At 51.2% G+C, this 71,414-nt stretch overlaps 2 protein-coding genes across 7 annotated transcripts in view; both read right to left on the bottom strand.

Moving 5' to 3' along the window:
* Window positions 1-26,082: 26,082 nt before the first annotated feature.
* LOC102123281 (acetylserotonin O-methyltransferase) lies at window positions 26,083-56,139 on the bottom strand. The gene is made up of 8 exons (XM_045384386.3): window positions 55,924-56,139; window positions 43,908-44,082; window positions 42,104-42,233; window positions 38,963-39,031; window positions 36,478-36,596; window positions 34,883-35,023; window positions 27,590-27,712; window positions 26,083-26,360 (listed from the first exon to the last, which is right to left on the bottom strand). The coding sequence occupies exons 1-8, from the start codon at window positions 55,990-55,992 to the stop codon at window positions 26,149-26,151; spliced, it is 1,038 nt and encodes a 345-aa protein (XP_045240321.3). The 5' UTR covers window positions 55,993-56,139; the 3' UTR covers window positions 26,083-26,148.
* Window positions 56,140-66,770: 10,631 nt separating this feature from the next.
* The window catches only part of LOC141409495 (A-kinase anchor protein 17A), a 13,711-nt gene continuing 9,067 nt past the window's right edge, over window positions 66,771-71,414 (bottom strand). For 4 of the 6 annotated variants that reach the window (XM_074030399.1, XM_074030400.1, XM_074030397.1 and 1 more), the window contains exons 4-5: window positions 69,930-70,170; window positions 66,771-68,697 (exon numbers count right to left, since the gene is read on the bottom strand). In XM_074030399.1, the coding sequence (XP_073886500.1) occupies window positions 67,759-68,697; window positions 69,930-70,170 (1,180 nt within the window). In that variant the 3' untranslated portion in view covers window positions 66,771-67,758. Of the gene's footprint in view, window positions 68,698-69,098; window positions 69,227-69,929; window positions 70,171-71,414 lie in introns of those variants that run through there. The other 2 variants (XR_012430435.1, XM_074030401.1) reach the window with 2 other exon arrangements.

Here is a 71,414-nt window from a genome sequence, read left to right as displayed (position 1 = left end):
TATGTGTATATATAGATATACACAGAGAGAAGTTAAGGAATTGTCAATATAACAGGTACATAATGGTTGTATCCATACATATCTCTGTATAGATATATAATATCTATATATCTATATCTATATATACACACAGAGAAAGAGAAAGATTTTAAGGATTTGTCTATATAGGAGGTATGTATTTGCTTTATACATGCCTATCTATATGAAGACATACAATATATCTATATGTCTATATAAATCTGTATACACAAAGAGATTTTAAGAAATTAACTATGAAGGAAGTATATGTGGGTTTTATACATACCTCTAGATATTTGAGGAAGAGACATTTTAAGGACTTGGCTAAGTAGGAGGTATATATTGGTTTTATACAGACATCTATAGGTCTTGAGAGAAAGGGAAAGAAATTTGTAGGAATGGTCTCAGTAGGAGGCATATGTTGGCTTCATACAAACATATATTGATATTTGAGAGAGATTTTGAAGAGATTGGCTAAGTAGGAGGTTCATGTTGGTTTTATACCTGCATATATAGATATGTCAGAAAGAGAGATTTTAAGAAATTGGCTATGAAGGTGGTATATGTTGGTTTTATGCATGCATATAGGTATTTGAGAGAGATTTTAAGGAATTGTCTAAGTAGGAGGTATATGTTGGTTTCATATATACATATATTGATATTTGAGAGAGAGAGATTTTAAGAAATTGGCTAAGGCCAGGAGTGGTGGCTCATGCCTGTAATCCCAGCAGTTTGGGAGGCCGAGGCGGGCAGATCACCTGAGGTCAGGAGTTCCAGACTAGCTTGGCCAACATGGTGAAACCCTGTCTCTACTAAAAATACAAAAATTAGCCAGATGTGGTGGTGGGCGCCTGTAATCCCAGCTACTCGGGAGGCCGAGGCAGGAGAATTGCTTGAACCCAGGAAGCAGAGGTTGCAGTGAGCCGAGATCGCACCATTGCACTCCAGCCTGAGCAACAGAGCAAGACTCTGTCTCAAAAAAAAAAAAAGAAAAGAAAGAAAAAGAAACTGGCTAAGTAGGAGGTTTATGTTGATTTTATGCATGCATATAGATATTTGAGAGACAGAGATTCTAAGGAATTGGCGATGTAGGAGGTGTATGTTGGTTTTATGCATGCATATAGATATTTGAGAGACAGAGATTCTAAGGAATTGGCCATGTAGGAGGTGTATGTTGGTTTTATGCATGCATATAGATATTTGAGAGACAGAGATTCTAAGGAATTGGCCATGTAGGAGGTGTATGTTGGTTTTATGCGTGTGTATATAGATATCTAAGAAAGGGAGGTTTTAAGGAATTGGCTCAATGATTCTGGAGGGGAAACACTAAAATGTTCAGGTAGACCAGCAGCCTGCACACCCCAGGAAGCGTTAAGGCTGCAGCTGGAACCTGAATCCCAGGAGGCAGAATCCCCTTTGTCCTTGGAAAACCTGGGTCTTTGCTCTTCAGACCTTCAACTGATTGGACGAGGCCCACCCACACTGTGCGTGGTCACCGGCTTCATCCAAACTCTGAACAAAACGTTCATGTCATCTGAAAGATACCTTCACAGCACCGTGTAGCCCAGTGTCTGACCACATCCCAGGTGCTGTGGACACAAACTTCACTGTTTCAGGTCTTTGCTCTTCAGACCTTCAACTGATTGGACGAGGCCCACCCACACTGTGCGTGGTCACCGGCTTCATCCAACCTCTGAACAAAACGTTCATGTCATCTGAAAGATACCTTCACAGCACCGTGTAGCCCAGTGTCTGACCACATCCCAGGTGCTGTGGACACAAACTTCACCGTTTCAGGAGGTTCACACTTCAAGAGGCCTCGTGTGGCTGGCGCCTCACCACCGCCACCTGGTGTTCATCGAGAATATTACACCCAGGAATGCACCTGCCTCCTTCATACGTTTGTGGGGGTTGGGTTTTGTTTTGTTTTGTTTTTGTTTGTTTGTTTTGTTTCTATTTTTTGTGTGTCTGTTTGTTTTCTGAGACGGACTCTCACTCTGTCGCCCACGTTGGAGAGCAGTGGCGCAATCTCAGCTCACTGCAACCTCCACCTCCCGGGTTCAATAGATTCTCCTGCCTCAGCCTCCTGAATAGCTGGGATTACAGGCGTACACCACCACGCCCAGACGATTTTTGCATTTTTAGTACAGACAGGTTTCATCAGGTTAGCCAGGCTAGTCTCGAACTCCTGACCTCGTGATCTGCCTACCTCGGCCTCCCAAAGTGCTGGGATTATAGGCGTGAGCCACCGCGTCTGGACCCCTTCATACTTTTCAAAGCATTTGCAAGTTCCCAGAAGAGCTGAATCTCATCTCAGCCTGAGCTCAAACCCTGCAATGGAGATTGTGACTTCCCTTTGGACACAAAGTGAGGGGAGAGGTGATGCAATTCTGTGGTAGGCAGGATTCTACTAAGATTTATTTTTATGAAAGGCTGGGCATGGTGGCTCACATCTGTCATCCCAGCACTTTGAGAGGCCGAGTCGGGTGGATCACTTGAGGTCAGGAGTTTGAGACCAGCCTGGCCAACATGGTGAAACCCTGTGTCTACTAAAAATACAAAAACTTAGCTGGGCTTGATGGCACATGCCTGTAATCTCAGCTATTCTGGGCGGCTGAGGCAGGAGAATCACTTGAACCCAGGAGGCGGAGGTTGCAGTGAGCTGAGATGGTGCCACTGTACTCCAGCCTGGGTGACAGAGTGAGACTCCGTCTCACACACACACACACACACACACACACACACACACACACTCACACATGAATTGTTCTTATGAAAGTTAGGACTCAGGGCCAGCACACTGGCTCACACCTGTAATCCGAGCACTTTGGGAGGCCGAGGTGGGAGGCTCACTTGAAGGCCAGGAGTTTGAGACCAGCCTAGGCAACATAGCGAGATCCTGTCTATAAAAAAATTATTTTATTAATTTTATTTAAATGTTATTGCAGACAGGGTCTTGCTCTGTCACCCAGGCTGGAGTGCAATGCCATGATCCCAGCTCACTGCAGCCTCGACATCCTGGGCTCAGGTGATCCTCCCAACTCAGCCCCCTGAGTAGCTTGGACCACAGGTATACGCCACCACACCTAGCTAACTTTTGTATTTCTTGTAGACATAGGGTTTTGCCATGTTGCCCAGGCTGGTCTCGAACTCCTGGGCTCAAGTGATCCACCTGCCTCGGCCTCCCAAAATGCTGGGATTACAGGCGTGAGCTACCGCACCGGGCTGTTTGTTTTTGAGATGGAGTTTTCCTCTGTTGCCCAGGCTGGAGTGCACTGGTATGATCTTGGCTCACCACAACCTCCGCCTCCCGGTTTCAAGCGATTCTCCAGCCTCAGCCTCCCAAGTAACTTGGATGACACGTGCCCGCCACCCTTCCCGGCTAATTTTTGCATTTTTAGTAGAGACGGAGTTTCGACATGTTGGCCAGGCTGGTCTCGAACTCCTGACCTCAGGTGATCCACCCGCCTCAGCCTCCTACGGACAGCCTGTCCCAAAGACAGGTTATACCTTTCTTAGCCTTTTCCTGCTCACAGGCAAGTGTCCAGAAAGCCTCCTAAACGTTGCTGGAAATGAAAATCATCTTTCTTAGCTTCAAAAAAAGAGAAGCCAGAGGGAGTGAAAAGTGAAGGGTCCGCCACGCCCCGGGGTCTGTGGTGAATGACATGTCAGGCTTCCAGGTGTAAACCGGTCCCCTGCGGACATCAGAAACCATCTGTCCACCCCTCAGCCTGCAAATGCTCAATCAGACAAACAGAACGTTGGGGCAGCTTTGATCTTTCTCTTTAATGGTCATTGAACATCACGGCCTTTGATTTTAAAAGTCCAGGACCTGACTTTCATCCCAGGAGATGTCCCAAGCAAGATAAAAATCCTGTAATCCATGCCAAGGGAAGCACGCCGATTCACCAGGCACAGAAATAATGAATTTCTCTAATTGTTATTAGGATCCTTATTATTATTTGAGACGGAGTTTCGCTCTTGTCGCCCAGGCTGGAGTGCACTGGTGGATCTCGGCTCACCGCAACCTCTACCTCCTGGGTTCAAGCGATTCTCCTGCCTCAGCCTCCCGAGTAGCTGGGATGACGGGTGCATGCACCACTATGTCTGGCTAAGTTTATATTTTTAGTAGAGATGGGGTTGGTTTCTCCATGTTGGTCAGGCTGGTCTCAAACTCCTGACTTCACGTGATCCGCCTGCCTCAGCCTCCCGAAGTCCTGGGGTGTGTCTAAATTATAAAGCACAGAAGGTAGAAACCACTATGGACAGGTTTGTTCAACAGCTCTCAGAGCTCCTCACTCGGCTCGGGAACATTTTAGAGAATGCTTGATAAACAGGAGGAATGATCAATTCTATGAATGAAACGACCTCACTTCCTTCCCTAATCCAGACACTGTACTGGGTGAAAACATACCCCCCCTTCCAAAAAAATTCGCATCTACCCAGAACCTCAGAGTGTGTCCTTAATTGGAAGTGGGGTCTTTCTCCATGTGATCTAGTTAAATATCTGGAAATACGATCATCTTGCATTTAACGTGGGTCCTAAATCCACTGACAGGCATCCTTCTAAGAGACAGAAGAGGAGACACAGACACAGAGGAGGAGGCCACGTGGAGACAGAGGCAGAGACTGCAGTGATGCGGCCACAAGCCCAGGGACGCCTGGAGCCCCCAGGAGCTGGGAGAGGCAGGAAGGAGCCTCCCCTAGAGCCTCCGGAGGGAACCGAACACGACTGCAAAGGTTTGAATGGTGATCCCCAAAAGAAATGTCCACATCCTAATCCCCAGAACCTGTGAATCAGGCTTCATCTGAAAATAAGGTCATTGCAGATGTAATTCGTTAAGGATCTGGAGATGAGATCATCCTGGAGTAGGGTGGATCCTAAATCCAGCGACAGGTGTCCTTGTAAGAGACAGAAGAGGAGACACAGACACAGAGGAGGAGGCCACTTGGAGACGGAAGCAGAGACTGGAGTGATGCGGCCACAAGCCCAGGGACGCCTGGAGCCCGCAGGAGCTGGGAGAAGCAGGAAGGATCCTCCCCTAAAGCCGGAGGGAGCATGGCCCTAAGACACACTGATCTCAGACTTCTGGTCTCTAGGAGTGAGACAGAATGAGTTTCTGTTGCCTTAAGTCCCTAGTACCTGTCAGCGACACTTTATCTGGAAATAGGGTGTCTGCACACATAATTAATTCTAGGAGCTTGAGATGAGATCATCCTGTAGGAGAGTGGACGTAAATCTAATGACCGCTGTCCTCACAAGAGACAGAAGAGGAGGCCGGGCACGGTGGCTCACACCTGTCATCCCAGCACTTTGGGAGGCCGAGGCGGGCGCATCTCGAGGCCAGGAGATCGAGACCATCCTGGCTAACACGGTGAAACCCCATCTCTACTAAAAATACAAAAAAAACTAGCCAGGCAAGGTGGCGGCACCTGCAGTCCCAGCTACTCGGGAGGCTGAGGCAGGAGAATGGCGGGAACCCGGGAGGCAGAGCTTGCAGTGAGCCAAGATGGCACCACTGCACTCCAGCCTGGGCAACAGAGCAAGACTCCATCACCAAAAAAAAAAAGAGAGAGACAGAAGAGGAGACACAGACACAGAGGAGGAGGCCACGTGGAGACGGAGGCAGAGACTGGAGTGATGCGGCCACAAGCCCAGGGACGCCTGGAGTCCCCAGGAGCTGGGAGAGGCGGGAAGGACCTTACCCTAGAGCTTTATAAAGGAACTGGATGCAATTAAAGTGGATTGAACTAGAGTCCAGCAAAAGATACGTGGCAATCCTTCACGCACGGTCCCTCTGTGCATCTTGAAAGCCAGCCGCGTAGCCTCTGCCCATCTCTCAGTCTGACCATGCCACCTCCTCTTCTAAGGACCCTGTGAAGACACTGGGTCCGCCCAGTCATACAGGATCATGTCCCATCTCAGGATCCTTACCTTCATCGCACCTGCAACGTTCATTTTGCCATGTGAGGTCACACGTTCACAGGGGCGGGGATCCAGGAATTAGGAGGTGGCCATCGTCACGGGTGTCATTTTCGCTACCGTCCTACCCTAATCTGAGGAATGAACGACAGCTCTGAAGTCAGTGATGGTGACAAGATTACCACCTACCCTTAAAAATGTCACATGTATTGACTTTTAGAGCTTGCAGGGGACTATTCCCTCAAGTCCAAAGACACAAAAAAAGGGTCCTTGTCTTGACAAACCCCGTCATCCTTGCCTTTTGGAGGGTTTTTTGTTCGTTTGTTAATTTGTTTGTTTTTATTGAGACGGAGTCTCGCTCTTGTTTCCCAGGCTGGAGTGCAGTGGCATGATCTCAGCTCACTGCAACCTCCGCTTCCCGGGTTCCAGCGATCCTCCTGCCTCAGCCTCCCGAGCAGCTGGGATGACAGGCACCCGCCACCACACCCAGTTAAGTTTTGGATTTTTAGTAGAGACGGGGTTTCACCGTGTTGACCAGGCTGGTCTTGAACTCCTGACCCTAAGCGATCCGCCCACGTTGGCCTCCCAAAGTGGTGGGATTACAGGTGTGAGCCACCGCGCCTGGCCGGTAGGGTCTCCCTTTGTTACCCAGGCTGTGATGCAGTGGCAGGATCATGACTCCCTGTAGCTTCCAACTCCCAGGCTCAACAGATGCTCCCACCACAGCCTCCTGAGTAGCTGGACCATAGGCACCACACTTGGCTATTTAAAAAAAAAAATGTTAGTAACTATGGGGTCTCACTGCATTGCCCAGGCTGCTTTTTTTGGTGGTGGTTGTTTTTGGAGACAGAGTCTCACTCTGTCACCCACGCTGCAGTGCAATGGGATCTCGGCTCACTGCAACCTCTGCCTCTCAAGGTCAAGTGATTCTCCTGCCTCAGCCTCCCAAGTAGCTGAGACTACAGGTGCCCACCACCATGCCCAGCTAATTTTTGTATTTTAGTAGAGACAGGGTTTCCATGTTGGCCAGGCTGGTCGTGAATTCCTGACCTCAGGTGATCCCCCCCACCTCGGCCTCCCAAAGTGCTGGGATTACAGGCGTGAGCCACCGCGCCTGGCCTTTTTTTATTTTTAGACAAGAGTCTCGGCCGGGCGTGGTGGCTCACGCCTATAATCCCAGTACTTTGGGAGGCTGAGGCGGGCAGATCGTGAGGTCAGGAGATCAAGACCATCCTGGCTAACACAATGAAACCCCGTCTCTACTAAAAATACAAAAAAAATTAGCCAGGCCTGGTGGCAGGTGCCTATAGTCCCAGTTACTCAAGAGGCTGAGGCAGGAGAATTGCTTGAACCTGGGAGGCAGAGGTTGCAGTGAGCTGAGATTGCGCCACTGCACTCCAGCCTGGGCAACAGAGTGAGACTCTGTCTCAGAAAACAACAACAACAAAAAGACAGAGTCTCACTCCAGAGTGCAGCGGCTGGAGTGCAATGGTATGATCTCCGCTCACTGCAACCTCCGCCTCCCAGATTCAAGCGATTCTCGTGCCTCAGCCTCCTGAGTAGCTGGGATTACAGGCACTTGCTACCACGCCCGGCTAATTTTTTGTTGTTGTATTTTTAGTAGAGACAGGGTTTCACTATGTTGGCCAGGCTGGTCTGGAACTCCTGACCTCAGGCGATCCACCCACCTCGTCCTCCTAAAGTGCTAGGATTACAGGCATGAGCCACCACACCCAGCCTGCATAAAGTTTTGACAGCATTACTGATTACTGTTCTGAGTGACATTTATTGTTTTTTTTTTTTTCTTCCTGGAGAGCTATTATGTCCATATGAAAACAATTATTGAAGCATACAAAATTACAGCTAGACAGCTGGAATAAATCCTAGTGTTCTAAAGTCCTGTAGAATGATGATAGTTAACAATAATATATTCTACAATTTCAGATAGTTGGAAGGATGATATTAAATGTTCCCTACACAAAGAAATGATAGGCTGGGCATGCTGGCTCACGCCTGTAATTGCAGCACTTTGAGAGGCCAAGGTGGGTGGATCGCCTGAGGTCAGGAGTTCTAGACCAGCCTGGCCAACATGGCGAAACCCTGTCTCTACTAAAATTACAAAAATTAGCCAGCTGTGGTGGCTCATGCCTATAATCTCAGCTACATGGGAGGCTGAGGCAGGAGAACTGCTTGAACCCTGAATGTGGAAGTTGCAGTGAGCTGAGATCACGCCATTGCACTGCAGCCTGGATGAGAGAGGGAGAGAGAAAGAAAGACAAAGAAAGGAAAGAAAGGCTGTTTGACATGATGGATGTGCTATCAATCATCTCATTATAGATTATATGGATCTGATCATTAATTATACATTGATCTGATCATTATACGTTATAAGGATCTGATAATTACACACTATATGGACTGAAACATCACTATGTATCCCATGAACATGTGTAATTTTTCTCAATTAAAAAGAAGAAAATAAGGCCGGGTGCAGTGGCTCACGCCTGTAATCCCAGCACTTTGGGAGACCGGGCGGATCACGAGGTCAGGAGTTCGAGATCAGCCTGACCAACATGGTGAAACTCCGTCTCTACTAAAAATATATATATACAAAAAAATTAGCCTGGCGTGGTGGCGCTCGCCTGTAATCCCAGCTACTCAGGAGGCTGAGGCAGGAGAAGCGCTTGAACCCAGGAGGTGGGGGTTGCAGTGAGCCGAGATCACACCATTGTGCTCCAGCCTGGTTGGCAGAGTGAGACTCTGTCTTAAAAAAAAAAATAAATAAAAAGCACAGAATTTTTATAACTCATTCTGACAAATAAAATTCACCCCTTTTTTTTTTAATGTAATAAATGGAGACGGGGTCTTGCTATGTTGCCCAGGTTGGTCTTGAACTCCTGGGCCCTAGAGAGTCTCCCACCTCAGCCTCCCAGAGTGCTGGGATTACAGGCGTGAGCCACTACATACGGCCTAAAATCACTTTTTTTTTTTTTTAAATATGGAGTCTCACTCTGTTGCCCAAGCTGGAGTGTAGTGGCCCTATCTCGGCTCACTGCAACATCCACCTCCCAGGCTCAAGTGATTCTCCTGCCTCCGCCTCCAGAGTAGCTGGGATTACAGGCACCCCCACCACGCCAGGCTAATTTTTGTATTTTTATTAGAAACGGGGTGTCACCATGTTGTCCAGGCTGGTCTCGAACTCCTGACCTCAGGTGATCCTCCCACCTCGGCCTCCCAAAGTGCTGGGGTTACAGGCGTGAGCCACTGCGTTCAGCCTAAACGTCACCTATTTTTAAACCAAAACCAAAAGAACTATGTGACCGAAGAGAACAGCAGTAAATGACACAGAACGCACTCTGCTGTTTACACAAACCCTCCACGCCCCGTGTCCCACGGGATCCCTGGAAGCTGGTGGCCCCAGACGAATTTTTAAGCTTCCTTCCTGCCAATGCTTCGTGCAAGTGCACCCCGGGCCAAGCCCATCGAGAAGCCGAGTTGCTTCTGCTGCCTCCCCTCTAAGCGCTGTTGAAACTTGGCAGCAACGTGCCAGGGGCGACCCCTTCCCACTGTGCAGGTGCTGAGGTGATTCACAGGGTCCGCCACATTCGCACTCAACTCATCTCTGGGCTGTTGTGGGCCCTGTGTGATTGACAGCTACCTGGCTCTGTAGCTGGGTGACTTCAACAGGGCTCAGCCAATGGGGAGCAGGTGCAGGAGCTAGGGGGCGGGAAGAGAGAGAAGGCCCTGTGTGATTGACATCCGCCTGGCTCTGATTGACCTCACCCTGGCTGGGTGACTTCAGCACGGCTCAGCCAATGGGGAGCAGGTGCAGGGGCTAGGGGGCGGGAAGAGAGAGAGAGAAGGCCCTGTGTAATTGACAGCCGCCTGGCTCTGATTGACATCACCCTGGCCGGGTGACCTCGGCAGGGCTCAGCCAATGGGGAGCAGGTGCAGGGGCTAGGGGGCGGGAAGAGAGAGAAGACCCTGTGTGATTGACATCGGCCTGGCTCTGATTGACATCACCCTGGCTGGGTGACCTCAGCAGGGCTCAGCCAATGGGGAGCAGGTGCAGGCTCTAGGGGGTGGGAAGAGAGAGAAGACCCTGTGTAATTGACATCCACCTGGCTCTGATTGACATCACCCTGGCTGGGTGACCTCAGCAGGGTTCAGCCAATAGAGAGCAGGTGCAGGCTCTAGGGGGCGGGAAGAGAGAGAAAGCCCTGTGTAATTGACATGGGCCTGGCTCTGATTGACATCACCCTGGCTGGGTGACCTCAGCAGGGCTCAGCCAATGGGGAGCAGGTACAGCTAGGGGGCGGGAAGAGAGAAAAGACCCTGTGTGATTGACATCTGCTTGGCTCTGATTGACATCACCCTGGCTGGGTGACCTCAGCAGGGCTCAGCCAATGGGAAGCAGGCGCAGGGCTAGGGGGCGGGAAGAGAGAGAAGACCCTGTGTGATTGACATCGGCCTGGCTCTGATTGACATCACCCTGGCTGGGTGACTTCAGCAGGGCTCAGCCAATGGGGAGCAGGTGCAGGCACTAGGGGGCGGGAAGAGAGAAAAGACCCTGTATGATTGACATCGGCCTGGCTCTGATTGACATCACCCTGGCTGGGTGACCTCAGCAGGGCTCAGCCAATGGGGAGCAGGTGCAGGGCTAGGGGGCGGGAAGAGAGAGAAGGCAAAGAATGGATTCCTTCTCTTCTACCTTTAGCCCTGGGCGTCAGGACTTGATAGAACAGCCCCTCCCTAGCCCCTTGAGGTCTGGGATTTGCATCAGCCTCCCTGGGGTTTTCTTCTTACTTGACCCAGCCTTCCCACCTTCTCAGTGACCCCCCTTTTCTCCAAGGCTCTGACGCCACAGAACAAGGAGTCAATTTGCCGCCTGCATACTGACCTATGTAGGCAGATATTATTATTATTATATTTTATTATTATTATATTTATATTTTATTTTACTCTATTTTATTTTACTTTACTTCATTTTACTTTATTTTATTTTAGAGACAGAGCCTCGCTGTGTTGCCCAGGCTGGAGTGCAATGTTGCAATCTCCGCTCACTGTGTAGCAGGATAAGCTGCAGACAAAACTCCTCAGACACCGAGTTAAAGAAGGAAGTGGTGGCATCGGCAAGACTCCTGTCTCAAGAGCCGAGCGAATGAGCAATTCCTGTCCCTTTTAAGGGCTCACAACTCTAAGGGGTGTGCGTGAGAGGATCGTGATTGATTGACCAAGCAGGGGGTACGTGACTGGGGGCTGCATGCACCGGTAATTAGATCGGAACAAAACAGGACAGGGATTTTCACAGTGCTTTTCCATACAATGTCTGTAATCTATAGATAACAGAACCGATTAGATCCGTGGTCGATCTTTAACTACCAGGCCCAGGGTGTGGCGCTGGGCTGTCTGCTTGTGGATTTCATTTCTGCCTTTTAGTTTTTACTTCTTCTTTCTTTGGAGGTAGAAATTGGGCATAAGACAATATGAGAGGTGGTCTCCTCGGTTAACTGCAACCCCTGCCTGCCGGGTTCAAGCGATTCGCCTGACTCAGCCTCCTGAGTAGCTGGAATTACAGGCATGCACCACCAACCCTGGCTAATTTTTTGTATTTTTTAGTGGAGATGGGGTTTCTCCGTGTTGGCCAGGCTGGTCTCGAACTCCTGACCTCAAGCTATCTGCCCGCCTCGGCCTCCCAAAGTGCTGGGATGACAGGCTGAAGTGTCATTTTTAAGAAGACTCCTTGTTCAAGGAAGTCTGCTGAGCAGTGAGTTTGTGCCAAAACAGCTTGCAAAGCTCTGAGAGGAGAATGTTCGCATGGACAATGGCACGTGCAGCTCAGACCCATCGATGCCGGACAGTGGTCAACAAGATCAGCCCCAGGCCGCTTCCGGTCTGTAAATGGGGTCTGGTGGTGCCCGAGGTAGGGAGTGACAAGGGCTAGATTCCCGGAGATCGTGCATGGGCTCCTGGGAGGTAGGAAGATCTCTGGTGCCCTCCAGGTGCACACTGAGTGTGAGCACTAACCAGCAAGCCCGCTGGCCTGCAGGGATGGCCTTTCCTCCACCCCTCAGGTCACCTGTGAGGAATGCACCTGTGGCCGGAGAAGCCGAGGTGGCCCAGACTGCAGGGTTCTCTCTCGGGGCAGGTTGTGCTTTTTCACACCTTGGACGCTGCCCTGCTGTTCCCTCTGCTACCACATCCACCCAGGGCTGAACACCCTAGGCTCGTTGTCACCAAGCCCCACCTGGGACCACACTGAGAGGGTCTGCCTGTGCCCCCTCCCCTCACACACACAAATCAGCATGTGCCTATACACATACACACATGCACATACATGCACACACATATAGATGCACATATACAGACACACGTATGCACACACATATGCAAACGCACACATGAACATACACAAACACATACAAATGCATACAGACACTAACAGGCATACACACTGATACATATCCATATCAACACACACAAATGCACACAGGCACATATGCACAAACACATACATACACACAAATGCATACAGACACAGGCATACACGCTCATACATATCCACATCTACACACAAATGCACTCAGGCACATGTGCACACATACACACAAATGCATGCAGACACTAATACACATGCATGCTCATACATATCCATATCAATACACTCAAATATACCCATGCACAAACACATAGCCACAAATGCATACAGTGTGGCTCCATATCCATATCTACACACACAAATGCACACATGCACATATGCACAAATACATACAGAAACAATCGCATACACACTAGCATGCATACACACACACACCCAATTATACACATACACAAACTTACACAAATGCACAGATACTAACAGGCATACACACTGATACATATCCATATCTACACACACAAATGCACACATGCACATATGCACAAATATATACAGAAACAATTGCATACACACTAGCATGCATACACACACACACCCAATTATACACATACACAAATATATACAAATGCACAGATACTAACAGGCATACACACTGACACATATCCATATCTATACACACGAATGCACACATGCACATATGCTCAAATACATACAGAAACAATTGCATACACACTAGCATGCATACACACACACACACCCAATTATACACATACACAAACATATACAAATGCACAGATACTAACAGGCATACGCACTGATACATATCCATATCTACATACACAAATGCACATATGCACAAATGCATAAACAACTGCACACACTAGCATGCATATACACACACATGCACACACACATATACATACACACATGCACACCCAAATATACACATGCACAAACACATTCATATATAAATACATAATACGCATACACACAGACACAAATACACAAATACAAACACACACATTCACATGCATACACGACCAGACAAGCACACACAGAGCCACACATATACAAACACACATCCACAAAGACACATGCATATGTACAGACACAAACATAACATACAAACACATACACACAGAGACACACGCATACACACATTCATGAAGCTCTCCACCTCTACCAACCAGACAACCATATGCACACACATACACATTTCTTAGCTAAGAAAAATAGAAAGGCCAGGCGCAGTGGCTCACACCTGTAATCCCAGCAGTTTGGGAGGCCGAGGTGGGCGGATCACGAGGTCAGGAGATGGAGACCATCCTGGCTAACACGGTGAAACCCCGTCTCTACTAAAAATACAAAAAATTAGCCGGGCGTGGTGGCGGGTACCTGTAGTCCCAGCTACTCGGGAGGCTGAGGCAGGAGAATGGTGTGAACCCGGGAGGCAGAGCTTGCAGTGAGCCGAGATGGGGCCACTGCACTCCAGCCTGGGCGACAGAGCGAGACTCCATCTCAGAAAAAAGAAAAGAAAAGAAAAGAAAAATAGAAAAACACATCTTTAGAAACTACAAACTGCAAACTACAAACAACAACAAAAGATAACCAACTGTGCCGGGGCTTGGATACCACGAGTGACAACCTAAATTATTGGGGTAGAAAACTGCCTAGAAGAGGTAGAGAGATTTCCAGCTTTGAAATCAGGGCCCGGCCGTGAGAACCATCACCTGCCTTGTTTTTACAGTTTCATTAGCCACATCCCTCGGGGAATCTCACGGCTGGTCTCCGGGGCTCTCTCTAATCTTGTTAACCTTCTGCGTCTCTCCTCCCGGAGTGCAAACTAATCTTTCTTAATGCAAGAGGACAGTGCAGCTCTGGAAAGGCCAGGGCGGCCGTCACCAGGCAGCCAGCGTCCCCCGTCCTCAGAACTGGACCATGGAGAGCTTTGGTTGATGGAAACCGACTCCCCTGGGGGTGGGACGTTGAAACCCTGACAGACGGTATCACTGAGCTGAGAGTTCATGTCTCTAGAAAAGGCAAAACAGATGCAGTGTCTGATGATGAAGCTTCATGTGGGGTGTGCGCTGAGCAGGAATTATTTAAACTGATCCCTTGATGGATTTGTCTTTAAGGAATACGTCCTTTCTCCAGAGAGTCGCTCAGTCTTCCTGACACCTGCCTGCCAGCCCTCACTGAATCTTCCCAGGGGCTCCTCATGTCTGCTGCCTGACAGTTTTCTCCAGGGTGTGCAAATGCAGAGGACACGGCTCTGCTCTCAGACTGCTGGAGGGACGTGGGGACTCACCGCATGGCTGACGCTCTCAGGTTCCAGCCAGAGTGAATGACCTAAAATGCACCCAAAACAGACAGGACTGGGTCCAGACGGCCAGGGGAGGGCTGCCCGGGCTTGTCTGAAGAGCCCGGAAAGGGGGGGAGGAGGTGAACAGAGGAAGGAGGAAGGGTGATGGGGCCGGCAGGGTGTGATATGACCTGAGTTATCACCTCCGTTTGTGCTGCTTTGTTTCTTCCTGGGGGAACATGCACATCACACAGAGTTTGCCATTTTAAAATTGCACAGTGACGACACAGTTCAGCGCACTGAGCGTTTTACACAACAACCAACCCTATTTAGTTTCAGAATACCTTCATAACCCCCCCCCAAAAAAAAGACCCCTTGCCCATGAAGCCGTCACTCCCCGGTCTCCCTGCTCTCAGCCTTAAGCCATCACCCATCTGTTCTCTCACTCTGGCCACGGCCTTATTCTCCAGACAGTTCATGCAAATGACATTGTGCCGTTTTGCACTTTTGTACCTGAGTTTTTTGTTGTTGTTGTTGTCGTGGCTGTGTTGTGGTTTTTGTTTTTACTGCGTTACTTCCACACCAACCTAATTCAGTGAAAGGCTGATCAAGGACTCAAAAAAATACAACTTTTTTTTTTTTTTTTTAAGACGGACTCTCGCTCTGACACCAGCCTGGAGTGCAGTGGCGTGATCTTGTCTCACTGCAACCTCCACCTCCCGGGTTCAGGTGATTCTCCTGCCTCAGCCTCCCGAGTAGCTGGGATGACAGGTGCCTGCCACCACGCCTTGCTAATTTATTTTGTATTTTTAGTAGAGATGGGGTTTCACCATGCTGGCCAGGCTGGTCTCGAACTCCCGACCTCAGGTGATCCGCCCACCTCGGCCTCCCAAACTGCTGGGATGACAGGCGTGAGCCAGGGCACCTGGACATGTCTCTTATTTACCTATGATGTCAAAGTCCCACTTTGAGTTGTCCCATGAACCCATGTACACATTGGCTGCTGTCCCCTGTCTCCCTATACATGTAGATGGGTGTCTCTTGTCGTATGGATGACATATTGATTTATGTCTCATGTCTATACATATTGATTACTGTCTGTCATCTCCCTAAAATGTATCAAACCACACTGTGCTCCAACCACCTTGGGCACGTGTCATCAGGACGCCATGAGGGCTGTGTCATAGCTTTTTCGTTAAGGGTGGCAAAATAAACTTTCTAAATTGATTGACACCTGTCTCTCACATACTTTAGGCTCACAGGCATTACATTATGGCAACCCCAACCCACATGGTAGCCCTTTTTTTTGTTTGTTTCTTTGAGACAGAGTCTATCTGTCACCAGGCTGGAGTGCCGTGGCGAGATCTCAGCTCACTGCAACCTCCGCCTCCTGGGTTGAAGCAATTCTCCCTCAGCCTCCCGAGTAGCTGGGACGACAGGTGTGCGTCACCACGCCCAGCTAATTTTTGTATTTTTAGCACAGATGGGGTTTCACCACATTGGCCAGGATGGTCTCGATCTCTTGACCTCGTGATCCGCCCACCTTGGGCTCCCAAAGTGCTGTGATGACAGGCGTGAGCCACCGCACCCGGTCCCATTTTTATGGTTATTTCTTAATGATATGCTAAAGTAGGAGTGGATTATTCATGTCTCCTCTTTTTAGACCATATAGACTGTATTACTCAGGGTTCCCTAGAGGAATAGAACTAATAGAAGGTATATATATATATATATATATATATATATATATATATATATATGGGTGGATTATTCATGCCCCCTCCTTTTTAGACCATATAGGGTAACTTCCTGATGTTGCCATGGCATTTGTAAACTGTCATGGTGCTGGTGGGCGTGTAGCAGTGAGGCCAACCAGAAATCAGTCTTGTGGCCATCTTGGTTTTGGTGTGATTTGTCTGGCTTCTTTACCGCAACCGGTTTTATCAGCAAGGTCTTCATGACCTGCATCTTGTGCCAACCTCCTGTCTCATCCTGTGACTTAAAATGCCTTAACCATGTGGGAACGCAGCCCGGCAGGTCTCAGCCTCATTTTACCCAGCCTGTACTTAAGATGGAGTTGCTCTGGTTCAAACACGTCTGATACTTTCAGGATGAACATCCACACAGACCTTCAGTCTGGTAAGATACATCTGGAGTCTCTGGTCGGGAGCACGCCTCTAATCCCAGCACTCTGGGAGGCCAAGGCGGGCGGATCATGAGGTCAAGAGATTGAGACCATCCTGGCCAACATGGTGAAACTCTGTCCTACTAAAAATACAAAAATCGGCTGGACGTGGTGGCGGGCGCCTGTCATCCCAGCTACTCGGGAGGCTGAGGCAGGAGAATCGCTTGAATCCGGGAGGTGGAGGTTGCAGTGAGCCGAGATCGCGCCACTGCACTCCAGCCTGGGCAACAAGAGTGAAACTCCATCAAAAAAAAAAAGAAAAAAGAAAAAAAACGTTTGCAGTCTCTTCTCTTGGAAGCAACCTGGGAGGCTTCATCTACTTAATAAAACCTCGGTCTCTACAACACCGTCATAAGCCAGACATGCCTTACTATGGATACTAACTCTTTCAACCGACTGCCAATAAGGACGTTTTTGTTTGGTTGTTTTGAGACAGAGTCTCCATCTGTCGCCCAGGCTGGAGTGCAGTGGCGTGATCTCGGTTCACTACAACCTCCGTCTCCCGGGTTCAAGCCATTCTCATGCCTCAGCCTCCCTAGCAACTGAGATTACAGGCATGTGCCACCACGCCCTGCTAATTTTTTGTATTTTTAGTAGAAACCGGGTTTTGCCATGTTGGCCAGGCTGATCTCAAACTCCTGCCCTCAAGTGTTCAAGTGATTCTCCTGCCTCAGCCTCCCGAGTAACTGAGATTACAGGCTCGCACCACAACACCCAGCTAATTTTTTTTCCTTTTTTTTGGACAGAGTCTCACTCTGTCGCCCAGGCTGGAGAGCAGTGGCCTGATCTCGGCTCACTGCAAACTCCACCTCCCAGGTTCATACCATTCTCCTGCCTCAGCCTCTCAAGTAACTGGGACTACAGGCGCCTGCCACCACCCCTGGCTAATTTTTTTTGTTTTTAGTAGACACGTGGTTTCACCGTGTTAGCCAGGATGGTCTCGATCTCCTGATCTCATGATCTACCCGCCTCAGCCTCCCCAAGTGCTGGGATGACAGGCGTGAGCCACCACGCCTGGACTAATTTTGTATTTTTAGTAGAGACGGGGTTTCACCATGTTGGCCAGGATGGTCTCGATCTCCTGATCTCATGATCCACCTGCCTCGGCCTCCCAAAGTGCTGGGATGACAGGCGTGAGCCACCGCACCTGGCCCAGAAAATGTTTAAGTCTACCCCCACTCTGAGTCATCCTGCCCTTCCAGATGGAACCAAAGTACATGTTATGTGTATTGGTTGATGCGTCATGTCTCCCTAAAATGTGTAAAAGCAAGCTGCACCCCAACCGCCTTGAGCCCACGTCATCAGGACCTTCTGAGGCTGTGTCATGGCGTCCTCAACCCTGGCAAAGTCAGCTTCCTCGACTGACTGACACCTGCCTCAGATCCTTCTCGGTTTACCCTTCGAAGAGAGAAAAGGATGCTTGCTCCTCCTAGTGGCCATCAGGACAATTGCTTCCATTCAAGGCAAAGTTCTTCCAGAGAAATCTGTTCTGGATGTGGCTTACCAGGATCTATATACTAGAGAAAAAAATGCAGAAAAAAGGGCCTGCATAACTTCTGACATTAGAGTTCACGGTGGCCGGGCGTGGTGGCTCGCACCTGTCATGGCAGAACTTCGGGAGACCAGGGCGGGCAGATCACCGGAGGTCAGGAGTTCGAGACCAGCCTGGGCAACATGCTGAAACCCCGTCTCTACTAAAAATATACAATTAGCCTGGCGTGGTGGCTCACGCTTGTAATCCCAGCACTTTGGGTGACCAAGGCAGGTGGATCATGAGGTCAGTCGTTTGAGACCAGCCTGGGCAACGTGGCGAAACCCCATCTCTACCAAAAATACAAAAATTAGACGGGCGTGGTGTGCGCCTGTCATCCCAGCTATTCGGCAGGCTGAGGCAGGAGAATAGCTTGAAACCGGAAGGCGGAGGTTGCAGTGAGCTGAGATCAGGCCGTTGCACTCCAGCCTGGGCAACAAGAACGAAACTCCATCTCAAAAAATAATAATAATAATAATAATAATAAAAGAGTTCATGGTCCAACAGTGGAGTGTGATAAAAAAGGAAATGGTCTAGGCAATCGAATCAAAACATAAAGCTGACATGATGAACACCCCAAGCCGTACATTTTCAACGTGTTAGGGAAATGACAGAATTAAAAAGCAAAATCTCTACCAGGAATGATGGCTCACGCCTGTCATCCCAGCACTTTGGGAGGCCGAGGCGGGCAGAACGCTTGAGGTCAGCAGTTCGAGACCAGCCTGAGCAACACAGCGAAACCCTGTCTCTACAAAAAAAATACAAACTTAGCCCAGCGTGATGGTGGGTGCCTGTAATCCCAGCTACTTGGAAAGCTGAGGCAGGAGAATCGCTTGAACCTGACAGGCGGAGGTTGTGGTGAGCTGAGATTGCGCCATTGCACTCCAGTCTGGGCAACAAGAGAGAAACTGTGTCTCCGAAAAAAATAAAATAAAATAAAATAAAATAAAATACAAAAATTAGCCAGGGATGATGGTGCACACCTGTAATTCCAGCTACTCAGGAGGCTGAGGCAGGAGAATCACTTGAACCCAGGAGGTGGAGGCTGCAGTGAGCCGAGATCGTCCAGGGCACTCCAGCCTGGGCGACAGACATTCTGTCTCATAAAAAAAAAAAAAAAAAAGCAAAATCTCCTACCAATCCAGGAACTCCTTCCTCCTCCTTCCAATCCAGAAACCCCCCTCCTCAAGGGTAGAAGAAAAACAAAATTTTTTTTTTTTTTTTTTTACAAAACAAGCATTGTATTAGAGTGTGATGTACATCCCAGACCATCTGTGAAAGGGATCAGAAACACAGAAGGAAATCTCACCCTTTTATGGGCCGGGTGTGGTGGCTCACACCTGTCATCCCAGCACTTTCGGAGGCCGAGGCGGGCGGATCACCTGAGGTCAGGAGTTCAAGACCAGCCTAACCCACATGGAGAAACCTTGTCTCTACTAGAAATGCAAAAAATTAGCCGGGTGTGGTGGTGCATGCCTGTCATCCCAGCTACTCGGGAGGCTGAGGCAGGAGAATCGCTTGAACCCGGGAGGCAGAGGTTGCAGTGAGCCGAGATCGCGCCACTGCACTCCAGCCTGGGCAACAAGAGTAAAACTCTGTCTCCAAAAAAAAAAAAAAAAGAAAGAAAGAAAAAAAAGAAAAAGAAAGAAAGAAATCTCATCCTTTCATGCAGCAAAGTGGAGACAGCCCTTTCCTTTCAGTTTCTAAAACTGAAGAAGGACTCATTATGACAGGAGGTATAGGCTTTGCAATTTGGAGTCAGGTGACAGGTTAAATGAAGCTCTTCTCCTCTGTGGCTTTTTCCTTCCCCCTTGGGGACCACATTTCAAAGAGATTCCTCCCAGACACTGCAGGAAACATTCTTGAGCTATGATATGGGTGGTACGGGTTTCTTAAAAAGATTTACATACATTTGAAAAAGGCAGAGAAAGAACTTGCAGCTACCAGTTTTGAGTTTTGCTGGGTGGGGTGGGTGGGGGAGTGGGAAAATATCCCTCCCCTCATTTTTCAGCAAGAGAAAATTTAAGCCTCTGATTTCTTTTCTTTTCTTTTCTTTTCTTTTTTTTTTTTTTTTTGAGATGGAGCTTTACTCTTGTCGCCCAGGCTGGAGTGCAGTGGCACAATCTCGGCTCACTGCAACCTCCGCCTCCCGGGTTCAACCGATTCTCCTGCCTCAGCCTCCCTAGTAGCTGGGATTACAGGCGACTACCACCACGCCCAGCTAATTTTGTGTTTTTTAGTAGAGATAGGGTTTCACCCTGTTGGCCGGGGTGGTCTCAAACTCCTGACCTCAACTGATACACCGCTTTCAGCCTCCCGAAGTGTAGAATTACAGGCACGAGTCACCGCACCAGGCCAGCCTCTGATGTTTTAGTGTATCTGCCCTTGATGGGGGAAAATAATGAAAAAATCTTTTTGGATGTGGAATTGTTTTTAGTGAAACCTAACATTTAAAAGGGCAAAGCAGACCGGGCGCGGTGGCTCACGCCTGTAATCGCAACACTTTGGGAGATGGAGGCGAGCGAATCACGAGATCAGGAGTTCGAGACCAGCCTGGCCAACGTGGTGAAACCCCATCTCTACTAAAAATACAAACAAATGCCAGGCGTGGTAGCACGCACCTGTAATCCCAGCACTTTGGGAGGTCGAGGCAGGCGGATCACCTGAGGTCAGGAGTTCAAGACCAGCCTGACCAACATGGCGAAACCCCGTCTCTAGTAAAAATACAAAAAAATTAGCCGGTCGTGGTGGTGGGCACCTGTCATCCCAACTACTCGGGAGGCTGAGGCAGGAGAATCGCTTGAACCCAGGAGGCGGAGGTTGCAGTGAGCCAACATCGTGCCTTTGCACTCCAGCCTGGGCGACAGAGCAAGATTCCGTCTCAAAAAAAAACAAAACAAAACAAAACAAAAAAAAACAAAAAAATTAGCCGGGCGTGGTGGCAGGTGCCTATAACCCCAGCTACTGGGAGGCTGAAGCAGGAGAATCACTTGAACCCAGGAGGCAGAGGTTGCAGTGAGCCAACATCATCATGCCTTTGCACTCCAGCCAGGGGGACAGTGCGAGACAACACCTCAAAAAAAAAAAAAAAAAAAAAAAAAAGGTGGCAAAGCAATAGGGTCGCGGTGGCGGTTTGCTTTTCCCCCATTCGTGGTCCCCCCAGCCCTGCCTGCCTCTGACAGGTGCAATCTTGGAGCGAACGGAGCTGGGTTCCATCGGCTGCTCCATGCTGCCACCTGCTGGCGGGCGCCGGTGCACGCTCTTCCGGCAGGGCCCACCTGTTGCCATGGCAACAAGAGGGTTTGCCTGAAGAAGTGGGCTGTCCAGTTCTCACCTATATCTACAAACACCATTCCAGCCCAGGCGGGCTGCACGCATGAGCCTGCTGCACTTTAGGGGTGGCCACAGCGCTTATAATGTTTTTTTAGAGGGTGAGGAACCTATATACACACACACAGGGAGGCTCCTTGACTTCCAGTGGGGTGACCTCCCCACGAGTCCATCGTGGTTCCACATCCCCTAACTCAAAAATGCACTGAGTATCTTGATGCACGGACCGTAAAGCTGAAAAGTTGCAAAATCAACCATCGTAAGCTGGAAACCATCGGTATGTATTCACGTCTACACACACTTTTTAAAAATTCATTTATTTTGAGACGGAGTCTCGCTCTGTGCCCCAGGCTGGAGGGCAGTGGCACGACCTCGGCTCACTGCAACCTCCGCCTCCCGAGTTCAAGCGATTCTCCTGCCTCAGCCTCCTGAGCAGCTGGGACTACAGGCGCCCGCCACCACGCCCGGCTAATTTTTTGTATTTTTAGTAGAGGTGGGGTTTCATCTTGTTAGCCAGGATGGTCTCGATCTCCTGACCTTGTGATCCACCCACCTCGGCCTCCCATAGTGCTGGGATTGCAGACATGAGCCACCGCGCCCGGCCTACACACGCTTTCATTATTAAAATATTGCAGGCTAGGTGCGATGGCTCACGCCTGTAATCCCAGCACTATGGGGTGCCGAGATGGGTGGATCACAAGGTCAGGAGGTCCAGACCAGTGTGGCCAAGATGGTGAAACCCTGTCTCTACTAAAAATACAAAAATTAGCTGAGTGTGGTGGCATGTACCTGTAATCCCAGCTACTCAGCAGGCAGAGGCAGAAGAATTACTTGAACCCAGGAGACAGAGGTTGCAGTGAGCTGAGATCATACCACTGCACTACAGCCTGGGCAACAGAGTGAGTCTCCATCTCAAAAAAAAAAAAATTGCAGTTTAATATAGGATAAACAAATGTATAAAGACAGAGAAAACAATGGTTACCACCCAAATGCCCATCAAGGATAGATTGGAGTAAGAAAATGTGGTAGATATACACCATGGAATACTATGCAGCCATAAAAAGGAACGAGACCATGTCCTTTGCTGGGACGTGGATGGAGCTGGAAACCATTATCCTCAGCAAACTCACACAGGAACAGAAAACCAAACACCGCATGTTCTCACTCATAAGTGGGAGTTGAACAATGAGAACACATGGACACAGGGAGGGGAACAACACACACTGGGGCCTTTTGCAGGCACAGAGGGCAGTAGAGCATCAGAAAAAAAAGAGCTAATGCATGCTGGACTTAATACCTAGCTGATGGATTCATCCAGGCAGCAAGCACTACGGCATACCTTTACCCAGGTAACAAACGTGCACATCCTACACGTGCCCCCCACAACTTGAAATTGAAATTAAAATGAGAAAAATAATCATTGGACTAGACTTACAAAATGATTTTGGGGAGAAAAAAAGAGAAAGAAAGAACACTAGCTACCCATGGTTGGGGGTAGGTGAAATGGGGAGTTATTCCTTAAGGGCTATGAGATTCTGTCTGGGGTGATGAAGAAAAGTTGAGACAGCTGTAGAACATTATGAATGTATTTCAATGCTGCCATAGAAAAGGATGAGTTCATGACCTTTGCAGGGACATGGATGAAGCTGGAAACCATCATCCTCAGCAAACTGACACAGGAACAGAAAACCAAACACCGCATGTTCTCACTCATAAGTGGGAGTTTAACAATGAGAACACATGGACACAGGGAGGGGAACATCACACACCAGGGCCTGTCAGAGGGTAGGGGGCTGGGGGAGGGAGAGCATTAGGAGAAATACCTAATGCATGCAGGGCTTAAAACCTAGATGACAGGTTGACAGGTGCAGCGAACCACCATGGCACATGTAAACCTATGTAACAAACCTGTACATTCTGCAAATGTATCCCAGGACTTAAAGTAAAATCAATAAAATAAAATAAAAAACATTATGAATGTATTTAATGCTACGGAACTGTATGCTTAAAAATGGTCAAAATGGCAAATGGTATATTATGTCTACATTACCACCATAAACATATAAGAATTGATTGCAATTTCTTCCTTAAGGCTAGAACAAAACAAATCCAATTGTTAGAAATCAAAGGCAAAACAACCTGCCCTAGTTGCTAATGTAACATGAGAGTGTAAAGGAAAAAAATGCTGGCTCGTTGAAGTGGTATAATATGCCAGTATGGACACCTTTGTCCTGCCTCTCACTGTGATACTCGGTGTCAGAAAAGAATTCAAGCCCAACCAACCAAAGAGAAACTTTACACTGCGGAGTCTTTGGAAGGATAAAAAAAAATCCCGAAAAGATGCATCGACACAACTTTACTGCAAGGCCGGGCACGGTGGATCACACCTGTAATCCCAGCACTTTGGGAGGCCGAGGCAGGCAGATCACGAGGTCAGGAGATCGAGACCAGCCTGGCCAATATGGTGAAGTCTCCTTCTCTACTAAACATAATAAAATTAGCTGGGCATGCTGGCGCGCGCCTGTCATCCCAGCTACTTGGGAGACTGAGGCAGGAGAATCATTTGAACCTGGAAGGCAGAGGATACAGTGAACCAAGATAGCGTCACTGCACTCCAGCCTGGATGACAGAGTGAGACTCTGTCTCAAAAACAAAACAAAACAAAACGACTACAACAAAAACTTGACTGTAATAGAAGGAAACATACGAGCCTCCTGTAGGTGTTATCACTCATAAGTTTCACTTCACAAATGGCCATTTTGAGGGAGCCCCAAAGACAGCAATTATTCTTAAATTATAGAGTTGATCAACCAAAGGTCAATCATAGTAGTGTCAGCAATGCTGAAAAAATGGTGGCGTTTTTTGTTTTGTATTGTTTTGTTTTGTTTCTGAGATGGAGTTTCACTCTTGTTGCCCAGGCTGGAGTGCAATGGCACGATCTCGGCTCACCGCAACCTCCACCTCTCGGGTTCAAGTGATTCTCCTGCCTCAGCCTCCCAAGTAGCTGGAATTACAGGCGTACCCCACCACATCCGACTACTTTTTTGTATTTTTAGTAGAGACGGGGTTTCTCCATGTTGGTCAGGCTGGTCTCGAACTGCTAACCTCAGGTGATCCACCTACCTCGGCCTCCCAAAGTGCTGGGATTACAGGCGTGAACCACCACGCCTGGCCGTCTCTTTTTTTTTTATAAGTACATCAGTCATATTGGATTTTGAGCTCACCCTAATGATCTCATCTTAACTTGATTTCATCAGCAAAGATCTTACTTCTTTTTTTTTTTTTTTTTTTTTGAGACAGAGCTTCACTCTTGTTGCCCAGGCTGGAGTGCAGTGGCACAATCTCAGCTCACCAGAACCTCTGCCTCCCAGGTTCAAGCGATTCTCCTGCCTCAGCCTCCCTAGTAGCTGGGATTACAGGCATGTGCCACCATGCCCAGCTAATTTTGTATTTTTAGTAGAGACAGGGTTTCTCCATGTTGATCAGGCTGGTCTCAAACTCCCAACCTCAGGTGATCTGCCCTCCTGGGCCTCCCAAAGTGCTGGGATGACAGGCATGACCCACCGTGCCCGGCCGATCTTACTTCTCAATAAGATCCCATTCACAGGTTCCAGGAGCCACAGCCTGGACAGATCTTTTGGGGGACAGAATTCAACCCACGACAACTTGCTTTGACAATTATTCCATTTGTTTTGTTTTCTCATCTTTTTAGTTGGAAAAAAAAAAAAGCGTTTAGACTGAGAGTAAAGAAAGTACCAAAATCATCTAAAACGTACACTAGAGGAAAACAAGAAGTAGAAAACCTTGTTGACATCATGGAAGAGGCCCAGGGAGAGATGGGTACGAGATTGGCAGGAGGGAAATCTTTGCCTCCTCGGTAACATCTTCTGCTGATTTCTCTGTATCCACAGATGGGGCGTGATCTAATCTGACGGCAAATGCCTGTGTTCTCATGGCGGCTGCATGGAAAGATTTGAGTACAGATCCATATAGGAGAGACAGACAGGACTGTCTGAGGCAGAAAGAGAGACAGAAAGCTTGTCTCACGGTTGAACACTTCTCACTGTTGAAATGGCATCACTAATACATCACAGAGCTGTGCAAGGCAGCCTGAAAGGAGAGCCTCATATTTCATAGACACCCATTGTTGCTACATCCATCACTGGCGCCAAAGTTCTGTTCAGGATGAAGCTTCTAACAGACACCTCTCAAGGTGAACACTGCAGCCCCACCTTAAAGCATGAAGAGGACCCAAACATTGCCTACGGTCAATGTCAAAGCTGAGCTCTCCCACCCCCATCAGTGTGGTCCTCAGTAAAGCCCGGGAAACAATCTACAAAGTAGAGGCAGTCCAACCCTGTCCATAGAAACCTCCAGTCACTTATCGTGTGAACACCAAGAACAAGAAGCCACTGGAGATACATCTCTTTATTATTATGTCTTGTGTGCTTTGATGGTAGTTCCAGATCACAAGAAAAAGTTATTTCCTGACTAAAATGGCATCATAAATGGCTCCTGTTTTCTTAAACTGGAAGTCTCTGAAGCCAGCAGAGGAGAGGAGCATGTGGTAGTGGGTGGGGGTCCTCTCCTGCCCTTCTGTCTGCACAAGCATGTTCAGAGAGTAGAGCTGCGTGAGCAGAGGGCCCCGCCTGTCTTCATCCAGGAGGCTTTCAATTACCAGAATGCCACCACCTAGAAAGGGAGGGGCACAGTCCACATCACACACACAGACTGTGCCAAAGTCCCAGTGAACCATAAGGACAAACAGACTTCAGAGGACAGTCAGGGCACTGTCTCCATCACACACTCAGAGGCTGTGCCCACGTCTTTATGGAATATCACAGAATAGACGGACCTCACAGAACAGACAGCAGGGACACTGTCCCCTTCACACACACACAGAGGCTGTACCCACGTCCTCATGAACCATCAGGATGAGTGGACCTCACAGGAGAACTGGGACACTGTCTCCAACACAGACACAGAGGCTGTACCCACGTCCTCATGAACCATCAGGATGAGTGGACCTCACAGGAGAACTGGGACACTGTCCCCAACACACACACAGAGGCTGTGCCCACGTCCTCGTGAACCATCAGGATGAGTGGACCTCACAGGAGAACTGGGACACTGTCCCCAACACACACACAGAGGCTGTACCCACGTCCTCATGAACCATCAGGATGAGTGGACCTCACAGGATAGCTAGGACACTGTCCCAATCTCACACACAGAGGGTGTGCCCACGTCCTCATAGACCATCAGGATGAGTGGACCTCACAGGAGAGCTAGGACTCTGTCTCCTTGACACACACACAGAGGCTGTGCCCACATCCTCATGAATCATCAGGATGAGTGGACCTCACAGGAGAGCTGGGACACTGTCCCCATCTCACACACACAGGCTGTGTCCACATCCTCATGGACCATCAGGATGGGTGGACCTCACAGGAGAGCTGGGACACTGTCTCCTTCACACACACACACAGAGGCTGTGTCCACGTCCTCATGGACCATCAGGATGGGTGGACCTCACAGGAGAACTGGGACACTGTCCCCTTCACACACACAGAGGCTGTGCCCACATCTTCATGGACCATCAGGATAGGTGGACCTCAGAAGTCAGTGAGGCACTGTCCTCATGACACACACAAATACTAGCCTAATTCTGAAACAGTTTCACCAAAGTGAGGCCACTGAAGTTTCAGAGGACCTTTCACTTTTTCCATCTTTATGTGGTTTTATCAATAGAAGAGAAATTAGGACTCTATTTCTTGTAGGTAGTTATCTAAAAGGAAAGCCTTTTGGCAGGATGTCTACACTTACCTGTGGGATGATTTCAGTGCCTGCCTTCTCAATGTGACTCGTGTAGTTCTGCCCCGAGTCACAAGCACAGCTGATATGCAAACCCTACAGCTTACCTGGCTTGCAAGTATGGTAGACCCTCTCCAGCAGGTGTGAACATTTTCCATCTGCCCAGTCATGGAGGATCCTGGCCAGGATGTACAGATCTGCTTCCGGAAGAGGGTCTTTAAAGAAATCCCCTGGAACACAGGGCAATAGGACAGGCACCCTGAGGTCAGCCTGCCATCCAATCCCATTTGACTAAACCTATTTCAGGTACAAAAGGTCACCGGGATGGGTCATACCTTTCCCAGGTCTTCCAGGCTAGTGACCTGCAGATCTAGCCTTGAAAAACAAAAAGGCTCAGGAGAAAGATAAGAAAATACTGAATGATATGTGTCTCCAACACACACACACAGAGGCTGTGCTCACGTCCTCATGAACCATCAGGATGGGTGGACCTCACAGGAGAACTGGGACACTGTCCCCTTCACACACAGAGGCTGTGCTCACGTCCTCATGGACCATCAGGATACGTGGACCTCACAGGAGAGCTGGGACACTGTCCCCAACACACACACAGAGGCTGTGCTCACGTCCTCATGGACCATCAGGATGGGTGGACCTCACAGGAGAACTGGGACACTGTCCCCTTCACACACAGAGGCTGTGCTCACGTCCTCATGGACCATCAGGATACGTGGACCTCACAGGAGAGCTGGGACACTGTCCCCAACACACACACAGAGGCTGTGCTCACGTCCTCATGAACCATCAGGATGGGTGGACCTCACAGGAGAACTGGGACACTGTCCCCTTCACACACAGAGGCTGTGCTCATGTCCTCATGGACCATCAGGATGGGTGGACCTCACAGGAGAACTGGGACACTGTCTCCTTCACACACAGAGGCTGTGCTCACGTCCTCATGGACCATCAGGATGGGTGGACCTCACAGGAGAACTGGGACACTGTCCCCAACACACACACAGAGGCTGTACCCACATCCTCATGGACCATCAGGATGGGTGGACCTCACAGGAGAACTGGGACACTGTCCCCAACACACACACAGAGGCTGTACCCACATCCTCATGGACCATCAGGATGGGTGGACCTCACAGGAGAACTGGGACACTGTCTCCTTCACACACAGAGGCTGTGCTCACGTCCTCATGGACCATCAGGATGGGTGGACCTCACAGGAGAGCTGGGACACTGTCTCCTTCACACACAGAGGCTGTACCCACGTCCTCATGAACCATCAGGATGGGTGGACCTCACAGGAGAACTGGGACACTGTCCCCAACATACACACACAGAGGCTGTGCTCACGTCCTCATGGACCATCAGGATGGGTGGACCTCACAGGAGAACTGGGACACTGTCCCCTTCACACACAGAGGCTGTGCTCACGTCCTCATGGACCATCAGGATACGTGGACCTCACAGGAGAGCTGGGACACTGTCCCCAACACACACACAGAGGCTGTACCCACATCCTCATGGACCATCAGGATGGGTGGACCTCACAGGAGAACTGGGACACTGTCCCCAACACACACACAGAGGCTGTACCCACATCCTCATGGACCATCAGGATGGGTGGACCTCACAGGAGAACTGGGACACTGTCTCCTTCACACACAGAGGCTGTGCTCACGTCCTCATGGACCATCAGGATGGGTGGACCTCACAGGAGAGCTGGGACACTGTCTCCTTCACACACAGAGGCTGTACCCACGTCCTCATGAACCATCAGGATGGGTGGACCTCACAGGAGAACTGGGACACTGTCCCCAACATACACACACAGAGGCTGTGCTCACGTCCTCATGGACCATCAGGATGGGTGGACCTCACAGGAGAACTGGGACACTGTCCCCTTCACACACAGAGGCTGTGCTCACGTCCTCATGGACCATCAGGATACGTGGACCTCACAGGAGAGCTGGGACACTGTCTCCTTCACACACAGAGGCTGTACCCACGTCCTCATGAACCATCAGGATGGGTGGACCTCACAGGAGAACTGGGACACTGTCCCCAACATACACACACAGAGGCTGTGCTCACGTCCTCATGGACCATCAGGATGGGTGGACCTCACAGGAGAACTGGGACACTGTCCCCAACACACACACAGAGGCTGTACCCACGTCCTCATGAACCATCAGGATGGGTGGACCTCACAGGAGAACTGGGACACTGTCTCCAACACACACACAGAGGCTGTACCCACATCCTCATGGACCATCAGGATGGGTGGACCTCACAGAAGAACTGGGACACTGTCCCCAACACACACACAGAGGCTGTACCCACATCCTCATGGACCATCAGGATGGGTGGACCTCACAGGAGAACTGGGACACTGTCTCCTTCACACACAGAGGCTGTGCTCACGTCCTCACGGACCATCAGGATGGGTGGACCTCACAGAAGAACTGGGACACTGTCCCCAACACACACACAGAGGCTGTACCCACATCCTCATGGACCATCAGGATGGGTGGACCTCACAGGAGAACTGGGACACTGTCTCCTTCACACACAGAGGCTGTGCTCACGTCCTCACGGACCATCAGGATGGGTGGACCTCACAGGAGAGCTGGGACACTGTCCCCAATACACACAGAGGCTGTGCCCACGTCCTCATGGACCATCAGGATGGGTGGACCTCTCTCCTTCTCCTTTAAAAAATCATGTTATGATTTCTTTTTTGTTTTGTTGTTTTGTTTGAGATGGAGTTTTGCTCTTGTCGCCCAGGCTGGAGTGCAATGGCCCGATCTCAGCTCACCACCACCTCCACCTCCTGGGTTCAAGCGATTCTCTTGCCTCAACCTCCCAAGTAGCTGGGATTACAGACATGCACCACCACACCGGGCTAATTTTTGTATTTTTAGTCGAGACAGGATTTCTCCACGTTGCTGAGGCTGGTCTCGAACTCCCAACTTCAGGTGATCCGCCCGCCTCAGTCTCCCAAAGTGCTGGGATTACAGGTGTGAGCCACCATGCCTGGCCCGTGTTGTGATTTCTTTCTTTCTGATGTCTCCTGCAAAAGTACACCTGCTATTATGACTCAAAGCCGTGGATTCCAGGAGGCCCTGGGAATTCGGTCAGCACCTGCTATCTGATGAGTTGAACCGAACCTCCAGTCAAGACCCGTTCCCAGATTTGGAGTAAACACCGAAGAGTCACCCTGTATCTTTTACGTGTGTGATGTCAAACACTCAAGTCTCGTCATACGTTTCCTGCAAAGTCATAAGGTGCCAAACTTGGGAGAGATCTTGGTGAGCTCTGTGCAGGAAAGAGTTAACTCAGGCCAGGCGCGGTGGCTCACGCCTGTCATCCCAGAACTTTGGGAGGCCGAGGCAGGTGGATCACAAGGTCAGGAGATCGAGACCATCCTGGCTAATACGGTGAAACCCTATCTACTAAAAATACAAAAATTAGCTGGGCATGGTGGTGGGTGCCTATAATCTCAGCGACTTAGGAGGCTGAGGCAGAGAACTGCTTGAACCGGGAGGCATAGGTTGCAGTGAGCTGAGACAGCGCCACTGCACTCCAGACTGGTCGACAGAGCGAGACTCCACTTCAAAAAATAAATAAATAAATAAATTTCTTTTTAAAAAAAAGGCCGGACACGGTGGCTCACACCTATAATCCCAGCACTTTGGGAGCCTGAGGTGGGCAGATCACAAGGTCAGGGGATCAAGATCATCCTGGCTAACACGGTGAAACCCCGTCTCTACTAAAAATACAAAAAAATATTAGCCGGGCCTCATGGCGGGCCGCTGTAGTCCCAGCTACTGGGGAGGCTGAGGCAGGAGAATGGCATGAACCCAGGAGGCGGGGCTTGCAGTGGGTCGAGATCGCACCACTGCACTCCGCCTGGGTGACAGAGCAAGACTCCGTCTCAAAAAAAAAAAAAAAAAAAAATTAGCTGGATATGGTGGCACATGTCTGTAGTCTCAGGTACTCGGGAGGCTGAGGCAGGAGAATCTCTTGAATCTGGGAGGTGGAGTTTGCAGTGAGCCAAAATCCCGCCACTGCACTCCAGCCTGGGCGACAAGAGCGAAACTCAGTCAAGAAAAAAGGGGGGGGTGGGGGGGAGGGGAGGGGGGAGGGGGAGGGAGGGGGAGGGAAGGGGAGGGAAGGGAAGGAAAGGGAAGGGAAGGGAGAGAAAAGAAAAGAAAAAAGAAAAGAAAGAAGGAGGGAGGGAGGGAAGGAAGGAGGGAGGGAGGGAAGGAAGGAAGGAAAGAGAGAGAAAGAAAGAAAGAAGAGAAAGAAAGGAAAGAAAGAGAAGAAAGGAAGGAAGGAAAGAAGGAAGGAAGGAAGGAAGGAAGGAGAAATGATGTGACTATGTGTCACAGAAAGCAGGCAGTTTGCCTGGGGTCTCGTGGTAAATGGAACTCACGTGCAGCTTCCAGATTCCAACCCTGGGTGCTTCCCATTAAACCATAAGGTATCCTAACAGTTGTTCAGGTTGCAAAACCATGAACAAAAAAAACATTTTCTCTCAGGTCCTATCCAACCAACAAGTGTTGCTACAAACTCTTTCATTTTTTTTATTTTTTTATTTTTGAGATAAGGTCTCGCTCTGTCGCCCAGGCTGGAGTGCAGTGGCACGATCATGGCTCACTGCAGCCTGCACCTGCCACGCTCAGGCGATCCTCCCATTTCGACCTCCGGAACAGCTGGGGCCACAGCTGTGCACGGCTACACCTGGCTAATTTTTTTTTTTTTTTTTTTTTTTTGTAGAGACAGGGTCTCACCATGTTACCCAGGCTGATGGTAAACTTCTGAACTCAAGTGAGCCACCCACCTCAGCCTCCTAAAGTGCTTGGATGACAAGCAGGGGTCACTGCCCTGGGCCTTACCTCTTTTTTTTTTTTTTTTTTTGAGACAGAGTCTCACACTGTCGCCCAGGCTGGAGTGCGGTGGCACCATCTGGGCTCACTGCAAGCTCCGCCTCCCAGGTTCACGCCATTCTCCTGCCTCAGCCTCCACAGTAGCTGGGACTACAGGTGCCTGCCACCTCGCCCGGCTAATTTTCTTTTTTAATTTTTAGCAGAGACGGGGTTTCTCCGTCTTAGCCAGGATGGTCTCGATCTCCTGACCTCGTGATCCACCCGCCTCGGCCTCCCAAAGTGCTGGGATTACAGGCGTGAGCCACCACAGTGGGCCTGGACCTTAACAATCTGAGAAAGTAGCATGAAAACAGGACAATGGACGCTGTAATAGGAAATCTTAAAGCCTTCTTCATCCAACTCAGGACCTTGGCATACGCTGATTGCTCCTAAAACAAGGCTTTATTTTTTTAAGATGTCCTGGATCTTGGCTCACTGCAACCTCCACCTCCCAGTTCAAGTGATTCTCCTACCTCAGCCTCAAGTAGCTGGGACTACGGGTGCACACCACCCTCCCCAGCTAATTTTTTGTATTTTTAGTAGAGACGGGGTTTCACCGTGTCAGCCAGGATGGTCTCGATCTCTTGACCTTGTGATCCGCCCACCTCGGCCTCCCAAAGTGCTGGGATTACAGGCGTGAGCCACCGCGCCCGGCCAGCGTGCTGTTTCTTTCACATAAACCAGGTTCTTCTCATCCTTCAGGTCTCATCTCAGCCTCTCGTGACCAAGCTAGTTCGATTTAATGTTTTTTCCATGGAATACAACTCAGTCATAAAACGGAAAGAAATAATGCCTTCGCAGCAACTTGGATGGAGCTGGAGGCCACCGTTTTACATGAAGGAACTCAGGAATGAAAAAAAAAATTGGATGTTTTCACTTACAAGTGGGAGCTAAGATACGAAGATGCAAAGACATACAAATGAGACAAAGAATTTCGGGGACTCAGGGTGAAATGTGGGAGGTGGGTGAGGGATAAAAGACTCTCAAAAAAAAAAAAAAAAAGAAAAGAAAAAGAAAAGTCGGGCACGATGGTTCACGCCTGTCATCCCAGCACTTTGGGAGGCTGAGGCGGGCAGATCGCCCGAGGTCAGGAGTTTGAGACCGGCCTGTCCAACATGATGAAATCCCACCTGTACTAAAAATTACAAAATTTAGTCAGGTGTGTGGTAGCAGGCACCGTCATCCCAGCTACTCAGGAGGCTGAGGCAGGAGAATTGCTTGAACTGGGGAGGTGGTGGGTGCAGAGAGCCGAGATGGTGCCACTATACTCCAGCTTGGGCGACAGATGCAAACTTTGTCTCAAAAATAAATAAATAAAATAAAATAATTTTTTAAAAACAGTACATATTGAGTACACTGCACATGGCTCAGGGGATGGGTGTAACAAAATGTCAGAATTCACCACTAAAAAACTCACCTGGTTGGGCACGGTGGCTCACACCTGTCATCCCAGCACTTTGGGAGGCCGAGGTGGGTGGATCACCTGAGGCTGGGAGTTCAAGACCAGCCTGGCCAACATGGTGAAGCCCCGTTTATACTAAAAATACAAAACTAGCCGGGCGTGGTGGGGGGCACCTGTAATCCCAGCTACTTGGGAGGCTGAGGCAGGTAAATCACTTGAAGCCGGGAGGTGGAGGTTGCAGTGAGCCGAGATTGCACCACTGAACTCCAGCCTGTAATCCCAGCAGTTCAGGAGGCCGAGGTGGGCAGATCACCTGAGGTCGGGAGTTTGAGACCAGCCTGGCCAACATGGGGAAACCCTGTCTCTACTAAAAGTTCAAAAATTAGCCGGGCGAGGTGGCGGGCGCCTGTCATCCCAGCTACTCGGGAGGCTGAGGCAGGAGAATCGCGTGAACCCGGGAGGTGGAGGTTGCAGTGAGCTGACATTGCACCACTGCACGCCAGCCTGGGGGACAGAGCAAGACTCTGTATCAAATAATAATAATGATAATAATAATTGTAAGAAAGCTGTATACCTACACACAGCTTTCCATCCATCATGAGTAACAGACAGTGTGGAGTTGAGGGTGTTGTTGGGAGCAAGAAGAAAACCACAACAGGCCAGGCGTGGTGGCTCACACCTGTCATCCCAGCACTTTGGGAGGCCGAGACGGGCGGATCATGAGGTCAGGAGATCGAGACCATCCTGGCTAACATGGTGAAACCCCGTCTCTACTAAAAATACAAAAAACTAGCCGGGCGAGGTGGCGGGCGCCTGTAGTCCCAGCTACTCGGGAGGCTGAGGCAGGAGAATGGTGTGAACCCGGGAGGCGGAGCTTGCAGTGAGCTGAGATCCGGCCACTGCACTCCAGCCTGGGCAACAGAGCGAGACTCTGTCTCAAAAAAAAAAAAAAAATCGCATGACGTCTTCATCATCTCCCAGAAGCGTCCAGCCACACCCCGTGCTCGGAGAAACCATGAGACACGTCTCTGCTTCCCTGACAGACACCAACACACCTTCCTGGAGGTGAATGTCTTCCTCCTCCGGGAATGAGAAGTGCTGCTTTGCCGTCCGCACCACTTCTGGGACGTCGAAAACGGTGACCTTACATCCAGGATACAGAGACAGGCATTCCTTCGCCAGAGCTCCAGGGCCACCTGGAAGACGACAAAACGTGTCTGGCCCCCAGAGATGAACCGGGAAGACGTCACTCGCCCTCCACGCACCGTGGACCCATGAAGGGTTCAAACCAGGAACTTGGGTCCTTCCACCGTGTCTGGTCTTCGACACCAGCCTGGCCAAAGTGGCAAAACTCCGTGTCTATCAAAAAATACAAAAATTAGCCTGCCGTGGTGGCGGACGCCTGTGATCCCAGCTACTCGGGAGGCTGAGGCAGGAGAATCGCTTGAACCCGGGAGGCGGAGGTTGCAGTGAGCTGAGATCACACCACTGCACTCCAGCCTGGGCGATAGAGCAAGATTACATCTAAAAAATAAAATAAAATATAGGGGCTGGGCACGGTGGCTCACGCCTGTCATCCCAGCAGTTTGGGAGGCCGAGGCGGGTCAATCACGAGGTCAAGAGATACAGAGCAGCCTGGCCAATATGGCAAAATCCCGTCTCTATTTAAAAATCCAAAAATTAGCCTGGCATAGCGGCGTGCACCTGTAATCCCAGCTACTCGGGAGGCTGGGGCGGGAGAATTGCTTGACCTGGGAGGCGGAGGTTTGCAGTGAGCTGAGATCACACCACTGTACTCCAGCCTGGGCAATAGAGCAAGATTACATCTAAAAAAAAGATAAAATATAGGGGCCAGGCATGGTTGCTCACGCCTGTCATCCCAGCATTTTCGGAGGCCAAGGCAGGTGGATCACGAGGTCAAGAGATACAGACTAGCCTGGCCAACATGGCAAAACCCCGTCTTTATTTAAAAAATCCAAAAATTAGCCTGGCATAGTGGCGGGCACCTGTAATCCCAGCTACTTGGGAGGCTGGGGCAGGAGAATTGCTTGACCTGGGAGGCGGAGGTTGCAACGAACCGAGATCGCACCACTGTACTCCAGCCTGGGCAATAGAGCAAGATTACATCTAAAAAAAAGATAAAATAGAAATAAAAGAAAAGCGTGCTTGCAGCGGAGATGTTTGCTGACTCTAGGAAGTGCCCAGTGCCGGGAGGAATGATTCCTCCAAGACCAGAAATCCCCTACATGTCAAAGCATCAGAATGCAGAAAATAAAAGCCATTGTTAGGCCGGGCGCGGTGGCTCACACCTGTCATCCCAGCACTTTGGGAGGCCGAGGCGGGCACAGCTCATGATGTCAAGAGATCGAGACCAACATGGTGAAACCCTGTCTCTACTAAAAATACAAAAAATTAGCCGGGTGGGGGAGCTTGCACCTGTAGTCCCAGCTACTCTGGAGGCTGAGGTGGGAGAATTGCTTGAACCTGGGAAGCGGAGGTTGCAGTGAGCTGAGATCGTCCCACTGCACTCCAGCCTGGGTGACAGAGCGAGACTCCATCTCAAAAAAAAAAAAAAAAGACATTGCTAACACGCTCCCTACAGAGAACAGGAGACACGGCTGTGAGGTATTGGGGGTTGGGGGGTACCTACCACCAAGGTCGCACATAAGTGGGAACCCCGAAAGGTCAAAGGCGGTGAGCACGCTTCTCCCGTTGACGCTCCAGACCTCCTGCAGAGCTTGCATGAACTGCAGCCGCTCACCCTCAGACCTGGTGTGCAAAGCCATGCTCGTGAAGACGGTGAAGATCCGGGCAAGCCTCCAGAGCAAGGGCGTACATAACCCCCTGCTGAGAACAGAGCTGTACCCCACAGGTGCACCTGAGGGCTTCGTATGTGTGAGATGGAACACGGAGTCATTTGGGATGGGGGAACCAAAGACAAAGAGGTCGGCCACCAAAGGGTACGCAGCTCTGGGAAACCCGGGGTCGAGTCAGAACGCATCATTGTTCTCTGGATGGGAAGGGATTTCTATCCGAAGAGGAGTTTAGATGTTTTCTAAGGGGAAAGTCGATAATATGTCCCCCCACCCACAGAGCTCAGCTCCAGAGGACAAATCCAGGAAGGGTGGGGGTCCACATATCCTGGGGCAGGGGCCCCAGAAGGTGGGAATTCAGGTGGTGGGGGAAGAGGCTAGAGAAAAGGCAGGAACTAGTAAGGGAGGGAGGTGAGATGGAGCCAAGGACAGCTGGACACGGAGGCGGACAGAGCTCATGTGTTGCAAGCTCCCTCTCTCCTCCTGTCCTCTTTAAAGAGCCTGCTGCGGGGGTTTGCCTCAGAGTAATGAGGGCTGAAAAACTGCCTCTTAGGTACCAGAGTCACTATTCAGGTGATGACCACACTAAAAGCCCAGGCTCCACACCGCAACACGTAAGCATGGAAGAGACGGGGACTTGTGCCCACTAAACAGATACATATATACACATATACGTACACATGTATACATATATTCACATATGTATGAAGAAAGGAAGGAAGAAGGAGAAAAAGAAAAAAGGAAAGAAGAAAGGAAAGGAGAGAAAGAAAGAAAGAGAGAGAAAGAAAGAAAAGAAAAAAGAAAGGAAATGAGGAAGGAAGGAGGGAAGGAAGGAAGGAAGGAAAAGAAAGAAATGGGTGAGGGAGGGAGGAAAGGAGAGAGGGTGGGTGGGAGGGAAGGAAGGAAGGACTAAGGGAAGGGGGGAAGGAAGGAAGTGAGGGAGGGAAGTAGAGAGGGTGGGAGGGAGGGAAGGGAGGAAGGAAGGAGACAGGGAGGGAGGAAGGGAGAAAGGAAAGAAGGTAGGAAGGAAAAAAAAGAAACAAGGAAAAGAAAGAAAGAAAGAGAGAAAGAAAGAAAGACTGAAAGGAGAAGAGAGGAGGAAAAAAGGAGGGGAAATATGGGGCATGAAAACGGAAGACGAGAGAAAGGAGAAGACGGGAGAGGAGAAGGAGAGAGGCAGGCGAAGGGAGGCGACGGGAGAGGTAGAAATGAAAAGAGAGGAGAGAAGGGAAGAGAAAGAAAGGAGGAAAGAGAGGAGAAAGGAAGAGGAAAAGAAGAGAAAGAGGATGAAAGGGGATGGGAGGGAAAAGGAGAGGAGAGGAAAGAAGAGAGTGAAGAAGAGAGAAGGGAGAGGAGACAAGAGAGGGAAGATGGGAGAGAGGAGGGGGGAGGTGGAGAGAAAAAGAGAGGAGAGAAGGAAAAGGAGAGAAAGAGAGGAGGACAGAAGAGGAAGAGAGGGAACAGGATGGAAGGAGAGGAGAGGGGAGGGGAATAGAGGGGAGAGGAGGGGAGGAGAGGAGAGGCTGGGGGGCAGGCAAACCCCTCAGGCATCCCCTTGTCCTTCATACGCTTCTCTACTGCATGCCTCAGCTGGAACACTGGACCGGCCCATCAATCCACCTCCACCTTGGAATTCCAGGTAAGAGCTTCAGGCAAAGGCCAAAGCTGTGTCCACGTCCACAAAGCAAAGTGAAGAACTGGGGTCTCCCCTGGCCTCACCTTCACCTCTGACCAAATCAAAAACTGGGCCTCTATTTTCTTTCTTTCTTTCTTTCTTTTTGAGATGGAGTTTCACTCTTGTTGCCCAGGCTGGAGTGCAATGGCGTGATCTCAGCTCACTGCAACCTCCACCTCCCAGGTTCAAGCGGTTCTCCTGCCTCAGCCTTCCGAGTAGCTGGGATTACAGGTGCACACCACCACACCCGGTTAACTTTTGTATTTTTAGTAGAGACGGGGTTTCACCGTGTTGGCCAGGCTGGTCTCGAACTCCTGACCTCAGGTGATCCGCCCACCTCGGCCTCCCAAAGTGCTGGGATGACAGACGTAAGCCACCTCGCCTGGCCGGTGCCTCCATGTTCTACATAAACACTGAGTTTGTGAGTAGTCCTTTGGAAGGAAGGGTCAAGTTGCAGCCACTCAACAACTGGATCCATTCGAACATCAGAATCTGGGATGGTAGTGGGGGTGGGGGGTGTTATTTTAAACTAAATGGTGACTTCCTCCTGGGTTATCCCGTTTGAGTACATTGATTGGGTCTCCTAAGTCCTTTAGAAATAAACACAATCTTATCTGAGTTGTTGGTTTCAAAGTGATGGGTGTTACCTGTAGATGGCTTTAAAAAGGTCTTCAGCGGGAACGCCAAACGTCTGCAGGTACTGGTTCTTTCCTTCTCTAAGAAAAGAGAGGGAAGGCTGCTGTTTAACTACCTCATCTCATCTCATCATCTCATCTCACCTCATCATCTTATCTCATCATCTCATCTCACCTCATCATCTTATCTCATCTCATCATCTCATCTCATCTCATCTCATCTCATCATCTCATCTCATCTCATCTCATCATCTCATCATCTCATCTCATCTCATCATCTCATCATCTCATCTCATCATCTCATCTCACCTCATCATCTTATCTCATCATCTCATCTCACCTCATCATCTTATCTCATCTCATCATCTCATCTCATCTCATCTCATCATCTCATCATCTCATCTCATCTCATCATCTCATCTCATCATCTCATCTCATCATCTCATCTCATCTCATCATCTTATCTCATCTCATCATCTCATCTCATCTCATCATCTCATCTCATCATCTCATCTCATCTCATCATCTCATCTCATCATCTCATCTCATCATCTCATCTCACCTCATCATCTTATCTTATCATCTCATCTCACCTCATCATCTTATCTCATCTCATCATCTCATCTCATCTCATCATCTCATCTCATCATCTCATCTCATCATCTCATCTCATCTCATCATCTCATCTCATCATCTCATCTCATCTCATCATCTCACCTCATCATCTCATCTCATCTCATATCTCATCTCATCTCATCATCTCATCTCATCATCTCATCTCATCATCTCATCTCATCTCATCATCTCATCTCATCTCACCTCACCTCACCTCACCTCATCATCTCATCTCATCTCATCTCATCTCATCATCTCATCTCATCTCATCATCTCATCTCATCATCTCATCTCATCTCATCTCATCTCATCATCTCATCTCATCATCTCATCTCATCTCATCTCATCTCATCTCATCTCATCTCATCATCTCATCTCACCTCATCATCTCATCTCATCATTTCATCTCATCTCATCATCTCATCTCATCATCTCATCTCATCTCATCATCTCACCTCATCTCATCATCTCATCTCATCTCATCATCTCATCTCATCTCATCATCTCATCTCATCATCTCATCTCATCTCATCTCATCTCATCATCTCATCTCATCTCATCATCTCACCTCATCTCATCATCTCATCTCATCTCATCATCTCATCTCATCATCTCATCTCATCTCATCTCATCATATCTCATCACATCTCATCTCATGTCATCTCATCATCTCATCTCATCTCATCATCTCATCTCATCATCTCATCTCATCATCTCATCTCATCATCTCACCTCATCATCTCATCTCATCATCTCACCTCATCATCTCATCTCATCTCATCATCTCATCTCATCATCTCATCTCATCATCTCATCTCATCATCTCATCTCATCATCTCATCTCATCTCATCTCATCATCTCACCTCATCTCATCATCTCATCTCATCATCTCATCTCATCTCATCATCTCATCATCTCATCTCATCTCATCATCTCATCTCATCATCTCATCTCATCATCTCATCTCATCTCATCTCATAATCTCACCTCATCTCATCATCTCATCTCATCTCATCATCTCATCTCATCTCATCATCTCATATCATCTCATCTCATCATATCTCATCACATCTCATCTCATGTCATCTCATCATCTCATCTCATCTCATCATCTCATCTCATCATCTCATCTCATCATCTCATCTCATCATCTCATCTCACCATCTCATCTCATCTCATCATCTCATCTCATCATCCATCTCACCTCACCTCATCTCATCATCTCATGTCATCTCATCTCATCATCTCACCTCATCTCATCATCTCATCTCATCATCTCATCTCATCATCTCACCTCACGTCACCTCACCTCACCATACCATCTCATCTCATCTCATCATCTCATCTCATCTCACCATCTCATCTCATCTCATCTCATCTCATCTCATCTCATCTCATCATCTCATCTCATCTCATCTCATCTCATCTCATCTCAGTCGCCCAGGCTGGAGTGCAATGGCATGATCTCGGCTCACTGCAACCTCTGCCTCCAAGGTTCATGCTATTCTCCTGCCTCAGCCTCCCGAGTAGCTGGGACTACAGGCGCCCGCCACCGCACCCGGCTAATTTTTGTATTTTTAGTAGAGACGGGGTTTCACCATGTTGGTCAGGCTGGTCTTGAACTCCTGACCTCTTGATCTGCCCGCGTTGGCCTCCCAAAGTGCTGGGATTACAGGTGTGAGCCACCGTGCCCGGCCTTATCTTATTTTATGAGATGGAGTCTCGCTCTGTCGCCCAGGCTGGAATTCTATGGCACTATCTTGGCTCACTGCAATCTCCGACTCCTGGGTTCAAGCGATTCTCCCGCCTCAGCCTCCTGAGTAGATGGGACTATAGGCACCCACCACCACACCTGGCTAATTTTTTGTATTTTTAGTAGAGATGGAAGTTTCACTGTGTTGGTCAGGCTGGTCTCGAACTCCTGACCTCAAGTGATCTGCCCACCTCGGCCTCCCAAAGTGCTGGGATGACAGGCGTGAGTCACCGCACCCGGCCACACCAGGTGATTTCTACCGTCTGCTCTGGGTGAGCAACTCTAGCAATTCCATGATTGGTTCTGCAAGAAATCTGCCATTTCAGGCTGGGTGAGGTGAGATGGTGCCACTGCACTCCAGACTGGTCGACAGAGTGAGATTCCATTCAAAAAATAAATAAATAAATAAATATATATATATATTTTTTTAAAAAGGCTGGGTGCGGTGTCTCACGCCTATAATCCCAGCACTTTGGGAGGCTGAGGTGGGCAGATCACCGGAGGTCAGGAGATTGAGACCATCCTGGCTAACATGGCGAAACCCCGTCTCTAGCTGGACGTGGTGGCAGGTGTCTGTAGTCCCAGCTACTCGGGAGGCTGAGGCAGGAGAATGGCTTGAACCCAGGAGGCGGAGGTTGCAGTGAGCCAAGACTGTACCACTGCACTCCAGCCTGGGTGACAGAGTGAGACTCCGTCTCAAAAAAAAAAAAAAAACTTTCCCTTTCACCTCCTCCAATGCCCCTTCACCAGCCCCCCGGGGGTACCACCTGGATGCAGTCCCCACCTCACAGCATCTGCCAGGTGGCCCCAGCACCCGTAACTGGTCCTGCCCATGTACTTTAGCAGGTTGCATTGTGAGGTCGGGCTGACCCTGGTCAGGTAGGCGCTGGACAGCTCTGTGTTTTGATAGAAAGCTGAAACACACAAAAAAGAACAGGGAGAAAGCAGTGAGATTCCGAGTCCCTGCTGGCGGACGCTCCCCAGCTCACCAACGTGGTGATTTCCACATGATTCCTGCCTGGGAGCGCCAACACCCGCACAGCTGGGGCATTCTGTGGAAGGCACAAAGGTGACCTGGGGCAGCTGGCACCCCCGTCAGGTTCGGTTTAGACAAATCCCATCAAGAGTTTTGGGTGGAGGAAGTACAAATGCAGTTGAACCACGAGAGAAAACACACATTACATTTCCCAGAGTGTCTAAAATAACATATTGAGGCTGGGCACGGTGGTTCACACCAGTCATCCTAGCACTTTGGGAGGCCGAGGCAGGTGGATCACCTGAGGTCAGGAGTTCGAGACCAGCCTGGCCAACAGGGCGAAATCCTGTCTCTACTAAAAATACAAAAACTAGCCTGGCCAGGTGGCAGGCGCCTGTAATCTCAGCTACTGGGGAGGCTGAGGCAGGAGAATCGCTTGAACCCGGGAGGCAGAGGTTGCAGTGAGCCGAGATTGCACCGCTGCAGTCCAGCCTGGGCAACAGAGCGAGACTCTGTCTCAAAAACAGAGCGAGAGGGCCGGGCATGGTGGCTCACTCCTGTAATCCCAGCACTTTGGGAGGTCGAGGCAGGTGGATCACCTGAGATCAGGAGTTTGACACTAGCCTGGCCAACATGCTGATACCCCATCTCTACTAAAAATACAAAAATTAGCCAGGTGTCGCGGCTCACGCCTGTAGTCCCAGTTACTCAGGAGGCTGAGGCAGGAGAATCGCTTGAACCGGGGAGGCAGAGGTTACAGGGAGCCAAGATCTCACCATTGTACTCCAGCCTGGGGACAGAGTGAAACTCCGTCTCAAAAAAAAAAAAAAGAAAGAAAGAAACCCCATCATTCGCATAACATCTCTGGCTGTTTTTTGTGTGTGTGTATGGTTTTGTTTTTTGTTTTGTTTTGTTTTGACACAGGACCAATCCTCCTGCCTCAGCCTCCTGAGTAGCTGGGACCACAGGCGTGTACCACGACTCCCTGTTCATTTTTGTATTATTATTATTATTATTATTATTATTATTTTGAGATGCAGTCTTGCTCAGTTACCCAGGCTCACCGCAACCTCTGCCTCTCAGGTTCAAGCAATTCTTCTGTTTCAGCTTTCCGAATAGCTGGGACCACAGGTGTATACCACCTCTCCCAGTTAATTTTTCTGTCTTTTTTAGAAATGGGGTCTTGCGACGTGGCCCAGGCTGCTCTCGAACTCCTGGGCTCAAGGAATCCCCCAGCCTGTGCCTCGCACTCTGGCAGCTTTGACGTCCCCAGGGCAGACCTCGGTAGCTACGACACAAACCACACGAACCCCCAAACCTGCAAATACAGATGGAATCTCGCTCTGTCACCCAGGCTGGAGTGCAGGGGTGCGATCTCGGCTCACTGCAACCTCTGCCTCCCGGGTTCACGCCGTTCTCCTGCCTCAGCCTCCCCAGTAGCTGAGAAGACAGGCGCCCGTCACCACGCCTGGCTAATGTTTTGTATTTTTTTAGTAGAAATGGGGTTTCGCGGTGTTAGCCGGGATGGAGACGGTCTGGCTTTGTACAAAACACATGGGCTGCAGAGGGTGGCCCGCTTAAAATGCCTCCTTCAAAACACTCATGTCCTCACCTTTTCCTGCCCTCGTCTCCACTTTCAACAGCTTCAGGGACACGCAGGTGTCCAGCAGGAGCTCTGTCCCGTGGGAGCTGGCCTCCACACCTGCAGCCACTGCTGCCACGTCCAGGGGCCCTGGGGCCTCGGCGAGAAGGTCGAACACCCCCAGCTCGCAAGCGGCGAAGAGAACCTTGAAGGAGGAGCAGAAATAAAAGGTCAGCGCTCAGCCTGACCCTGGGAACCCATGGCCACAGAAACACCCCATAGGACGCCAGGCTGGGGAGGAACGCATTGTTTTATTTACATTTTTATTCATCTCTTTCTTTCTTTCTTTTTTTGAGACGGAGTCAAATGAGGTTGCACCACTATGGAAAACAGGCATTTTTATTTATTTATTTATTTATGTATGTTAATTTATGTATGTATTTTGAGATGACGTCCCACTACATTGCCCAGGCTGGAGTGCAGTGGCGCCATCTCGGCTCACCGTAACCTCCGCCTCCCGGGTTCAAGTGATTCTCCTGCCTCAGTCTCCCGAGTAGCTGGGATTACAGGCCTATCCCACCATCCCCGGCTAATTTTTATATTTTTAGTAAAGACGGGGTTTCACCATGTTAGCCAGGCCGGTCTGGACCTCCTGACCTCAAGTGACCCGCCCTCCTCAGCCTCCCAAAGTGCTGGGATGACAGGCATGAGCCACCACGCATGGTCCTCTCTCTCTCTTTTTGAGACAGTCTTGCTCTGTCGTCCAGGCTGGAGGACGGTGGCGTGATCTCAGCTCACTATAACCTCAGCCTCCTGGGTTCAAGTGATTCTCCTGCCTCCCCGTCCCGAGTAGATGGGATTACAGGCGACCACCACCACACCCAGCTAAGTTTTCCATTTTTAGTAGAGACGGGGTTTCTCCATGTTGGCCAGGCTGGTCTTGAACTCCTGACCTCAAGTGATCCACCCGCCTCAGCCTCCCAAAGTGCTGGGATGACAGCCGTGAGCCACTGCGTCCAGCAGCTCTTGTTCTAATAACTTTGTATTAACTAATTTTTTCTGTTAAGGGTAGAGAAAGTTTTATTCTATTAAGGTTGGATTAATAATAATTAATAATTAATTAATAATAATTCTATTAAGATTGTGTTAACTTGTTTCGTTAAGTTTTTATGGTTGTTATTCTGTGAATTATATTAAGGTTGTCTTAGCTCCTGTTTTATTTGTATTAATTAATTACTCTATTAAGGGTGTGTTAGGTTATTCTGTTAAGGTTTTATGAGTTCTTGTTCTTATGAAGCTTGTATTAAGATGTATTCTATTCAGGTGGTATTACCTTTTTTGTTAAGCTGTTATTAATTCCTGTTTGCTTAAGATTGCATTGACTGCTTGTTACAGTAAGTCTGCATCAAGTTTATTCTACTAAGCTTGTATTAGCGCCTTTTCTATTAAAGCTAGATTAGGCCGGGCGCGATGGCTCACACCTGTCATCCCAGCACTTTGGGAGGCCGAGGCAGGCAGATCACTTGAGGTCAGGAGTTCGAGACCAGCCTGGCCAACACAGGAAAACCCTGTCTCCACTAAAAATACAAAAAGTAGCCAGGCGTGGTGCATGCCTGTAATCCCACCTGTTCAGAAGGCTGAGAATGGCATGAACCAGGAGGCGGAGGTTGCAGTGAGCTGAGATCGCACCACTGCACTCCAGCCTGGGCGACAGAGCGAGACTCGGTCTTTAAAAAAACAAAAAAGCTATATGAATTCTTGTTCTTTAATGTTGTATTAACCTTTTAAAACTAGCATTGTGTTCTGTTTTATTCATTAAAGTTGTATTCATTCCTGTTGGGGATGGGTGAATTAATTGTTCTTTTAAGGGTATATTAAATGTTATCTTCTTACGTCTATGTTCACTCTTGGTCTATGAAAGTTGCATTAACTAATTGTTTCTGTTAAGGGTGTACTAAGCTTGATCTTTTTTTTTCTGCTCCCAAAAAGTTTTATTATTATTATTATTATTATACTTTAAGTTCTGGGATACATGTACAGAACATGCAGGTTTGTTACACTGGTATACATGTGCCATGGCGGTCTGCTGTAGGTATACACCTGCCATGGTGGTCTGCTGTGGGTACACACCTGCCATGGTGGTCTGCTGTGGGTATACACGTGCCATGGTGGTGTTCTGTAGGTATACACGTGCCATGGTGGTGTTCTGTAGGTATACACGTGCCATGGTGGTGCTCTGTAGGTATACACGTGCCATGGTGGTCTGCTGTAGGTGTACACCTGCCATGGTGGTGTGCTGTAGGTATACACCTGCCATGGTGGTCTGCTGTAGGTATACACCTGCCATGGTGGTCTGCTGTAGGTATACACCTGCCATGGTGGTCTGCTGTAGGTGTACACCTGTCATGGTGGTCTGCTGTAGGTGTACACCTGCCATGGTGATCTGCTGTAGGTACACACCTGTCATGGTGATCTGCTGTAGGTATACACCTCTCATGGTGGTCTGCTGTGGGTATACACCTGCCATGGTGGTCTGCTGTAGGTATACACCTGCCATGGTGGTCTGCTGTGGGTATACACCTGCCATGGTGGTTTGCTGTAGGTATACACGTGCCATGGTGGTCTGCTATAGGTATACACGTGCCATGTTGGTCTGCTGTGGGTACACACCTGCCATGGTGGTCTGCTGTGGGTATACACCTGCCATGGTGATCTGCTGTAGGTACACACCTGCCATGGTGGTCTGCTGTGGGTATACACGTGCCATGGTGGTCTGCTGTAGGTATACATGTGCCATGGTGGTCTGCTGTAGGTATACACGTGCCATGGTGGTTTGCTGTAGGTATACATGTGCCATGGTGGTCTGCTGTGGGTATACACCTGCCATGGTGATCTGCTGTAGGTACACACCTGCCATGGTGGTCTGCTGTGGGTATACACGTGCCATGGTGGTCTGCTGTAGGTATACATGTGCCATGGTGGTCTGCTGTAGGTATACACGTGCCATGGTGGTTTGCTGTAGGTATACATGTGCCATGGTGGTCTGCTGTGGGTATACACCTGCCATGGTGATCTGCTGTAGGTACACACCTGCCATGGTGGTCTGCTGTGGGTATACACGTGCCATGGTGGTCTGCTGTAGGTATACACGTGCCATGGTGGTTTGCTGTAGGTATACATGTGCCATGGTGGTCTGCTGTGGGTATACACCTGCCATGGTGGTCTGCTGTGGGTATACACCTGCCATGGTGGTCTGCTGTAGGTATACACCTGCCATGGTGGTGTGCTGTGGGTATACACGTGCCATGGTGGTCTGCTGTGGGTATACACGTGCCATGGTGGTGTGCTGTAGGTATACACCTGCCATGGTGGTCTGCTGTGGGTATACACGTGCCATGGTGGTCTGCTGTGGGTATACACCTGCCATGGTGGTTTGCTGTAGGTATACATGTGCCATGGTGGTGTGCTGTAGGTATACACCTGCCATGGTGGTGTGCTGTGGGTATACACGTGCCATGGTGGTCTGCTGTGCGTATATACGTGCCATGGTGGTTTGCTGTGGGTATACACGTGCCATGGTGGTCTGCTGTGGGTATACACGTGCCATGGTGGTCTGCTGTGGGTATACACGTGCCATGGTGGTCTGCTGTGGGTATACACCTGCCATGGTGGTCTGCTGTGGGTATACACCTGCCATGGTGGTCTGCTGTGGGTATACACCTGCCATGGTGGTGTGCTGTAGGTATACACGTGCCATGGTGGTTTGCTGTAGGTATACACCTGCCATGGTGCTCTGCTGTAGGTGTACACCTGCCATGGTGCTCTGCTGTAGGTGTACACCTGCCATGGTGGTCTGCTGTGGGTACACACCTGCCATGGTGCTCTGCTGTAGGTGTACACCTGCCATGGTGCTCTGCTGTAGGTGTACACCTGCCATGGTGGTCTGCTGTAGGTGTACACGTGCCATGGTGGTCTGCTGTGGGTATACACCTGCCATGGTGGTCTGCTGTGGGTATACACCTGCCATGGTGGTGTGCTGTAGGTATACATGTGCCATGGTGGTTTGCTGTAGGTATACACCTGCCATGGTGCTCTGCTGTAGGTGTACACCTGCCATGGTGCTCTGCTGTAGGTGTACACCTGCCATGGTGGTCTGCTGTGGGTACACACCTGCCATGGTGCTCTGCTGTAGGTATACACCTGCCATGGTGGTCTGCTGTAGGTGTACACCTGTCATGGTGGTCTGCTGTAGGTGTACACCTGCCATGGTGGTCTGCTGTGGGTACACACCTGCCATGGTGCTCTGCTGCAGGTGTACACCTGCCATGGTGCTCTGCTGTAGGTGTACACCTGCCATGGTGGTTTGCTGTAGGTGTACATCTGCCATGGTGCTCTGCTGCAGGTGTACACCTGCCATGGTGGTCTGCTGTGGGTATACATGTGCCATGGTGCTCTGCTGCAGGTGTACACCTGCCATGGTGCTCTGCTGTAGGTGTACACCTGCTATGGTGGTTTGCTGTAGGTGTACATCTGCCATGGTGCTCTGCTGCAGGTGTACACCTGCCATGGTGGTCTGCTGTGGGTATACATCTGCCATGGTGGTGTGCTGTAGGTATACACCTGCCATGGTGGTTTGCTGTAGGTATACACGTGCCATGGTGGTTTGCTGTGGGTATACACCTGCCATGGTGGTCTGCTGTAGGTATACACCTGCCATGGTGGTCTGCTGTGGGTACACACCTGCCATGGTGGTCTGCTGTAGGTGTACACCTGCCATGGTGGTCTGCTGTGGGTACACACCTGCCATGGTGCTCTGCTGCAGGTGTACACCTGCCATGGTGCTCTGCTGTAGGTACACACCTGTCATGGTGGTCTGCTGTAGGTATACACCTGTCATGGTGGTCTGCTGTGGGTATACACCTGCCATGGTGGTCTGCTGTAGGTATACACCTGCCATGGTGGTCTGCTGTGGGTATACACCTGCCATGGTGGTTTGCTGTAGGTATACACGTGCCATGGTGGTCTGCTATAGGTATACACGTGCCATGTTGGTCTGCTGTGGGTACACACCTGCCATGGTGGTCTGCTGTGGGTATACACGTGCCATGGTGGTGTTCTGTAGGTATACACGTGCCATGGTGGTCTGCTGTGAATATACACCTGCCATGGTGGTTTGCTGTAGGTATACATGTGCCATGGTGGTTTGCTGTAGGTATACACCTGCCATGGTGATCTGCTGTAGGTACACACCTGCCATGGTGGTCTGCTGTGGGTATACACGTGCCATGGTGGTGTTCTGTAGGTATACACGTGCCATGGTGGTCTGCTGTGAATATACACCTGCCATGGTGGTCTGCTGTGGGTATACACGTGCCATGGTGGTCTGCTGTAGGTATACATGTGCCATGGTGGTCTGCTGTAGGTATACACGTGCCATGGTGGTTTGCTGTAGGTATACATGTGCCATGGTGGTCTGCTGTGGGTATACACCTGCCATGGTGATCTGCTGTAGGTACACACCTGCCATGGTGGTCTGCTGTGGGTATACACGTGCCATGGTGGTCTGCTGTGGGTATACACGTGCCATGGTGGTCTGCTGTGAATATACACCTGCCATGGTGGTCTGCTGTGGGTATACACGTGCCATGGTGGTCTGCTGTAGGTATACATGTGCCATGGTGGTCTGCTGTAGGTATACACGTGCCATGGTGGTTTGCTGTAGGTATACATGTGCCATGGTGGTCTGCTGTGGGTATACACCTGCAATGGTGATCTGCTGTAGGTACACACCTGCCATGGTGGTCTGCTGTGGGTATACACGTGCCATGGTGGTCTGCTGTAGGTATACACGTGCCATGGTGGTGTGCTGTAGGTATACACCTGCCATGGTGGTCTGCTGTGGGTATACACGTGCCATGGTGGTCTGCTGTGGGTATACACCTGCCATGGTGATCTGCTGTAGGTACACACCTGCCATGGTGGTCTGCTGTGGGTATACACGTGCCATGGTGGTCTGCTGTAGGTATACACGTGCCATGGTGGTTTGCTGTAGGTATACATGTGCCATGGTGGTCTGCTGTGGGTATACACCTGCCATGGTGGTCTGCTGTGGGTATACACCTGCCATGGTGGTCTGCTGTAGGTATACACCTGCCATGGTGGTGTGCTGTGGGTATACACGTGCCATGGTGGTCTGCTGTGGGTATACACGTGCCATGGTGGTGTGCTGTAGGTATACACCTGCCATGGTGGTCTGCTGTGGGTATACACGTGCCATGGTGGTCTGCTGTGGGTATACACCTGCCATGGTGGTTTGCTGTAGGTATACATGTGCCATGGTGGTGTGCTGTAGGTATACACCTGCCATGGTGGTGTGCTGTGGGTATACACGTGCCATGGTGGTCTGCTGTGCGTATATACGTGCCATGGTGGTTTGCTGTGGGTATACACGTGCCATGGTGGTCTGCTGTGGGTATACACGTGCCATGGTGGTCTGCTGTGGGTATACACGTGCCATGGTGGTCTGCTGTGGGTATACACCTGCCATGGTGGTCTGCTGTGGGTATACACCTGCCATGGTGGTCTGCTGTGGGTATACACCTGCCATGGTGGTGTGCTGTAGGTATACATGTGCCATGGTGGTGTGCTGTAGGTATACACCTGCCATGGTGCTCTGCTGTAGGTGTACACCTGCCATGGTGCTCTGCTGTAGGTGTACACCTGCCATGGTGGTCTGCTGTGGGTACACACCTGCCATGGTGCTCTGCTGTACGTGTACACCTGCCATGGTGCTCTGCTGTAGGTGTACACCTGCCATGGTGGTCTGCTGTAGGTATACACGTGCCATGGTGGTCTGCTGTAGGTGTACACGTGCCATGGTGGTCTGCTGTGGGTATACACCTGCCATGGTGGTCTGCTGTGGGTATACACCTGCCATGGTGGTGTGCTGTAGGTATACATGTGCCATGGTGGTTTGCTGTAGGTATACACCTGCCATGGTGCTCTGCTGTAGGTGTACACCTGCCATGGTGGTCTGCTGTGGGTACACACCTGCCATGGTGCTCTGCTGCAGGTGTACACCTGCCATGGTGCTCTGCTGTAGGTGTACACCTGCCATGGTGGTTTGCTGTAGGTGTACATCTGCCATGGTGCTCTGCTGCAGGTGTACACCTGCCATGGTGGTCTGCTGTGGGTATACATGTGCCATGGTGCTCTGCTGCAGGTGTACACCTGCCATGGTGCTCTGCTGTAGGTGTACACCTGCCATGGTGGTTTGCTGTAGGTGTACATCTGCCATGGTGCTCTGCTGCAGGTGTACACCTGCCATGGTGGTCTGCTGTGGGTATACATCTGCCATGGTGGTGTGCTGTAGGTATACACCTGCCATGGTGGTTTGCTGTAGGTATACACGTGCCATGGTGGTTTGCTGTGGGTATACACCTGCCATGGTGGTCTGCTGTGGGTATACACCTGCCATGGTGGTTTGCTGTGGGTACACACCTGCCATGGTGGTCTGCTGTAGGTGTACACCTGCCATGGTGGTCTGCTGTGGGTACACACCTGCCATGGTGCTCTGCTGCAGGTGTACACCTGCCATGGTGCTCTGCTGTAGGTGTACACCTGCCATGGTGGTCTGCTGTGGGTATACATCTGCCATGGTGGTCTGCTGTGGGTATACACCTGCCATGGTGGTCTGCTGTGGGTATACACCTGCCATGGTGGTCTGCTGTGGGTATACACCTGCCATGGTGGTTTGCTGCACCCATCAACCTGTCACTTACATTAGGTATTTCTCCTAATGCTATCCCTCCCGTAGGCTCCACTTTTTTTTATTTTTTGAGGATACTGGGTCTGGGTCTGTCTGCCAGGCTGGAGTGCTATGGTGTGATCTCGGCTCACTGCAACCTCTGCCTCCCAGGGTTCAAGAGATTCTCCTGCCTCAGCCTCCTGAGTAACTGGTACTACAGGCACCTGCCACCATGCCCAGGTAATTTTTGTAGTTTTAGTAGAGATGGGGTTTCACCATATTGGCCAGGCTGGTCTCGAACTCCTGACCTTGTGATCCACCCGCCTCGGCCTCCCAAAGTGCTGGGATGACACGCGTGAGCCACCGCACCCAGCCAAGGGGATACTCAATGTTATCTTCTTATGTCTGTGTTCACTCTTGGTCTATGAAAGTTGCATTAGCTAATTGTTTCTGTTAAGGGTGCACTAAGTTTGATCCTCTTAAGGTGGTATTAACTCTGCCTTAACTCTGGTTCTGTTCAACTGCTGACAGCTCCCATGACATGGTATCATGTGCCCTAAAGTGATTGTTCTTCCAAGATTTCGGACCCAGCAAACCCCCTGTGAACCAGCGACAGGCTTCGAATGAGCAGTCAGTAGCCCCAGCAGGCTGGGTCAAAGGAGGCAAAGGGAGCAGGTGACTGTTGTCTGGGACAGTAACAAAAACCCACCTCTACTAAAAAATAGAAAAATTAGCCAGACATGGTGGCGCGTGCATGTCATCCCAGCACTTTGAGAGGCCAAGGCGGGCAGATCACGAGGTCAGGAGATGGAGACCAGCCTGGCTAACACGGTGAAACCCCGTTTCTACTAAAAATACAAAAAATGAGCCGGCATACAAAAAATTAGCCGATCGCGGTGGCGGCGCCTGTAGTCCCAGCTACTCGGGAGGCTGAGGCAGGAGAATAGCGTGAACCCGGGAGGCGGAGCTTGCGGTGAGCCGAGATCGCGCCACCACACTCCAGCCTGGGGGACAGAGCGAGACTCCGTCTCAAAATAAAAATAAATAAAAATAAAAATAGAAAAATTAGCCAGACGTGGTGGCGTGTGCCTGTCATCCTAGCACTTTGAGAGGCCAAGGTGGGCGGATCACCTGAGGTCAGGAGATCAAGACCAGCCTGGCTAACACGGTGAAACCCCGTCTCTACCAAAAATACAAAAAATGAGCCAGGCGTGGTGGTGGGCGCCTGTAATCCCAGCTACTTGGGAGGCTGAGGCAGGAGAACTGCTTGAACCTGGGAGACAGAGCTTGCAGAGAGCTGAGATTGTGCCATGGCACTCCAGCCTGGGCAACAACAGTGAAACTCCATATCAGAAAAGTAAATAAAAATAAAAAATAAATTAGCTGGGCGTGGTGGCAGGCACCTGTAATCCCAGGTACTCAGGAGGTTGAGGCAGGAGAATCGCTTGAACCCGGGAGGCTGCTCCACGTATGGGTGGCTGGGGAATAGGTATTTCCAACCCTTGGGGGCCTAGGGATAAAATTCAGGGGCTCTACAAACAAGAAACGAGAAGAGATTTCACTCTGATTTTCACTACCTCTTCCTAAGATGGGCTATTCCCGCCAACCATGAGCGTACTTCAAGCCACAGCTGTGATACAAGAGCCTGAGGGAGCCACCGGGTGCGGTGGCTCACACCTGTCATCCTAGCACTTTGGAGGCCGAGGTGGATCAACTGAGGAGTTGGGAGTTCGAGACCAGCCTGACCGACCTGGAGAATCCCCGTCTCTACTAAAAATACAAAATTATCCGGGCAGCACCGGGCGTGGTGGTGGGAGGCGGAGGTTGCGGTGAGCCAAGATCGTGCCCCTGCACTCCAGCCCGGGCAACTAGAGTGGAACTCTGAAAAAAAAAAAAACAATAACAAAAAAACAAAAAATCCTGTGGCTTGCTGACAGAGAACCCACAGATATTTTCATGTCACATGAGAGCTGTTGCGGATGTCTCAAAATACCGCCAGCACATGACCCCCTTGCACAACGCTGCTGGTTTTTCTGTTTTTGTTTTGAGACAGAGTCTCACTGTGTCGTCCAGGCTGGAGCGCAGTGGCAGGATCTCGGCTCACTGCAACCTCCGCCTCCCGGGTTCAAGGGATTCTCCTGCCTCAGCCTCCTGAGCAGCTGGGATGACAGGCACCTGCCACCATGCCTGGCTAATTTTTGTATTTCTAGTAGAGACGGGGTTTCACCGTGTTAGCCAGGATGGTCTCAAACTCCTGACCTCAGGTGATCCTCCCGCCTCAGCCTCCCTAAGTGCCGGGATGACAGGCGTGAGCCACCGTGCCCGGCCAAGATCTGCTGGTTTCAGTATCCTCATCGCCACCACCTGCAGCCATCATCTTGGTGTTGCTGTCACGAAGCAGTGGAGTTTTGTGTTGTCAAAACTGCAGTTTTACTCAAGAAAAAAAAAAAAACGGCGATTGCATGAGAGAAGCCCATTCCCTCAGCCCATGAAGTCAGCCACAGATGCTTTCATTCCAATCGCCTCTTTAGATCTTTGGAAACTGCAGTTGTTCAACATCTGGGCTCACCTCATCAAGACCACTGTACTGTTTAATACCGTTACCCAACGCACTGAACACCCATTCGTGGAGGAAGCTTTAAAAAAAATAAACGTATCCTGGCCGGGCGCAGCGGCTCATGCCTGTCGTCCTAGCACTTTGGGAGGCCGAGGCCGGCAGATCCCTTGAGGTCAGGAGTTCAAGACCAGCCTGGTCAACATAGTGAAACCCCCCCAACCTCTACTAAAAAATAGAAAAATTAGGCCGGGCGCGGCAGCTCATGCCTGTAATCCCAACACTTTGGGAGGCCGAGACGGGCGGATCACGAGGTCAGGAGATCGAGACCATCCTGGCTAACACGGTGAAACCCCGTCTCTACTAAAAATACAAAAAATTAGCCGGGCGAGGTGGCGGGCGCCTGTAGTCCCAGCTCCTCGGGAGGCTGAGGCAGGAGAATGGCGTGAACCCGGGAGGCGGAGGTTGCAGTGAGCTGAGATCGCGCCACTGCACTCCAGCCTGGGCGACAGAGCGAGACTCTGTCTCAAAAAAAAAACCAAAAAAAAATAGAAAACTTAGTTGGACGTGATGGCACGTGCCTGTAATCCTAGCACTTTGGGAGGCCGAGGCGGGTGGATCACCTGAGGTCAGGAGTTTGAGACCAGCCTGGTCAACATGGTGAAACCCCGCCTCCACCAAAAATAGAAAAAATTAGCTGGGCGTGGTGGCAGGTGCCTGTAATCCCAGCTACTCGGGAGGCTGAGGCAGAACTGCTTGAACCCGGGAGGTGGAGGTGGCAGTGAGCTGAGATCATACCACTGCATTCCAGCCTAGGCAACAAGAGTGAAACTCCATATCAGAAAAATAAATAAATAAATAATTAAATAAAAATTAAAAATAAAATAATTAGCCGGGCTTGGTGGCGGGTGCCTGTAATCCCAGCTACTCGGGAGGCTGAGGCAGGAAAATGGCGTGAACCCGGGAGGCAGAGGCTGCAGTGAGCCGAGATCACACCACTGCACTCCAGCCTGGGAGACAGAGCAAGACTCTGTCTCAAAATAAAAAAAATAATAAAGAATAAATAAAAAAATAAATCTCTGACTTATCTCTATGTTTGCATTAAAGTAAAATTCATAAAATTCACCATTAACCATTCTTGTTTTGTGTGTGTGTGTGTGGGGTTTTCTTGTTTCTGTTTTTTCTTTTTTTTTTTTTTTTTTTTTTTGAGACAGAGTCTCGCTCTGTCGCCCAGGCTGGAGTGCAGTGGCGCGATCTCGGCTCACTGCAACCTCCGCCTCCCGGGTTCCCGCCATTCTCCTGCCTCAGCCTCCTGAGTAGCTGGGATTACAGTCATGTACCACCAAGCCCAGCTAATTTGTGTATTTTCAGTAGAGACGGGGTTTCACCATGTTGGCCAGGCTGGTCTCGAACTCCTGACCTCGTGATCTGCCCGCCTCAGCCTCCCAAAATGCTGAGATGACAGGCATGAGGCACCGCGCCCGGCCCAATGTACTCACATATATTGATTGACGTCTCATGTCTGCCTAAAATGTCTAAAACGAAGCTGCCCCCGGACCACCTTGGACACACATCCTCAGGACCTCCTGAGGCTATGTTGCAGGTGCACGTTTTTCCCGGTGGGAAATAAACCTCCTGAAACGATGGAGACTCATCATTTTTCTCGATCGACACCCCCCACAGTGGAACGTGAGTGTGATGAACGGAAGTCTACTCCCCTGCTTGTCCCACAGAGCGTATCCTACCTGGGACACCATGAAGCCGTTGGTGTACTCATTGAGGAGCCAATAGCCGTCGTCCCCTGAGGAACCCATGTCGTCTCCAATCCAGCCGCGGTGTCCGGAGCCTCTGGAGCGTTTGCTTCTAGGAGCACGGAGCCTGCTGGCAAGGTGGGAAAGAGGGACCTGCTCACGGCTGCTGTCTGAATCTCCCTGCTGGCTGCCCAGTACTCAAACAAAGACAGATCACTCTAGAAACTCGCATTAACCTTATTAGGGGATCACAAAGCGTGTCGGAATTCCCTGGCTTTCTGCGCGGGCCCTTCCGCAGCCCTAAAATAGTCTGCCTGAGGCCTCCCCTGAGCCTTGGAGTCATCAGCTGTAGAACTGATCCCAGACCAATACGCTCACCCCTCATTAGCACTAAACAAATCGTCTCACTGGGTGGCTCAAAAAACAGTTCTGTCACACTTCTGGAGGCTGGAAGTTCAACATCAAGATGCCAGCAGGCCAGCCTGGGCAACATACTGAGACCCTTTTTGTTGTTGTTGTTGTTGTTGTTGTTGTTGTTGAGATGGAGTCTCGCTCTGTCACCAGGCTGGAGTGCAATGGCACAATCTCAGCTCACTGCAACCTCTGCCTCCCAGGTTCAAGTGATTCTCCTGCCTCAGCCTCCCAAGTAGCTAAAATTACAGGCACCTGCCACCATGCCTGGTTAAATTTTTGTATTCTTACTAGAGACGGGGTTTCACCATGTGGGTCAGGCTGGTCTCGAACTCCTGACCTCGTGATCCACCCGCCTCAGCCTCCCAAAGTGCTGGGATGACAGGCGTGAGCCACTGCACCTGGCCTCCGAGTGATTTTAGAGGGAAGAATATAAACACAGCCTTGCCCGGGTGCGGTGGCTTTCCAGCAGTTTGGGGCAGATCACCTGAGGTCAGGAGTTTGAGACCAGCCTGGCTAACATGGTGAAATCCCGTCTCTACTAAAAATACAAAAATTAGGCGGGCATGGTGGCGGGCACCTGTAATTCCAGCTACTTGGGAGGCTGAGGCAGGAGAATGGCTTGAACCCAGGAGGCGGAGGTTGTGGTGAGCCGAGATCGCGCCACTGCACTCCAGCCTGGGGGACAGAGTGAGAGTCTGTCTCAAAAAGAAAGGAAGAAGAAAGAAAAGAAAAGAAGGAAAGAAAAGAGAGAGAGAAGGGAAGGAAGGAAGGAAGAAAGGAAGGAAGGAAGGGAGGAGAGGGAGGGAGGGAAGGACGGAAGGAAGGAAGGAAGGAGAGAAAGAGAGAGAGAGAAAGAAAACAGAAAGAAAGAGAAAGAAAGAAAGAAAGAAAGAAAGAAAGAAAGAAAGAAAGAAAGAAGGAAAGAAAGAAAGAAAGAAAGAAAGAAAGAAAGAAAGGAAAGAAAGAAAGAAACAAAGGAAGGAAGGAAGGAAAAGAAAGAAAGGGAAAAGGAAAGGAAGGGAAGGAAAGGAAAGGAAAAGAAAAGAAAGAAAGAAAAGAGAAAAGAAAGCAGGGAGGGAGGAAGGAAGGGAGGTAGAGAGAGAGAGAAGGAAAGAAAGGAAAGGAGGGAGTGAGGGAAGGAAAGAAGGAAGGGAGGGAGGGAGGGAGGGAGGGAAAGAGAGAGAGAAAGAGAGAAAGCCTTGAAGTTCAGAGCGACGAAGGGTCCTTGGGGACTCCAGGGGACTCCAGGGGACAGCTGGAGACAGACAGGGCTGGCCCCCGATCACATTTGCTTAATGGAACCCCAAAGCCACTGTCAGGCGGCCAAATCTCTGCCTGCTGAGGGGATTTCTCAGGGATCTGAGTTAAGGCGATTACCTGAGGCATTGAGAAGGGCAGGAACACGGTGACTAGAGAATGGAGACTTACAAAGGACATGAACGGACACTTGTCTTGTTTCTGAGACGGAGTCTCGCTCTGTCACCAGGCTGGAGTGCAGTGGTGCGATCTCGGCTCAGTGCAACCTCCGCCTCCCGGGTTCCCGCCATTCTCCTGCCTCAGCCTCCTGAGTAGCTGGGATGACAGGCACCTGCCACCTCGCCCGGCTAATTTTTGTATGTTCAGTAGAGTCGGGGTTTCACCATGTTGGCCAGGCTGGTCTCGATCTCTTGACCTTGTGATCCGCCCGCCTCGGCCTCCCAAAGTGCTGGGATGACAGGCGTGAGCCACCGCGCCCGGCCGACAGACACTTCTGAAAAACAAAACGCACTCGTGGCTGACAAACATATTGTATGAGTCCGTTTTCATGCTGCTGACAAAGACGTACCTCAGACTGGGTAATTTATAAAGAAAAACAAAAATGTTTAATGGTCTCACAGTTCCACACGGCCAGAGAGGCCTCACAGCCACGGCGGGGAAGCGAAGGAGAAGCGAAGGCACGTGTTACAGCCGGCGGCAGGCAAGAGGGCGTGCCCCAGGGATCTCCCGTTTATAAAACCATCAGATCTCGGCCAGGTGTGGTGGATCACACGTGTCAGCCCAGCAATCTGGGAGAGGCTAAGACAGCCAGATCATGTGAGGTCAGGAGTTCCAGACCCGCCTGGCCAACACGGTGAAACCCCGTCTCTACTAAAAATACAAAAAATTAGCCGGGCCTGGTGGCGGTGCACGTCTCTCATCCCAGCTACTCGGGAGGCTGAGGCAGGAGAATGGCGTGAACCCGGGAGGTGGAGGTTGCAGTGAGCCGAGATCTCGCCACTGCACTCCAGCTTGGGTGACAGAGCGAGGCTCCATCTAAAAAAAAAATTAAAAAAAGATGAAGATGTTAGTAGGTGATTTGAGGGTGTGGACAGCAGGGGAGGGGAGGGAGAGCTGGATTGTGGGGTGAAGGTGGTTGTGGAATTCTTTGAAATCTGAGGCAGGAGGGACCGGGTGGGTGCTCCCAGGAGAGGCCATGCGTGCCAGACGGAGCGGCAGGTACCGAGCCCGTGGGGGAGCGGCAGTGCGTGCAGGCTGTTCAAACGAAAGCCGAGAACCCCGTGTGGCCGGAGCATCTGAAAAGACAGAGGAAGGGGAGGGGGCCGGTGGATAGCAGACAGGCTGGTTTTAAAAGCCCTCAGGGACATTGCACGGACCCCCGTCCGTCACCACCTTGAGACAGGGTCTGGCAGGACGGTTTCGGGAGAGGCCTGCGTGGTCTGGACACGGTCAGAAGCTGCCATTTGGGGATGGGATGTTTGGGAGATAGAGTTGGCCAGAAACCCCAGGAGCTTGTGTACAACTCGGGCGAGTGGGACGGCCTGGAGGCCTGGCTGGAATAGGGGCAGGGGTGGCCTGGAGGCTTGGCTGGAGTACGGTCAGGGGTGACCTGGGGTCTTAGCTGGAGTAGGGGCAGGGGTGGCCTGGGGTGTTACCTGAAGTAGGGTCAGGGGCAGCCTGGGGGCTTGGCTGGAGTAGGGGAAGGGCTGGCCTGGAGGCTTGGCTGGAGTAGGGGAAGGCCTGGCCTGGAGGCTCAGGCCCCTGAAGCTTCCTACAGGTCTCGCAGGCTCACTGGGGCAGCGGCAGCAGGAGAGGACGGGCCCGAGAGATTGAGAAGAGCCTGGGACCCTCCCGGCCAGGCCAGCGTGGTGTCCCCACGGCCCCAGAATGCAGAAGATCCGGGGCTGGGCGGGTTTGCAGGGCACGGAGGCTGGGATTTGGAGGGGATATGTGGTGTCTGAGACGCCTGTGGGGTGATTGGCCCTGGATGGTCAGGTGTGTGGGTCCTGCCCTGGGGTCAACTGTAGCAAAGTAGCTGGCTGCCCCTCCATTCTCCCAAGGGAACGTCCTGTTGCTTTGTTTTTTGTTTTTTGTTTTTTTGGAGACAGAGTCTCGCTCTGTTGCCCAGGCTGGAGTGCAGTGGCACGAACTCGGCTCACTGCAACCTCCGCCTCCCAGGTTCACGCCATTCTCCTGCCTCAGCCTCCCGAGTAGCTGGGACTACAGGCGCCCGCCACCCCCCTCCCCCGCTAATTTTTTTTTGTATTTTTAGTAGAGACGGGGTTTCACCGTGTTAGCCAGGATGGTCTCGATCTCCTGACCTTGTGATCTGCACGCCTCGGCCTCCCAAAGTGCTAGGATTACAGGGTCACACCCAGCTAGTTTAAAAACGTAAAAGTTTCCATATGTTTGCTAGAGACGAGATCTCACCATGTTGCCCAGGCTGGTCTGCAACGCCTGGACTCGGTCAATCCACCTGCCTCAGCCTCCTGAGCAGCTGGGATGACAGGTGCCTGGACTCGGTCAATCCTCCTGCCTCAGCCTCCTGAGTAGCTGGGACGACAGGTGCCTGCCACCAAGCCCGATTAATTTTTTATTTTTGTAGAGATGGGGTCTTGCTTTGTTGCCCAGGCTGTTCTCGAACTCCTGGACGCAAGTGATCCTCCTGCCTCGGCCTCCCAGAGTGCTGGGCTTACAGGCACGAGCCACCCGAGGCATTTGTAATATCATTTCAACTTTTTCAAAAATGCAGGTGGTGCCATTTTAGACATAGAATACATAATTTTTCAAAACATCTTTGGTTCGTCCTGAAGGCGAGGGCCTATGGAATTTGAACACTATCGCAATCTAATAACCAAAACCATCCATTTAAACAATATGGGTGAACAAATTAACACCAGTTCATGTCATATTGACACTTTTGAAATACATATTTATTTGAGACGGAACCTTACTCTGTTCCCAGGCTGGAGTGCAGTGGGGTGATCTCAGCTCACTGCAACCTCCACTTCCCGGGTTCAAGCAATTCTCATGCCTCAGCCTCCCGAGTAGCTGGGACAACAGGTGCCCGCCACCAGGCCTGGCTAACTTTTGTATTTTTAGTCAAGACGGGGTTTCACCGTGTTGGCTGGGCCGGTCTGGAACTCCTGACCTCAGGTGATCCGCCTGCCTGGGCCTCCCAGAGTGCTGGGATGACAGACGTGAGCCACCGTGCCCAGGCCACTGTTTTTTTTTTTTTTTTTTTTTTTTTTTACCTTGACATATTATAGATTTAGGGCATAGAAGTGTGGTTTTGTTACCCTGGAGGCCGTTACTTTAATTGAAATCAAGGAGACACAGAAAGTGAAACGCAACGTGTTCTCACTTCTGAGTGGGAGCTGAACGTGTCCACGTGGGCACAGAGAGTGGAATCGGAGACACACCACTGCTTTTTTCACATACACCCGTATCCCCAGCCTCCTGCCCGCTGGAATTCCCCAAGCGGCACTTTTGAACTTGCAAGTTTACCTGGCGAGGCCGGGTGCAGTGGCTCACGCCTGTCATCCCGGCACTTTGGGATGCAGGTGGATCACCTGAGGTCAGGAGTTCGAGACCAGCCTGGTCAACATGGTGAAACCCCCGTCTCTACTAAAAATACAAAAAATAGCCAGGCACAGTGGCATGTGCCTGTAGTCCCAGCTACTCGGGAGGCCGAGGCAGCAGAATTGCTTGAACCCGGGAGACGGAGGTTGCAGTGAGCCGAGATTGTGCCACTGCACTCCAGCCTGGGAGACTGTCTTGAAAAAAAAAAAAAAAAAAAAAAAAAAGGGAAGGAGCCCAGCATGGTCACCGTGACACACGTCATACTCAACAGGGAAGTCTGATTTTTTTTTTTTTTTTTTTGGAGATGGAGTCTTGTTCTGCCGCCCAGGCTGGAGTGCAGTGGCGCAATCTCAACTCACTGCAAGCTGTGCCTCCCGGGTTCACACCGTTCTCCCGTCTCAGCCTCCCAAGTAGCTGGGACTACAGGTGCCCGTCACCACGCCCGGCTAGTTTTTTGTATTTTTAGTAGAGACGGGGTTTCACCATGTCGGTCAGGCTGGTCTCAATCTCCTGACCTCGTGATCCGCCCGCCTCGGCCTCCCAAAGTGCTGGGATGACAGGCGTGAGCCACCGCACCCGGCCAGGAGAAGTTTGATTTTTTTTGGCTAAAAGACATCCTGAGATCCCAACTGAACACATGTGGCAAATCAGTTCAGAACTAAGCATCATAAAACAATATGAATGAGAGGATCATGCATTCTCACTCCTATTTCGGAATAAATCCATTCTCTTTCTGTTCTGCCAGGTGGAATTCAAACTCATTGCAGATTTATTTATTATTATTATTTCTGAGACAGAGCTTCACTTTTGTGGCCCAGGCTGGAGTGCAGTGGCGCAATCTTGGCTCACTGCAACCTCCGCCCCCCGGGTTCCCGCCATTCTCCTGCCTCAGCCTCCCGAGCGGCTGGGACTACAGGCACCTGCCACCACACCCGGCTAACTTTTGTATTTTTAGTAGAGACGGGGTTTCACCATGTTGGCCAAGCTGGTCTTGAACTGCTGACCTCAGGTGATCCACTGGCCTCAGTCTCCCAAAGTGCTAGGATGACAGGCGTGAGCCACCGCGCCCGGCCAATTGTGGCTATTTTTAATGACCCATCACGAGATAATGGGATCCCAATTACTAGAAAGGGACTCAGCACGAAATGCCCTAAATCACAAGACTGAGAGAGACAGAGACTAAAATAGAGATCGGCAGAGAGGGCGAGCAGAGGGGAAGCTGGGCGAGAAGAGAGAAGGATGCATTAAGAGAGGAGGAGAGACCGCCTGGCGCGGTGGCTCAAGTCTGTCATCCCAGCACTTTGGGAGGCCGAGGCGGGCGGATCACGAGGTCAGGAGATCGAGACCAGCCTGACCAACATGGTGAAACCCCGTCTCTACGAAAAATCAGCCAGGCGAGGTGGCGGCGCCTGTGGTCCCAGCTACTCGGGAGGCTGAGGCAGGAGAATGGCGGGAACCCGGGAGGCGGAGCTTGCAGTGAGCCGAGATCGCGCCACTGCCCTCCAGCCTGGGCGACAGAGCGAGACTCCATCTCAAAACAAAAAATAAATAAAAGAGAGGAGGAGAGACAAAGAGAGACAAAAACAGAGGTCGGGAGAGAGGAGAAGCAGAGGGGAAGCTGGGGGAGAGGAGAGAAGGAAGGATTAAGAGAAGAGAGAAGAGACAGGAGGGAGACAGTGAGAAGGGTTGGGAGAGAGAGGGAGAAATTTCTAGAAAAAAAATAAAAGTATTGGTAACATGGAAAATCCGACCTGAACTCACAATGTTGACGTTTCTCAAGCCTCAGAGGATCCCACCAAACGGTGGAGGTTCCAGAGAAACACTGACCTGTGTGTTCCACACACAACTCCCACTCCCCCGGCCCTCACCTTGCAGAAGGTAAGCTGTTCGGGGAACAGGTTCAGAATCAGGCATTCTAGCTCCTGAATCTACATTCTTCGTGTTGCTCCCATGCCTCTAAAAGCAACTGCAATAAGTAACTGCAATGTCTCACACACACACAAATACTTTATTTTTGAGATGGAGTCTGGCTCTGTCGCCCAGGCTGGAGTGCAGTGGCCGGATCTCAGCTCACTGCAACCTCCGCCTCCCGGGTTTACGCCATTCTCCTGCCTCAGCCTCCCGAGTAGCTGGGACTACAGGAGCCCGCCACCACGCCCGGCTAGTTTTTTGTATTTTTTAGTAGAGATGGGGTTTCACCATGTTGGCCAGGATGATCTCCATCTCCTGACCTCATGATCCGCCCGCCTCGGCCTCCCAAAGTGCTGGGATGACAGGCGTGAGCCACCGCGCCCGGCCCACAAATACCAGTTCTTTATCCCTCGAACTTAGAACGTTCCCTGAAAGGCACTCGTGAGCACGCTCATGCCACGCTGGACGTCATCTGTCCGTGTCCAGGGGGCTAGACCTCAGATTGCCATGGACACCCGTTTCTATCCAATTCCTTTCCTTCAATTCCCATCTAAAACAAGCTTCAGAAGGAAAATTGCCAAGGGTAAAGAAGGGACATTAGAAATGAGACATATGACGTAACAATCCTTAACTTGTAGGCACCAAATAACATAGCATCAAAATACAAAAGGCAAAGATGGATAGAACTGCAAGGAGAAAGAGGAAACCAACGACAACTGGAGATGCCGACAACACCGTCATCAGTTCGTAAGTAGCTGGATCAGCCCATGCCGTGCTGGGCTACAAAGCAGATATTTCAAGTTGAATACGCATGAGGATCAAGGCACAGTGTTTAAAGTTCAGATTCCTGGCGGGGCGCGGTGGCTCACGCCTGTAATCCCAACGCTTTGGGAGGCTGAGGCGGGCGGATCACAAGGTCAGGAGATCGAGACCATCCTGGCTAACACGGTGAAACCCTGTCTCTACTAAAAATACAAAAAATTAGCCGGGCGTGGTGACACCCGCCTGTAATCCCAGCTACTCGGGAGGCTGAGGCAGGAGAATTGCTTGAACTCAGGAGGCGGAGGTTGCAGTGAGCCGAGATTGCGCCACTGTACTCCAGCCTGGGTGACAGAGCGAGACCCTGTCTCAAAAAATGAGAGAGAAATTAAGAAATGAAAGAAAGAAAAGGAGGAGGAAGGAGAGAAGGAAGGAAAGGAAGGAAGGAAGGAAGGAAAGGAAGGAAGGAAGGAAGGAAGGAATGTAGGGAGGGGGAAGGGAGGAAAGGAAGGAAGGAAGGAAGGAAGAGGGAGGGAGGAAAGGAGGAAGGAAGGAAGGAAGGGAGGGGGAAGGGAGGAAAGGAAGAAGGAAGGAAAAAAGGAAGGTAGGTAGGGAGGGGGAAGGGAGGAAAGGAAGGAGGGAGGAAGGAAGGAAGAAAGGAAGGTAGGTAGGGAGGTGGAAGGGAGGAAAGGAAGAAGGAAGGAAAAAAGGAAGGTAGGTAGGGAAGGGGAAGGGAGGAAAGGAAGGAAGGAAGAGGGAGGAAAGGAGGAAGGAAGGAAGGTAGGTAGGGAGGGGGAAGGGAGGAAAGGAAGGAGGGAGGAAGGAAGGAAGAAAGGAAGGTAGGTAGGGAGGCAGAAGGGAGGAAAGGAAGAAGGAAGGAAGGAAGGAAGGAAGGAAGGAAGGGGGAGGCAGGAAAGAAGAAGGAAGGGAGGGAGGTAGGTAGGGAGGGGAAGGGAGGAAAGGAAGAAGGAAGGAAGAAAGGAAGGTAAGTAGGGAGGCGGAAGGGAGGAAAGGAAGAAGGAAGGAAGGAAGGAAGGAAGGGGGAGGCAGGAAAGAAGGAGGAAGGGAGGGAGGTAGGTAGGGAGGGGGAAGGGAGGAAAGGAAGAAGGAAGGAAGGAAGGAAGGGAGGGGGAAGGGAGGAAAGGAAGAAGGAAGGAAGGAAGGGGGAGGCAGGAAAGAAGGAAGGGAGGGAGGTAGGTAGGGAGGGGAAGGGAGGAAAGAAGGAAGGAAGAAAGGAAGGTAAGTAGGGAGGCGGAAGGGAGGAAAGGAAGAAGGAAGGAAGGAAGGAAGGAAGGAAGGGGGAGGCAGGAAAGAAGAAGGAAGGGAGGGAGGTAGGTAGGGAGGGGGAAGGGAGGAAAGGAAGAAGGAAGGAAGGAAGGGGGAGGCAGGAAAGAAGGAAGGAAGGAAGGGAGGGAGGTAGGTAGGGAGGGGGAAGGGAAGAAAGGAAGAAGGAAGGAAGGAGACAGAGAAAGAGAAAAGAAAGGAGAGAAAGAGTTCAGATTCCTAAATCTCTTCCATAGATACCCAATTCTATAGGCCTGGGGGTGGTGCTCTCCAGCTTTCCTAGACCGTCCACGTCCAACGTATCACAAGGCAACACGCATTGAAGTTTTGCCACCTTCTCCTCTCCCATCAACGCCTAGCCCAGTCCACCAGCGCGTCACAGGGGATGCCTGTTGCCACAAGTCCCCACGCTCAAAACACTCCCAGCTTACAGCCCTCTTGCTTCTCGTCCCAAAAGTCTGGAGTGGATCAGCCTCATGTGTGCGATCAGCTCCATGTCCACCTTTCCTGCATCTCTTCCGCCTACTCCTTTCCCCGGCCACATTCACTTCTTGATCTCAGACACGCCACGTCCAGCCTTCTGCCTTGCGCACACAGCTTGCTCGAGCAGCTGTCACTGGGACTTCTCGTCCCCGTATCTACACATTTGCAAATCCCCAGGGCTGCAGAGAGCGCTGTGTTTTCCAGCACCATATACCAGGTGCCCAGAGCAGCGCCTGGTCCTGGCAACATTTTTTTTTTTTTTGACTTGGAGTTTCGCTCTAGTCACCCAGGCTGGAGGGCAGTGGCGCAATCTCGGCTCACTGCAACCTCCACCTCCCGGGTTCAAGCGATTCTCCTGCCTCGGAATCCCGAGTAGCTGGGATGACAGGCGCCCATCCCCATGCCCGGCTAATGTTTTGTGTTTTTAGGAGACATGGGGTGCCAGGCTGGTCTTGAACTCCTGACCTCAGGTGAACCGCCCGCCTCGGCCTCCCAAAGTGCTGAGATTACAGGCGTGAGCCACCGCGCCCGGCCCTGGCAACGTTCTTATAGCTGTGGAACAGGCAAAAGCTCAGTGCTGGGCTGGACAGACCGACACAGGTGCATACACTTCTGACAGGCCCATGTTTGCAAACACTCCGTGTCTGGTCACAGGCAAGACAGAGCCATTTGCTCATCTATCCGCTAGCGATATGAGCTTGGGGGTGGGACAGGCACGTGTCCAGCCCTCCAGTCCCCAAGAAGGTATGTGATTTAACTAAAGAGAGGAAGGGACTATTCCACCCTGGGTCAACCAGGCAGCGCTGACACTACTACCCGTGACCACTACGTTTGGTGGGGAAAAGAACCACCGTCTTTTAAATGTGCTTTAAAAACAGCTCCTTGGTTTTAAAAAAAGATTGGTTTTCTGAATTTGGCTACGTTTATGTTCTCAGCAAACAAATTTGATGCGTCTTAGGACCCAGGATTCTCCTCTCAGAAGGTGACTACCGTACAGCCCCGGGAGAGCTGTGTGATGTACGATCACCGAATCAGCAGGTCTAGGAAAAGTGAACGGTTTCTACTGGGTTGAGACGCACTTGGCTAGAATCAGCGGAATAATGCAGTCCAAGGCACATAAAAACACAAAAATCGTAAGCGTGAAAAATCTCAGTTCATTGGAAAAGGATTTTATTTCACCATAAAAATGCAAACTGGAATAAACACCATCTTTCCTAACGCGAACGTTACAGCTATTTTTAAGTACTTCTGAGCTTCACTTGGAGAAGCGAATGATTATAAAACTTAACAAGTTTGCAGCCTGAAATCTGTTTGAAACATTCCAAGTAAAAATAATTTAGCAAAACAGCTTCTTAAAAAAACCACACGCACTAACCTTTACTAGAAACCAAAGCTTTTTCACCACCCTTTTTTATGCGTAATTCCTTGAAGTTGTAAAAAGTGAATGTTTTGGAAGTTAAGGAGCCTCAGACCATTGGGGACCACTCCCCGCACACCGACACCTTAAAAAGAATGGCCCGTTTGGGTTTTGATCTCAAAGGACTTGTACCTTCCTCACCCGTGACTCCACGTCAGCATCACGTTTCGGCATATCCCACCCAACCTGCATTTCCCGATCAGTTAAAGTTACAAACTGGGGAGGGGGAGGGAGAAATCACCAGGGCAACGCTTTTTCTTTTCTTTCTAGTGCCGTGTGACTCCGGTGGTCCACACCTTTGAGGAGTCTCCCCTGCTGCGTCAGGTGCACCTCCTGGGCCGTGCACGCGGGGAGGTCGCCAAGCAGACACAGAGCTCCCCGCGTGGGGAGGAAGTCATGCGGCAGCTCTGCCCTTCTCACCACAGTCCGTCCGTGCGCTTTTCCTGACTGAGAGAGGACTGGCCGTATTAAAGCTATCGGATCAAGTTTTCGAGGGCTACGTGTTTGAAACTGAAGTGCCAAGTACGCTGCGGTGAGTGAAGAAAGATGGATGTCTAAAGCGTGGTGTCTTCCTTCTTTGCCAGCGGGCTCCTTGGACCTTCTTGGCTGCGGGAGGGTCTTAGCTTTGCAGGGGGTGGACGGACAGCGGCCAAGGAGCGGCCAGGACGCTGGAGCAGGTCCTGGTCTTTCCCGGACAGGCCATGGGGAGGCCGCGCCCGTCATTACCTGTTCCAGGTACTGCGGTGCTTGCTCGGGGACCGGGAGCGCGAGCGCTCGCTCCGGCGGCGGTGGCGGCTGTGCTTCCTGCCGGCGCTGCCCTTCCGCTCCCGGCTGCGCTCCCTCCGGTGCCTGTCTCTGCTGTGGGACCTCCGGGACCGGGCGTGGTCCGGGCTGGCGCTGCGCCGGCGGGGGCTGTCATCCTTGGAGGCGTGCTTCTTGTGGGGCCGCCGCTCCTTGCGCGGCCGCCCGTCGTCCTCCCTGCTGCCCGCCCGCCTGGCCCGGCTCCTCTCCCGCTTGTGCCGCTCATCCAGCCCGTCTCCGCCGGCCCGGCCCCGGCCCTTGCTGGGCTCCCGGTTGCACTTGTCCTGTTCCGACCGGGTGTCCTTTTTGGAGACGTTCTGCTCGCAGGCAGGGAGGCCCTTGGGCTGCTGGGTGTTGTCGGGAATGCAGGAGAGGACGCCGCCGGGGCACCTCTTCTCCGGAGAGCCGTCCTCGGGGGCCGCGCGGCAGCCGCTCTGACCCTCCCTGCACGGGGCCTCCTCGGCCACGCTGCCGTTCACGCTTTGGGGAGCGCCGTCGGCCTCCGGCTGGGCCGCGGTCTCCTTGGGGGCACCGGCGGGGAGCTGGCCCCCGAGGGGGTGCAGCGCGGCGGCGCTCACGCAGCCGGACGACACGGTCTGCAGGATGTCCAGGACCGGCTGCAGCAGGTCGGCGTGCGCCACGCCCAGCTCGTCGTGCGCGTGGGCGTCGTCCGGCTTCTTGCTCAGCAGGATGCTCAGCAGCCGCTCGCGCAGCTCCCGCTCCTTCCGCTGCAGGCCCAGCGCGCGCTCCTTCTCCTCCTCCACGCGCCGCAGCTCGGCCTCCTGCAGCCGCCGCCGCTCCTCCTGCTGCTGCAGCCGCAGCTTCTCCTCCTTCTGCTCCTGCTCCTGTAGCTTCACGGCCTGCGGGGAAGAGGAAAGCGCGGCTGAGCCCGACCCCTGAGCCCGGCCGGACACTGGGAGAGGAGCTGGGACGGTGTTTGGAGGCCCCATGGTCTGGGGATGCAGGATCAGCGGCCTGGCTGGACTCCAGCCCTGGGGCGGGGGGCGTCTCCTACTGCGAGCCAGGTCCAGCCCGTCCATCCCTCGGCTCCCTCGGCCACACCTGGGGCCATCATGCGTCTGAGTGAGAAGGAAACCCCTTGGCAAAGCGACCCGGCACAGCCCCGGGGCGGGCCTCTCGGGCAGAGCCGGGCCTTGCCGGGAGCCCCGGTACGTTGCACGCAGGGGCCTGGAGTTAGGTCACAAGCGGCCGCCGGCAGCAGGGAGCTGAAATGACGCCGCAGACACACGCCGCCTCTGCCGCCGCCGCCGCCGCGGGGCGAGCCTGGCCTAGCCTGGGTTAGTGTCTTCAATATTCACCATGAGGTAAGGACTGGGCTGCCACATGTCTCAGCCTCTTGTCATGCTCCTTCCCGGGGACTTATCACAACTGTAATCAGACAACAGGTTATGGGGTCGCCCCGCGCTGGACTCCAGGGGGACGCAGCCCTCCTGAGGACAAGGAGCGTGCTGGGGACGTCTGTCCTGGGGAGGTCTGTCTGTCTCTGGGCCCTGGCCCCGGGCTCATGGGAGTTACCAGTCGTGCCTGCAGGAGGAGCAAGGAGGCTCTTGGTGCTGAGGGGGTCGTCAGTACCGGCGCTGGTGAGACCTGCCAGGTTCACAGGCGGAGGAGGGCCCCGGGCCCACGGCAGGCCCCTCTGCGTGCTCGGCCCTCCACCCAGCCCACCTTGCCCCTCTGCTCTGGGCCACTGGTGAGGTCACAGCCAGGCCAGCTGACCACACACGGAGGCACGGGCCAGAGAGAGCGGCCCCCTGCACTCTCCGCCACTGCCCGGACCCAAAGGAAACAGAGAACCTCTGCCCCAGCCCCCGGGAGGCTGCCAGCCTGCTCGGGGAACCTGAATGCACCAGCTTTGCAAAAGGAAACTGTCACAGCTCTGAAATCATCGGGAACGACAGACAAGTGCTACACCCTACCGGGCAGGAGCCGCCATCCTCGGCACTAAAGCTGGTTTTGTGGGTACAGCTGCGGCCAGCGGGGAAACGGCGCCGTGACACCACCCGCGTTTCAGGGGAGGGCACCGAGGGCAGCCCGGGTGCGGCTGGCGGCGGCAGAGGGAGCCCCCGGGTACCTTGGCTCTGCTGAGCAGCTCGGCGATGAGCCGGATGGACTGCAGGTTCCTCTGGGCCAGCAGCAGCTTGCGCTCCTCCAGCTTGATCTTCTCCTGCAGCTGCTTCTGCTCCTCCGCCTGCAGCTTCTCCAGCTTCTTCTGATTCCGGCGCAGCTCGCGGTCCCTCTGCTTCTGCTCCCTCTTGCGAAGCTTCTCTTCTCTTTTCCTCTCTCGCTCCAGCTCTTCCAGCTCCTTCTGTTTCCTGCATGGAACACACCGGGGGTTTGTCACCGATAGCAGCTGTAGCCAACACATGATACACCATACAAGTGGCTTTTCACACAAGGGGGAAAAGGCCACAGTCCAACGATTAAGCATTTAACTATTAATCCCAAAGTGGACCTCGGCTGACTCAAAGCAGCCCGAGAGGTGGAAGGAGTGAGCCGGGCGAGGACCTCCGTGACCTTCCAACACACCACCCTGCTAAGCGTGACCCAACCCTGAAACCACCAAGAAAACGACCAGCGGATCGACCACATCAAAAGCCACGCCCCCAGCCAGGGGAAAGACGGACGGACGGACGGTGGAAAGAGCATCAGCAACAACTCAAGAAACTGCGGAAGATCCTTGGGGTGCAGCATCTGTGGCCGCCACCGAGGAAAGGCCAGCGCCCCAATGCGGAAACAGGCATGGTAGAGGACGCAGATGGCCACCAAACCACGTAAGGCGCCCGGCTTCGGCTGGTGCATGCGTCCAGAGGACAGCACTGAGCACAAACGGCAGGGGCCCCAGGAAGCAGGTTCCAGCTGCACAGGAAAGCTTTCTAACAATCACCAGTGAAGGCCAGCATGCGCGCACACCAGGGAGGCGGCCCCAGGCACCAGGGAGGAGGAGGAGGAGGGACACGCGCCGTGCAGAGCCCTGCACCAGAGCCAAGTGGACAATGCAGCCTTGAAGACAACAGACCGCACAGATCCCCGTTCTGTGAAATTCTACAAAGGCCCCACCCACGATGGCACAAAACCGCCAGCCCGGCTGCCTGGGGCTGTGGAGAGGGCGTCGAGGGAGCAGGGCAGGAGGGGCCCTTCCCAGGGGAGGGGCACGTGGCTTCATCCGATTGCACTCAACGCCAGCACTTCTTTGGGTGACGATCACCCATGACCTCAACAAGCAGGGCGGCGACCACACACACAGCTGGACGGGCAGGGACCCCTGCCCCAGCAGCCCAGCGGTGACGAAACACAGCAAGACCTGGTAAGAGTGGCCCGGGCCGGGCACAGTGGCTCACACCTATAATCCCAGCACTTTGGGAAGCCGAGGCGGGCAGATCACAAAGATTAAGACCATCCTGGCCAACACGGTGAAACCCCGTCTCTACTAAAAATACAAAAATTAGCTGGACATAGTGACCGGCACCTGTAATCCCAGCTGCTTGGGAGGCTGAGGCAGAAGAATGAGAAGAATCGCTTGAACCCAGGAGGTGGAGCTTGCAGAGAGCTGAGATTG

Source organism: Macaca fascicularis, chromosome Y (assembly GCF_037993035.2).
Source record: "Macaca fascicularis isolate 582-1 chromosome Y, T2T-MFA8v1.1".
NCBI lineage: Eukaryota > Metazoa > Chordata > Mammalia > Primates > Cercopithecidae > Macaca > Macaca fascicularis.
This window is presented reverse-complemented; position numbering and strand designations above follow the sequence as displayed.

What these genes read in the sequence shown, in the direction of transcription:
- LOC102123281 (XM_045384386.3), bottom strand. Translation starts at nt 55,992, where the DNA reads ATGGGTTCCTCAGGGGACGACGGCTATTGGCTCCTCAATGAGTACACC. An exon ending in CACCTGGCAGATGCTGTGAG is followed by an intron (nt 39,032 to 42,103) that starts GTGGGGACTGCA and finishes CTCTTTTCTTAG; the next exon opens with AGAAGGAAAGAACCAGTACC. An exon ending in CTTTTTAAAGCCATCTACAG is followed by an intron (nt 36,597 to 38,962) that starts GTAACACCCATC and finishes TTTGCACACCAG; the next exon opens with GTCTGAGGGTGAGCGGCTGC.